Below are 72089 nucleotides of genomic sequence, written 5' to 3'. Positions count from 1 at the left end.
ATGGAGGTAAAACCCTACGTCCTGCTTGATTAATATTGATGATGTGTATTACAAGAGTGGATCTACCACGAGATCAAGGAGGCTAAACCCTAGAAGCTAGCCTATGGTATGATTGTTGTAATGGTTGTTCGTCCTACGGACTAAAACCCTCCGGTTTATATAGACACCGGGGAGGGCTAGGGTTACACAGAGTCGGTTACAATGGTAGGAGATCTACATATCTGTATCGCCAAGCTTGCCTTCCACGCCAAGGAAAGTCCCATCCGGACACGGGGCGAAGTCTTCAATCTTGTATCTTCATAGTCTTGGAGTCTGGCTGACGATGATAGTCCGGCTGTCCGGACACCCCCTAGTCCAGGACTCCCTTAGTAGCCCCTGAACCAGGCTTCAATGACGATGAGTCCGGCGTGCATATTGTTCGGCATTGCAAGGCGGGTTCCTCCTCTGAATAATTCAGAGAAGATTGTGAACACCAGGATAGTGTCCGGCTCTGCAATATAAATTCCACATTCCATTGTAGAGAGAATAATATGTACACAAGTTCAATCTGCTGACATATCTGGTAGCATGACGTCACGCCACTACCAAGCCTTTACTTGAATTGTTTTTTATTATACCACCTCAGCGCGTTTAGCGAAGCGGTTTCCTTGGCAGGTCTTGTCGAGGCAGAGATCGTGTTCCCCTTATTCCGGGATTCTCATCAATACGGACGTGGGTAACCCAACCGCGCCATTGATGGTGGCGCTTGGGAGATAAGCGAGTTTTACCAGGCCGGTGGGGACGCATAGTCTTCGTCCGCCCATATATAAGGGGATAAGGAACCACCCTTTTTTACCTACGCCTTCTTGCTCCTTTGCTTATCCATCTCCGCGCACTCGAGCTCCAGCGCCCAAGTCCGCGCATCTCGTCTCGACCTTCTCCGACCATGTCCGGAGCGGGAGGCAAATGGTTGGCCTCCACCGTTACGGAGGAGCACATCGCAAAACTGCGCAGCGCCGGATACCTTTCCGGCGACATCGCGCACCAGCTGCCCGACAAGGGGCAGCTCATTCCCACCCCCAGGCCCCATGAGAGGGTCGTATTCCTTCCCCACTTCCTCCGCGGAATGGGCTTCCCGTTGCATCCCTTTGTCCGGGGGCTCATGTACTATTACGGCCTGGATTTCCACGATCTGGCGCCAAACTTCATCCTCAACATCTCGGCGTTTATCGTCGTGTGCGAGGCCTTCCTCTGCATCCAGCACCACTTCGGCTTGTGGCTCAAGACCTTCAATGTCAAGCCGAAGGTGGTGAAGGGCACTCAAGCGGAGTGCGGAGGCGCCATGTTGGGCAAGATGCCCAACGTCATCTGGCTCGAAGGGGCCTTTGTGGAGTCCGTCAAGGGGTGGCAGTCGGGGTGGTTCTATATCACCAAGCCGCGCGAGCCTACGTGGGCGGCGGCCCCCGAGTTCAGATCTGGTATCCCTACGCAGCTCACCTCCTGGAAAGAGAAGGGCTTGCTATGGGGTAGTTCGGAGGAGCTGATGGGACTCCAAGCTTGTATCCAGAAGCTGGTGAACAAGAAGCTCAGGCTTGTCAACGTGGTCCAAGTCATGCTCATCCGCCGGATTCTCCCATGCCAAGAACGGGCTTTTAATTTGTGGGAGTTCGATCCGGCACAGCACCAGGCTTTGAGCGGGCTCTTCGACACGATGTACGAAGGCGCCTGGAGGGTGCTGTTCAAGGGCGCCGAAGCTCCCACATCCGCCACTGAAGATCGCGGATTTCGCTCACAGCATTCAGCTGACGAGGTAAGTGATTCTACCCCTTTACGGGACACTTGTTTTTAATAGTTTGACCCTACACGGGTTTCAATCTCCCTTTTCCTTTGACAGGACTGGATGAAGAAGGCCGAGCAGATCATATGTCCGGCTCCCATGCCAGAAAACCCAGTAGACGCCCGTCTAGCGGGGCTGCTGGTTCCGGCACCGCATGTGGTGCCGAAGAAGAAGGCCAAGAAGGTGGCCACAGGTACTCGAAAGAGTTCCCATTTTCAGGTGTCCGACGACTCCGAGGCGGACTCCTCCCCCGAAGACGAGGAGGAGAAAGAGGACTCTCTCCCAGAGGAAGGAGAGAGGAAGAGGAAGGCTTCCCCAACAGGGGAGGCCGAAGGGTCCAAGAGGGGAAGGACTACTCCCCTAGACAGCTCCGCCAACGCCAACGTTGGCGACGAAGAATGGACCTCAAGGGCCAGGCCTCCGGCGAGATCGTAAGTATCCAGATTCCTGAATGATTTATAATTTCTGTTTGTGTCACATAGTGTCCTTCTAATTCCGCACACTACCTGCAGTCTGGCCGATGATGATCTTCCCGCTTCATCGAGCGGGTCGTTGGCTCCATCGGATGTAGACTCCATCCCGACTGCCTCCACCCCTCGCGACGCTGAGGACGGCAAGGTGGGATCCCGAGAGGGGACCCATCAGGAGGAGGCTCCGGAGACGCCACAAGGAAGCCTCCCGGACTTTGCGCCGGACTCCACGCCGGAACCCGCAGTGGTTCTGGAGTCCGGCAGGCGGCCCCTTCGCAAGAAGGGCAAGACCGTGACACCAGTGGCCTCCATCCACCCGGAGGCGCCGGACAACTTGTTGGAGGAGCTCAAAGGCGCTTCCATCGAGGAAGAACACCGCACTATCATGAGTGCGGTGATTCAGAAGGTTCAGCTCGCCAAGAGCGGGCTGACCGAAGCCTGCAGTAGCCTTCTAACAGGCTTTGAGGTAAGAAGTTTTAAAATATGTAATGTAATACCGCATAGACAGTAGCCCCTGATGCTTGGTTCGGTGTTCGGAAAGAAAAGCCGGACTGAGGATCTAAAAGATATACGCAGGGTTGCTAAAAATTATGTCAATATGGGTTTGCAGGCTGCGCTGCTGACCTCTGCCGCACTGACTGCGGAGGTCGGTGCTTTGAAGCAGGACCTCGAGCGGTCCGAGCAAGAGCTCGGCCGTGCCAAGAAGCAGCTCGAGGACAAAGAAGGTGAGTAACACCACTTTGTATAGTTACCTTACAGAAAAGGATTTAGGTTGCGACAAAAAATAACAAGGATAACATGGGTACTGCAGGGGCCACGAACGAGGTGGCAACCCTGAAGGAGGCTGTGTCCGCGGCCGAACGGAATTCGGCCGTGGAACGGGCAGAGCGAGAGAAGCAGGAGGCGCGGGTGGCGGAGGTGCGGCAAGAGCTCCAGGCTCTCATGGAAAAGCATGAGAGTTTGGAGCGCGACTCAAAGACTCGAGAGTCCGATCTTGCCTCGGCTCTCGAAAGTGCCAAAGCCGCCAAGTCCAAGGCCTATAAGGCCCTCCAGGAGATTGAGATGGTGAAGAAGATAGCGGCGGGTAAGGCATTTTTCATGCAAAGCAAGCATGTTAATGTAAACTACCTGACACTTACCCGAATTCGGAGCTCTCCAGGGGCGTTTGCAGATCTGCCTCGTAGCGTGTTCGATGCTGCCGCATTCTACCGAGCCGAGGAGGGGAGCTCAACGGAGAAGGTCTTCTGGTCTCAGTACGCTGAGGCCGGCCATCCGGTGCCCCCTAGCGACCAGCTGAAGCAGCTGGTCGAGCTCCACAAGGTAGCCGAGCAGGCCATGAAGGGCCTCATAGTCCGGCTATGGCCTGGAGAGGCCATGCCTGGGAGCTACTTCGGCCTCGTGCGGCGGCTGGTGGATGCATGCCCCTGGATGGAGGTCATCAAGCGCTCCGCCTGTATTGAAGGTGCTCGTCGGGCCCTTGCCCGCGCAAGGTGCATTGGGTAAGGCTGGATGCGGAGAGGCTTATCACTGACGCACCGCCAGCGGGCAAGGAGTATCGTACGCCTGAGATGTACTATAAGACTGTCCTGAAGAGTGCCCGCAAGATTGCGGATGAGTGCCCAAAGATGTAATTATTGAGTAGACTCGCTATGTGTTATCCTGTGCACTGAAAACTTTGTTCATATGCGCTAAGCAATGCTTATTGATTTAAAATATTACCTTCTATGCGGCCGTTTATAAAATCTGAGAGATGGCAAGTCATCGGCTTCAGCCCCCATGCCACGAGTGCTGGGGTGTTCGGGATAAACTTGAGCAGTCTTGTTCCCATTTTTGGGTCCATCTAGGGAGGCGCTCAACACAACAAACAAGGCAACCGGACTTATAATGCTTGAACACTCTCACTTAGCCATAGAATTCTATAATTTTAAATTTCGGCGAAGCCCCTAGTGTCGGAAGACCGAGTTCGGGGCGCTATCCACGCCTTGGCTGGACATTATCCGGTTCTTCACTCGAAGCGGCATAAGTCTTTAGGGACTCGAAAAGACCTCTTGAACAGCGACCAGTCTCTCGCCTTATCATGACAGTCAGTTTTAGCTTTCTCCACTGAGGCGCTCGCCCAGCTCAACCGGGGCGCAATCGCAGTGGTTCTCCCAGTGCTACCTTAGCCGACAGAACGGAACGTAAGGTACCAAAACATGGGAGCCGGGCAAACCCAACTATTGACCCAAGACATGATTCGGAGCCGATTCATATAATGCTATAAGTTCGGGGTGCCGCACTTGTGAAAGTGTTTGTACTTATCACACCATAATGCGGGGAACATAAGCCCCTGGTGTATTCGGCCGTACCAAATTGTAAGGATGCAAGATGTCGTAAATGAACATATATATAAAGTAATGCAATTATAGGCAAAAAGTGCTGCATTATTTATTCAAGGAATTCTGCCATGAGTGCAGAACGATACAAATAGTGCGGTAAGAAAGGGAGTGGACTATTTTAAACATGTCCCCCTCCAGGGGTGGGCTACGGAATGTTGTAATAAACAGATTTAATGCTCGTAATGGTGACCACCTGAGTGTTCGTCGAAGCCCTTGTTCCTCCCTGGCTGTTGCATCGTGAGTTCGACAGGTTCGCCGCCGGACAGGGCCTCTGGTGAACGGAGTCTTGTATATGAAAATAAGGAAAATAAAAATAAAAAGAGCGATACACTTGGGAGCCCCAGGTGTGGTCGAGCCGCACTCTGGGTCTGTTGTGGTCGTGCCCCTCCCCCTATGCCCATGGTATCTCCAGAGCGTAATGATGTATGCGGAGAGCTGGTCTTACAATCATGCGGGGGCTGGGGTTGGGGCCGCATTGCTACGCATGCTCGGAACGTGCCAGGTGGTCTTGATTGATGTTGCTCCGGGCGCGTTTGGCCATGTCCGGTCGTTTAATGGCCGGACTCGAAAATTGCCTTAGAAGGCTGCTCTGTACTTCTGTCGCGAGAGCCGTTGTATGTTCCTCCGTTCGGAGGGAGCGTTCCGTATTTCCGTTGACCGTGATGACTCCACGAGGGCCTGGCATCTTGAGCTTGAGGTATGCATAATGCGGCACCACGTTGAACTTTGCGAACGCGGTTCGTCCGAGCAGAGCGTGATAGCCGCTGCGGAACGGGACTATGTCGAAGATTAACTCCTCGCTCCGGAAATTATCCGGGGATCCGAAGACCACTTCCAGTGTGACTGAGCTTGTACAATTGGCCTCAACACCTGGTATGACGCCTTTGAAGGTCGTCTTTGTAGGTTTAATCCTTGAGGGGTCTATGCCCATCTTGCGCACTGTATTCTGATAAAGCAGGTTCAGGCTACTGCCGCCGTCCATCAAGACTCTCGTGAGGTGAAATCCATCGACGATTGGGTCTAAAACCAATGCGGCGAATCCGCCATGGCGGATACTGGTCGGATGGTCTCTTCGATCGAAAGTGATCGGGAAAGAGGACCATGGATTGAACTTCGGGGCGACTGGCTCCATTGCATATACGTCCCATAGTGCACGCTTCCGCTCCCTATTGGGTATATGGGTTGCGTATATCATGTTTACCGTCCGCACTTGTGGGGGGAAACCCTTCTGTCCTCTACTGTTCGGCGGCCGGGTTTCTTCTTCGTCGTCGCTGTGCAGCCCCTTGTCACTGTTTTTGGCAATTAACTTGCCTGCCTGCTTGAATACCCAACAATCTCTGTTGGTGTGGTTAGCTGGCTTTTCGGGGGTGCCATGTATCTGGCAAGAGCAGTCGAGTATTCGGTCCAAATTGGACGGACCCGGAGTAGTTCTTTTGAATGGCTTCTTCCATTGACCGGGTTTAGAGCCTCTGAATCCGGCATTGAATGCCGTATCCTCATTGTTATCGCCGTTAACGTGGCGTTTGTTTTTGTTTCGACGCGACCTACAATTGTGGTCCTTGGTATCCGAACTGTCAGCATTTTTGCTGAGGTTGTTGCTTCGAGCTAGCCAGCTGTCCTCTCCCGCACAAAAGTGGGTCATGAATGATGTGAGGGCTGCCATGGATTTCGGCTTTTCCTGTACTAGGTGCCGGGCTAGCCACTCGTCGCGGATGTTATGTTTGAAGGCTGCGAGGGCCTCTGCATCCGGACAGTCGACGATTTGATTTTTCTTGGTTAAGAACCGTGTCCAGAACTGTCTGGCCGATTCATCTGGCTGCTGAATTATGTGGCTTAGGTCATCGACGTCTGGTGGTCGCACATATGTGCCCTGGAAGTTGTCGAGGAATGCGGCTTCCAGGTCCTCCCAACACCCAATCGACTCTGCGGGCAGGCTGTTGAGCCAGTGCCGAGCTGGTCCTTTAAGCTTGAGCGGAAGGTATTTGATGGCGTGGAGATCGTCGCCGCGGGCCATATGGATATGAAGGAGACAATCCTCGATCCAAACCCTTCGGGGATTTGAAGATCCATTACTTCGTCTGTGAAGCATAGTGGGTGTGCGGTGCCTCTGTATTGAGCAATGTCACGACGTAGCTCAAGAGAGCGTTGTCTGCTGTGTTCGGCCCGGCCGGAGTTGCTGTATCCGGTGCGACGGTATTCGTCGTGGGTCGTCGGGCGCCCACGTGATCCATAGATAGATCTGGATTGTCTTGCCTTGTCCTCCAATATATCCCGCAAGTCCGGCGCATTCCCTCGTGGCTTCGTACTTTTTGAGCGATGCCGGGGTACGGTCTTGGTGGAGGGCCTAGGTGCCTCTCTGTCGCGACCACGGGGTGGTCGGTTTGTCGTATTGTGCACTGGTGATGAAGGTATATATGCTTCCTCCTCTAGTCGGGGGAGCAACTTGCATTTTGGGTAGCTCTTGGAGGGGCGTTCGAGTTCATACTCTTCGGCCGCGAGGACCTCGGTCCATCTGTCGGCCAGCAGGTCTTGATCAGCTTGAAGCTGTTGTTGCTTTTTCTTTAGGCTGTTCGCCGTGGCCATTAGTCTGTGTTTAAAACGCACTTGTTCGACGGGATCCTCGGGCATGACAAATTCGTCGTCGTTGAGTCTTGCCTCGTCTCCGGAGGGAGGCATGTAATTGTCATCCTCTAACTCCTCATCTGCCGCTCTCTCTCGAGGGCTGGCTTCCCCGTCCTCCTGTGCTGAATCTTGCTGGAGGGGGTTGTCTTCGGCACTTTCTGGGGTGTTGTTATCTCTGGTGTCGGAATCTCCATTCTTGCTGTGGTGGGATTTAGAGCGGCGCCGCTGACGTCGGCGCTTGGGCTGTTTCTTTAAGGAATCTGCCTCCGCTGCTTCTTTGTCGTCCCCATATTTTGGGGTGTCCACCATGTATATATCGTATGACGAGGTGGTCTTCCAGTGCCCTGTAGGTGTTGGTTCTTGATCGTCTCCGGCATCGTCGTCCATACCGTCGATGTCTTTGGAGTCGTAGTCTAGCATGTCGGTTAGATCGTCGACAGTGGCTACAAAGTGGGTGGTGGGTGGGCTTTGAATTTCTTTGTCGTCCGCATCCCAACCATCCTGGCCGTAGTCCGGCCCGGGCTCTCCGGATAGCGAGAGATGTTTTAGCGAATTTAGGACGTTGCCAAAGGGTGAGTGCTGAAAGATTTCGGCAGCGGTGAACTCCATGATCGGCGCCCGATCGGATTCGATTGGCAGGGACGCAGGAGGTTCGGAGTCCGGCAGGGAGTCCGGCGCCTCGGAGTCACGGGCTTTATAAGGGACGAGGTCAGTCTTCGGCTCCATCACCATGGAAGTTGCAGCTCCCGAGGCGGTGTCCAGCCACCCATCCTCGATCTGCGCGATCGGCTCCGGACTATGGGTCGGAGCGGATTCGTGTGCGGCCACCAGGGCACTATCCGGCGGCAGAGCTAAATCATGCCCATCGTGACAGTGCGGCATGCTCGGCTGTGGCTCGAATCCATCGAAGATCAAGTCCCCACGGATGTCGGCCGTGAAGTTTAGGCTTCCAAATCTGACCTGATGGCCAGGGGCGTAGCTTTCGATCTGCTCCACATGGCCAAGCGAATTGGCCCGCAGTGCGAAGCCACCGAATACGAAGATCTGTCCGGGGAGAAAAGTCTCACCCTAGACGGCGTTGTTGTTGATTGAAGAAGCCATCAAGACTATCGGTGACGACACAGAGGAACTCTCAATGAAAGCACCAAAGTCGGTGTCAAAACCGGCGGATCTCGGGTAGGGGGTCCCGAACTGTGCGTCTAGGCGGATGGTAACAGGAGACGAGGGACACGATGTTTTTACCCAGGTTTGGGCCCTCTTGATGGAGGTAAAACCCTACGTCCTGCTTGATTAATATTGATGGTGTGTATTACAAGAGTGGATCTACCACGAGATCAAGGAGGCTAAACCCTAGAAGCTAGCCTATGGTATGATTGTTGTAATGGTTGTTCGTCCTACGGACTAAAACCCTCCGGTTTATATAGACACCGGGGAGGGCTAGGGTTACACAGAGTCGGTTACAATGGTAGGAGATCTACATATCCGTATCGCCAAGCTTGCCTTCCACGCCAAGGAAAGTCCCATCCGGACACGGGGCGAAGTCTTCAATCTTGTATCTTCATAGTCTTGGAGTCCGGCTGACGATGATAGTCCGGCTGTCCGGACACCCCCTAGTCTAGGACTCCCTCACTAGGGATCAAACCCTAACAAAAATAACTCGATTACATGATAAATCTCATCCAACCCATCACCGTCCAGCAAGCCTACGATGGAATTACTCACGCACGGCGGTGAGCATCATGAAATTGGTGATGGAGGATGGTTGATGATGACGACGGCGACGAATCCCCATCTCCGGAGCCCCGAACGGACTCTAGATCAGCCCTACCGAAAAGTTTTAGGGCTTGGCGGCGGCTCTGTATCGTAAAACGCGATGATTTCTTCTCTCCTATTTTTTTCTCCCCGAAAGCCAATATATAGAGTTGGAGTTGGCGTCGGAAGGTGTCCAGGGGGCCCAAGAGGTAGGGGGCGCGCCCCCCACCCTCGTGGACAGGGTGTGGGCCCCTGGTCTTCATCTTTGGCGAGGATTTTTTATTATTTATTGTAAGTTATTCCGTGGAGTTTCAGGTCATTCCGAGAATATTTGCTATCTGCACATAAAACAACATCATGGCAATTCTGCTGAAAACAGCGTCTGTCCGGGTTAGTTCCATTCAAATCATGCAAGTTAGAGTCCAAAACAAGGGCAAAAGTGTTTGGAAAAGTAGATACGACGGAGACGTATCATCCATCACATCATTCTCCTAATGATGTGATCCCGTTATCAATGACATCCAATGCCCATGGTTAGGAAACCATAACCATCTATTGATCAACGAGCTAGTCAACTAGAGGCTCACTAGGGACATGTTGTGGTCTATATATTCACACATGTATTACGCTTTACAGATAACACAATTATAGCATGAACAATAGACAATTATCATGAACAAGGAAATATAATAATAACCATTTTATTATTGCCTCTAGGGCATATTTCCAACACGTTGATGGGAACAATTTTTTCCCATACCCTTCACCCATTAGGGTAAATGGGTACCCGCGGGTAAAATTACCCAGATTTGCAACACATCAATTTGAGCATTACATAGTCATAAACAACAACTTATAATAATAATTTATAAACAGCAACACGTCATGACAACAACGCATACTAGTTTGTGGGCTAGCTATTGTGGAGCGGCGGCCTAACATGAATGCATAATGAGGTCTTTTTAGGGATGTGGTATTTATGTACATATAATATGTTTAATATGTGAATACATAATATATAAGGCCTATTTTTCAGAATATATGCGGGTACATGGGTACATGGGTATGGGTTATACTAAACCATACCCGTACCCACTATACCCGATGGGTATAAAATTTTCCTATTTATATATCCATGGGTATTTTTTGACCCATACCCTTGCCCTAATAGAGTTTTTACCCGCAGGGTATGCGGGTAATGGGTACCCATTGCCATCCCTAATTGTGCCCTCCTCCATGCAGAAGGCACACACGACTCTAGTCCAACCCCTTGTGATGGCCGACCGCCAATCCTTCACGGTCGTCATGAAAACATCTAGATAATCATCGTGTTCCGGTAGAAATACTTTAACCTTTGCATGCCCACCAAGCTTGTAGTTTGAGAGGTAATTGTCGTGGAATTGTCACGGCAGATGTCCTTAGTGTGAGGACTTAGTCGCGAGGCCAACGCATCTATGTGGTAGCTTGAGAGGGGTTGGGCGGAATCGAGAGACGCAACATAAGACAAGGATTTAGACAGCTTCGGGCCCCGGGAAACATCATCTGGTAATAACCCTACATGTTATTTGTGGCTAGATCTCATTATGCTCATGAGGGAGTCGCCGGTAAGCCGGCTCTTTGTGTCTAGCCCTAGAGATTGTTTCTTCTTGCTTGTACCTTCTTTCGGGAGCCCTGCCCCTCCTTATATATGTTGAAGGGGCGGGTTACATGACTAGTCCTATTAGGATTAGGATTGCTCTATTACAATTTGAGTCCTAGCCTTGCTTCCTTGGTAGGAGAGTATTCCTTATGCCTTTCCTCATAATCCGGCCCACCATAACATGAGCCGGCCTTCTGGGCCTTGGGCCTAGTCTTCTGTCTGACCCACGGTTAGGGCCATCTGTGAGTCGCCAGGCTCGTGAGTCGCCACTCCGGCGGGTTACCAATGAAAACGCCAAGCCCGGCCAGGTCATACTTCCGGCCGGGTCATACCGCGGGGTATATCCCCAACATTAGCCCCCAGTTTAATTTGGATTCATCCATGTTAAACTGATCCTGTAAAATAAACACAAGAACAAACTTGATAGGTTGTGCTCCGGGTTAAATATTTTCCTGAACCGGCACCTGATCATCTTTAAGTCCTTGTCATTTCCTCCTGGATGCATACTCAAGATCTTATAGCAAATCTCTTTTAACAGATATATCCAAACCTTGCCAACGCAAAAAATCCATGCACTTCTTCTAAAAAAATCCGGGTCAATAGGCCAGCTTCATAACCAATTTGCTGACATTGGCTCTTGTAGAGAAATATTATAAGAAATAATCCATTTGAGTCGGCCTTCAATGCTCTGACTTGACAAAAATATTGGCCTTGAAATATTCAACTGATATTCAGCCAGCTTAAAGATGTAGATCTTGCCAATGAATGCCAAAATTGTCGAGTTATAAAAAAATGATGTCGGGTCATGATTGTTGCAGACACCGAGTTAACCTGGTCTACTCCAAACTGAGAATTTGAAGATTTTTTCTCCCTTATATGCATATCACCTGTAGCCCCCAAGTGCCAGGTTGTCATGCTTGCAGCAACCTGGGACTTGTAATTGCCTTATGCTCATGAAAACTTCAACCAGTGTAGCCCCCAAGGGCCGGGTCATTATGCAATAATGAGCAGGGACTTTGTAGATATAACCATGTAAACTTGAACAGGAACGTGTAGCCCCCAAGGGCCGGTTTAGTAAGATAATACTGAGTTGGGACTTTGTATATAATTTATTGATAATAATATCATATAATATAATCTCCACCATGGGGCTTGAACACACGTCCACAAGGTTAAGAGCTTTGTATTCTACCAACTGAATAGTGGACTGTTCAATATAATGGATTAATGCTTGTGCACCTTGAATTTTCGACAGGAGCATATGGTAGCCCCCAAGGGCCGGCTCATTACAATGGGATGAGTCGGGTCTTCAATAAGTTGATCAAAAAACGACTTTACATTAGCCCCCAAGTGTCATGGTGCATGCTTACAGCGACATGAGACTTGCATATTTGATTTAATCTCAACTTGAATAATGTAGCCCCCAAGTGCCGGGTCGTAAGCCTGCAGCAACTCAGGACTATTCCTTCCATTGTAGAATAAATTATATCCATTGATAAAATAATATCCATTGCGCTGAAGCGACTTTAAAAACTCAATCGTAATATTGGTTATTGATAGCCATAATAAAAATCCAGCCATGTTGGCTATTAAAGATTTGAATAATATAACCCGATATAAAAACCTCAATCATTCAATATCATCATGAAAATCCAGCCAAGTTTGGCTATTAGAAATTTGAATACCTTGTCGGTTGACAAGTAAATCCGAAGTTCAAATACTCGGCGGCTCTTGGCCGATGGCGACTTAATGCGCATTCATTGTAAGCCAGAATTTTTATAACCCGGCGGCTTATAGCCTTTGAGAAAATCCAGAACAGATAATCATTTTGAAGCATCAATTTTGATAATGATTGGACTTAACCATTTATGTAAGTCATAGTTGTGCAAATCCTGTGATATTGAGTCGTATTGCCTGCTTATGATACCTGTGCAGTAAGGGTGATAACCCAAAACTTAGAAGTCAAACCTTCCAAGTATTAATATTATCATATGCTGGCGACTTGTTCGTCGAAAGCCAGGGCGGGTTAATAGAAACCACATATATATGCTTCAGATATGAGCAAAAAGTCTCAAAACCCAAAAAGATTGTGTTCAAAAAACTTAATCCAGACAAAAAGAAAATCAAGGCTTCTGATTCGAATACAATCAGTAAACCGTTCCAAAGGGGTTAAGCTAGGATTCGAATACGATCATGTAGCCCCCAATGGCTTTGGCGTTGCCGATCAAGAGGGTACCGACAGCTATGTTCTCTTTGGTTCGAATACGATCTATGTTTGAACAGGAAGCCCCCGAATGACCTTGAGAGTTGTTTAACGACGCTGATTCGAATACGATCCATGTCGGAACCAAAAGGGGTTGAGCTATGATTCGTATACGATCAAGAAGCCCCCTGGTGAGTTTGGCAGTGTGTCGATCAAAAGGGTACTGTCAGCTATGTTCTCTTTGGTTCGAATACGACCTATGTTTGAACAGGAAGCCCCCAAGTGACCATAGAGGCAGGGTACCTATATGTGAATTGTGCTTTGCAACAGACTCTCTTTGGTCCCTTTAATTTTATCTGAGAACTTGAATTTTGCGAGAGATAAATTTCTGAACCAGAAATTCTTAAACCGGATATTGAGAGTTTCAAAGCTTTGTAAGAGACAAATTTACCTTGAACCGGATTTTAATCCGGAATTCTTCTTTTTAAGTCGGACATCTTTCTGACGGTCTTTAAAATTTCATCGATAGAGCAGCAATCTCCGGGGCCGGGTTATTTTTCCCTCCAATGACCCGGAGTTCTTGAATGCATTGAAAGCGGCCAATTCTGTCGAGTCATACCATTGTAGCCCCCAAGTCTCAAGATGACTCGAGGTGTTGGCTTGAGATTCTCCATATTTGACCATAGCAGAAGGTGTATATCATTGGCGTTGATAGCGCTATGTGATCCACAGAAGGTTGAGGTGACTGCGGCGGGTTTATAAATGATCCCGTATGAGCCGTGTCAGCAACTCGGCCAATGGTTCCTTCCAACTGGATGTTTGAAGTTTAACCAAATTGTAGTGGCGGCGACTTGTGCGCCTGCCCATTGAGCCATCCAGTGCAGATGGCGGCTGATAATACATGATAATTTGCCTCCAATTTGTTGGAAGAAAACCGGGCTTCCCAAGTAGTGACTTACTCATACTCAATAAACAACTCATGCAGACAGGTGCGGCCCGGTGTGTTGATGTAGACCAGGCCGCGAGAGACGAACCGTAAAGACGACCGCAACATCTGAGGTGGCACAGCCAGATGAACGGGCTGTGGCGTTGTAAGCCGGTGCGGACGGGCAAGTTGTCCTCCTTGTTGTAAGCCGGCGTGGTCGCGAGAGACGACCACGGTGTTGTAAGCCGGCGCGGTCGCGAGAGACGGCCACAACATTGTAAGCCGGTGCGGGAGTCCGTTGAGTAACGACGACCACCTATGCCCAAAGACGTTGGCATGCCTCCATCTCCGCGGTATAATATGTCATAAACAATTGCCCTGCATAAACAATATTGCAGACCAAGGCAAAGACAAACTTGTTCTTTGACAAAAACAACATGTGCTAATAAAACAAACTTGGATGGATATCACCTGATTTGTTTGAACGACGGATGACCCGTTTATCGTGACAGAGGTAGCTCAGACAGACCAGCGACTCAATATAGTTCTGGCGGCTCAGGCAGACCGGTGACTTAATATAACCCCGGCGGCTCAAAGAGGCAAGGGCGGCTCAACGCGGCTCCGGCGGGTTGATGTAGATTAAGCTACACGGGTGGCGACTTATGCACACATGTTCCATCAGTAAGCGGGCGCAGACGCCGGTGCATGATGGTGCTGACGTACACTTCAGAGGCACAACACGGCACGACCTTTGCTGCACATAAAAATATACAGACCAAAGTAATTGTTCTTTGACAAAAATAAATATATGCCAAAAAATATACTTAGAGGGATGTCACCAGATTCGCCCGGACAACAGAGGAGTTGGTCGCGGTATTGTAAGCCAGTGTGGATGAGAGAGTCAGCCGCAGTATTGTAAGTCGGCGCGGTCGAGAGAGTTGGGTGCGGCTGCAACATTTGTGAGCCGGTGCGGACGGGAGAGCCGGCCGCGGCATTGTAAGCCCGACTGGGTGAGTTGGCTGTGGTGTTCGAAATCAGCGCGCATGGGTGCAGACTGATGAATCGGCCGCGGACAGCGGTAATCGGTGCAGGCACGAGAGTTGGCCACAACATTTAAGCTAGCGCAGGTGCAAGAATTGACCACAACGTTTAAACCGGTGTGAGCCTCTTAATGTATTAAAACGACAGAAGATCTTTTTGCGAGGAACAGAACTTAACCTTGCTCTCTATTCCAACAACAAATTCTGAACGTATTGTTTCCAACTTGAAAACCGTGCTTTGATAGTCTGTCTCCTTTTAAGAAAAGTTTACCAATCCCTTAAAAATAATGATGCTCATTGGCAAACTGCGCATTTATCTTCAGCGTGAGATTCTCGGTCAGATCTCATTTCACATGAGCATTCATCCAGTCCTTAACCTGCCACAAGTATCACCTTTGGACCAGCAGAGGCGACGCAAGGCCAGGCTCGAGGCTGCAGTGATTCTTGGCAGAGGCGGAAGGCGGGGCCGTCTCAGAAGTGGCGGCTCAATGTCATGGCAAAAACCCGCGGAAGGAGGCGAGGCTTGCTCGGACGGGCGGCGGCTCGGAATCGAGACTGAGGCGTCTTGGCAACAAGGACGACGGTGACTCAGGTCGGATTCGAGGCGGAAACTGCTAGAATTCAGTCTATTTTGGGCAGCCTAATAACTATTTCAGAAATTCCTAATAAATCCTAGAGGCCCACTCAGCCCATTTGTGCAAGGCAAGGGATACTACTAAAGTTTAGTCCCACATTGCTAGTTTAGTGGGAGTTGGACCTCCTTATAAGGGAGGTTCTTTCCCTACTTGTATGAGCATGAGAACAAGAGGGACATCCACGCGCGCTCCTCCTCCGCCGCCCGCCTTGCCACGCCTCGTCACAATGCGCCGCGGGTTGCGGGAATGAGCCGAGCCGATGTCTAATTTTTGCCACGCGCTACGGTTATACGAAAGGTCACTTGGGAGCTGAAAAGTTTTTGCGGTAGTGGATAATGAATACGAATGGCGCACCTCTTCGCGTGCTGCCTGTTCACTTCGTCTCCCTCCGTTGCTTCACCTCCCGTCGCAGCCTGTTCGCATCCCTCTCCTGTGCCTATATAAGAGAGGTCGCTCCTCTCCAGAGAGACACATCAGAAGGTCCTCTTCCTCTCGCCACACAGTTCCAATCTCTGCGTTGCTGCTGTCTTCCTCATCCCGACTTGCGGCGTGCACCGCGAGTCAGGACAGTAGACCTCCGAAACCGCACCTTTTGAGTCCTGTACGGGAGAAGGGTGGTAAGGTTTTTGGGGAGCGCTTTGCGCGACTACTGGCTTCTTCGTCACGGACGCCCCGGACTCCGATGACTACTTCCCCGACGTCGACGACCTCCTCGATGACATGGTAGGTGAGGACACCGACCCCAAGTCTAGTGCTTCTGTTGCTGCTGTACCATACGGGTTCTTCTCCTTTCTGTTAGAAGTCCTGCTACAGTTCTTGGCTCTAGTTTCTGCCCTACGTATGTTAGGTTCTATGTCGTATAAGCAACTTCATCTAGTGTCTGTTCTAGATGTGTTTAGCTCAAGTTCATATATGCAGACGATGTTTACCTTCTCTCTGTTTGATTGCATGACTTGCTTTATATTTGCTATTTTAGTCATGCTTTATCTAGTATTTCTGTTAGCAAAATTATTTGGTAAATTGCTCACATCTCCAACAATCCAAAAACCTTATTATAGGCAATTTACCCCAAGTGGTTTTGCTGCTTCCATGAGACCTCCTATGTTTGAGGGTATCCACTATAAGAGGTGGCGCGTGAGAGCAGTCTTATGGTTTCAAACCATGAGTTGCTATGACGCCACTCTTGGCAAACCTGAAGGAGAGCAAGATGCCCAATAGGCACATGCTTTTCAGAAAATGGATACCTTGTTTAAGGCTGCTCTCTTGAGTGTTCTTGGTGAGAACATAGTTGATGCCTATGCATCAATTGACAATGGAAAAGATATGTGGGACGCACTCGAGGCCAAGTTTGGGGTCTCGGATGCCGGCACTGAGTTGTACATCATGGAGCAATTCTATGATTACAGGATGACTGAAGAGCGCTCCGTGGTTGAGCAGGCTCATGAGATACAGTCATTTGCTAGAGAACTTGAGCACTTCAATTGCATGCTACCGGACAAGTTTGTTGCCAGGGCTATCATCACTAAGCTTCCTCCTTCATGGAGGAACTTTGCTACCTTACTGAAGCATAAGAGACAGGAGTTTTACGTTCCAGATCTCTTGGTACTCTTGATGTGGAAGAAAAGGCGAGAGCAAAGGACACACATGCTCGAGGTATTGAGGGAGGATCTAGTGCCAATTTGGTACAGAAGAAAAACTTCCAGTCCCACAAGTTCAAGAACAAGGGCAAGCTTGATGGTAAAGCAAAGTTTGATGGGAAGAACAAGGCTGTGCAGCACACGAACTTCAAGAAGAAGAATGACAAGAAGAAAGGTGTCTGTCATGTGTGTGGAGATCCTGATCATTGGGCTCCTAGTTGCCCCAATCGCTATGACAAGCGTCATCCTGGGAAAGGCGGCAAGACCGCTAATGTTGTCATTAGAGACAATGACATGAAGGATGCTGGGTATGGTATATTTCCCACTATTCTTTCAGTATGTCATTCTCCTAATTGGTTGATTGACACGGGTGCTAATGTGCATGTATGCGGTGATATTTCCATGTTTTCATCTTATCAGACCACAGGGACTTCAACCGTGCTGATGGGCAACGGTTCAAGTGCTTCTGTTCGTGGTGTTGGCATGGTCGATCTGAAGTTTACTTGGGGGAAGATCGTGCGGCTGAAGAACGTGCATTATGTCCCCTCCGTCAATAAAAATCTTGTTAGCGGATCTCTTCTGTGTAGAGATGGCTATAAGCTTGTCTTTGAGTCGAATAAATTTGTAATATCCAAGTATGGAACCTTTGTTGGTAAAGGCTATGAGTCAGGAGGCCTGTTTCGTTTATCCTTATCAGATGTTTACAATAAAGTTGTTAATCATATTTGCAACAATAGTGAATCAAATGTGTGGCATTCACGTCTTTGTCAAGTTAACTTTGGTTGCATGTCGCGACTAGCAAAGTTGAACTTAATCCCTAGTTTCCCACTGTCAAGGGATCTAAGTGTCAAGTGTGTGTGCAAGCTAAGCAACCTCGTAAGTCTCACATGACTGCGGAGACGAGAAATCTTGCACCACTAGAACTTATACATTCAGATCTATGTGAAATCAATGGTGTTTTAACAAAAGGTGGAAAGAAATATTTCATGACGTTGATTGACGACTCCACTAGATACTGCCGTGTGTATCTTCTGAAATCTAAGGATGAGGCTTTGAACTTTTTCAAGATCTATAAAGCTGAAGTGGAAAACCAACTTGATCGAAAAATCAAGAGGCTTAGGTCCGACCGTGGTGGAGAGTATTTTCCAATGAATTTGATGCTTTTTGTGCGGAACATGGTATAATCCATGAGAGGACGCCTCCCTACTCACCTCAGTCAAATGGGGTGGCCGAAAGAAAGAACCGTACTCTAACTGATTTGGTTAACGCCATGTTAGACACATCGGGTCTCTCCAAGGCATGGTGGGGGGAGGCGATATTGACAGCATGTCATGTCCTAAATCGAGTCCCCACAAAGAACAAAGAGATAACTCCATTCGAGGAATGGGAGAAGAAAAGATTAAAACTCTCTTATCTGCGAACATGGGGTTGTTTGGCGAAAGTCAATATTCCAATTCCAAAGAAGCGGAAGCTTGGACCAAAGACTGTGGATTGTGTTTTCCTGGGATATGCTTTTCATAGCATTGGCTATAGATTCTTGGTTGTAAAATCTGAGGTACCTGACATGCATGTCGGTACGATCATGGAGTCGAATGATGTGACTTTCTTTGAAGATATCTTTCCCATGAAGGATATGGCTACCTCATCTAATCATGAGATGCCTAGTTCATTGAATCAGGAACCAGTTACAATTACCGAACCTGCCATTTCGATGGAACACTTTGAAAGTCCTATGGAGGAGAACAATGAAGTTCCTACTAGGAGCAAGAGACAGAGGACTGCAAAGTCCTTTGGTGATAATTTTCTTGTGTATCTCATAGATGACACTCCCAGTTCTATTTCAGAGGCCTATGCATCTGAAGATGATGACTATTGGAAGGAAGCAGTTCGTAGCGAGATGGATTCCATCTTGGCAAATGAAACTTGGGAGATAACTGATCGGCCTTATGGGTGCAAACCTATAGGATGCAAATGGGTATTCAAGAAGAAGCTTAGGCCTGATGGTACTATCGAAAAGTACAAGGCTCAGCTCGTGGCTAAGGGTTATACCCAAAAGGAAGGTGAAGACTTCTTTGATACTTACTCACCTGTGGCTCGACTGACCACTATTCGAGTTCTACTTTCACTAGCTGCCTCACATGGTCTTCTCGTTCATCAAATGGATGTTAAGACTGCCTTCCTAAATGGAAAGTTGGATGAGGAAATTTATATGGAACAACCAGATGGGTTTGTAATAGATGGTTAGGAAGGGAAAGTGTGCAAGTTGCTGAGGTCTTTGTATGGACTCAAGCAAGCACCCAAACAGTGGCATGAGAAGTTTGAAAGAACTTTAACAGCTGCAGGCTTTGTTGTGAACAAAGCTGACAAATGTGTGTACTATCACCATGGTGGGGGCGAGGGAGTTATGCTTTGCTTGTATGTTGATGACATACTGATTTTCGGAACAAATCTGAATGTTATTAAGGAGGTCAAGGATTTCCTATCTTGCTGTTTTGAGATGAAGGATTTAGGAGTGGCTGATGTCATTCTGAACATCAAGTTGTTGAGAGACGATGATGGTGGGATTACATTGCTTCAGTCTCACTATGTGGAAAAGATCTTGAGTCGCTTTGGCTACAGTGACTGCAAGCCCTCTCCAACACCATATGATGCTAGTGTGTTGCTTCGAAAGAATCGAAGAATTGCTAGAGACCAATTGAAATATTCTTAGATTATTGGCTCGCTTATGTACTTAGCCAGTGCTACAAGAGCTGACATCTCTTTTGTTGTTAGCAAACTGAGCCGGTTTGTCTCAAAACCAGGAGATGTGCATTGGAAAGCTCTAGAGAGAGTTTTGCGTTATTTGAAAGGCACTGCGAATTATGGAATTCACTACACTGGGCACCCAAAGGTGCTTGAAGGGTATAGTGACTCAAACTGGATCTCAGATGCTGATGAGATAAAGGCCACGAGCGGATATGTGTTCACTCATGGAGGTGGCGCTGTTTCTTGGAAGTCTTGCAAGCAGACCATCTTAACGAGGTCAACAATGGAAGCAGAACTCACAGCACTAGATACAGCTACGGTCGAAGCAGATTGGCTTCGTCGGCTCTTGAATGACTTGCCGGTAGTTGAGAAACCTGTACCGGGCATCCTTATGAACTGTTATAATCAAACTGTGATCACTAAAGTGAACAGCTCAAAGGATAACATGAAGTCATCAAGACACATTCAGAGAAGGTTAAAGTCTGTCAGAAAAATGAGAAACTCCGGAGTTATTGCATTGGATTATATCCAAACATCTAAAAATCTGGCAGATCCTTTCACTAAGGGTCTATCACGTAATGTGATAGATAATGCATCGAGGGAGATGGGTATGAGACCCACAATATGAGTTGTTCACAGTGGTAACCTATTCTTTGTGATCGGAGATCCCGTGAATTAGATGTGGAAGACAAGCTGTTGGTCAACTGGGAGGAGAGTATCCTTACTATTTAAAATACCACTCCATGAAGATGCAATACTCTCCTAAATGTGCATGGCAGGTTGATGTATATCTTAATGTGTTCTAAGTGGCTCTTTGAAGCAGAGATGTTGTCCTGCAGAACATCTTTTGAAGAACGCACCTATATGAGTCTGATTGTCAAACGTCGCAATCTATGAGAGTAGGGTTCTCTCTAGTAAACTCATGAAAGGTTACGGAGTATGACGCATAAGCTCCACCCGCGGGGAAGACCCACGGTAGCCACGTATGGGTCAAGGCTTTATGTGAAGCTAGATTCGCAGAAAACTTGCAGTTCAAGGCCCAGTCCACTGTTCAAGTTGCTTACTAGTGTAGCATAGAGTTCTAGGTGGAAGTTCAATTTAACAGTCTCCACTGCAGTACCGGTATATAAAACAGTGTTTTGGAACCAAAGGCAAATTTCTGTGTGCCTCTGGGATCTGGTGGGGGATTGCTGGAATTTAGTCTATTTTGGGCAGCCTAATAACTATTTCAAAAATTCCTTATAAATCCTAGAGGCCCACTCAGCCCATTTGTGCAAGGCAAGGGATACTACTAAAGTTTAGTCCCACATTGCTAGTTTAGTGGGAGTTGGACCTCCTTATAAGGGAGCTTCTTTTCCTACTTGTATGAGCATGAGAACAAGAGGGACATCCACGCGCCCTCCTCCTCTGCCGCCCGCCTCGCCACGCCACGCCATGCCTCGTCACGACGCGCCGCGGGTTGCGGGAATGAGCCGAGCCGATGTCTAATTTTTGCCACGCACTACGGGTATACGAAAGGTCACTTGGGAGCTGAAAAGTTTTTGCGGTAGTGGATCATGAATACGAACGGCGCACCTCTTCGCGTGCTGCCTGTTCACTTCGTCTCCCTCCATTGCTTAACCTCCCGTCGCAGCCTGTTCGCGTCCCTCTCCTGTGCCTACATAAGAGAGGTCGCTCCTCTCCAGAGAGACACATCAGAAGGTCCTCTTCCTCTCGCCACACAGTTCCAATCTCTGCGCTGCTGCTGTCTTCCTCATCCCGACTTGCAGCGTGCACCGTGAGTCGGGACAGTAGGCCTTCGAAACCGCACCTTTTGAGTCCTGTATGGGAGAAGGGTGATAAGGTTTTTGGGAAGCGCTCTGCGCGACTACTGGCTTCTTCGTCACGGACGCTCCGGACTCCGACGACTACTTCCCCGACGACGACTACTTCCCCGATGTCGACGACCTCCTCGACGACATGGCAGGCGAGGACACCGACCCCAAGTCCAGCGCTTCTGCTGCTGCTGTACCGTACGTGTTCTTCTCCTTTCTTTTAGAAGTCCTGCTACAGTTCTTGGCTCTAGTTTTTGCCCTACGTATGTCAGGTTCTATGTTGTATAAGCAACTTCATCTAGTGTCTGTTCTAGATGTGTTTAGCTCAAGTTCATATATGTAGATGATGTTTACCTTCTCTCTGTCTGATTGCATGACTTGCTTTATATTTGCTATTTTAGTCATGCTTTATCTAGTATTTTCGTTAGCAAAATTATTTGGTAAATTGCTCACATTTCCAACAGAAACGCCCGGCGACTCATGACCCGTGGTGGCAGAAAAGTCCAGGGTGGTTGACCATGGCGGCGGACTACAGTGACGACAGCAGCCAGCGGCTCAACAAAGCGGAATAAGGGAGGCCGCTCGAGGCCACGGATTCAGAAGTGGAGTTCGGCGGAGCACAGGCGGCTTGCGGTGGTCGGTGGCCTGAAACGCGGTTGACGCCAGCGTGTTGGAGCAGCCAAGGCGGCTCAGCAGGCCGCAGCCGGGACAGAAACGACCAGAGGCGGCGGCTTGACAGCAGGGATGCGCCGGTGAGGTGCCGCCGCGACGGTGGAAGCGGGACGGCGAAGATGCAGCGTCCGAGTTCAACCACTCGTCCGTGTCCTCGTCTTGGTCAGTGTGGTTTGGTTGCCCGTGTCTTCCTCCAAGTCGTGGCCTTCTTTTTTTTAATCCAATCAATGGAAACGTTACCTGGACTCTGCCCGTCCAAAATTATTCAATGTACCATCCTAGTCAGTTTGTGCGCCTGCAATGATAGTTGAAGTAGTATATGTTGTTTCCTTGGATTTGACCCGGTCTGCACATCGCAAACTATGGATGATTCCTTTTGGGAGAGCTTTCTGATTTCACATGTATCAGTAGCAGCAGTAATTGGGGTCTTGCGTGTTTGTCCGTAGATGGCAAGACGTGGCCATATTTTCTTGACTGTTCGTGCATGGCTGCAGCGACGTTTACTTCCGATCCGGAAAACGAGACACCTTCGGTGGATTTCTGCAACGGTGCAAAGGGAATCTTCCTGTTGGTCTTGGCGACTTTGTAGAACAGCGCAGCGGGAATCGATCCGGACGGATCGCCTGGTCGCGTGCGGACACGCGCTCAACCCTAAATCTCCCTTCACACGACTAGCTCCGAGGTTGACCATGATACCGGTCATAACGATGAATTACCGGCTCTGTCCGAGGCTTGCCGAGTTATCCTGTGCGCTTTTCCGTGGCACTATTTTCATCTGATTAATCGCGAGCTTCACGATCCCTGAAAAGCCCCCTCCAAGAACTCATCACCACCGTGCGCGAGCCCCACGGTGGGCACCAACTGTCGTGGAATTGTCACGGCAGATGTCCTTAGTGTGAGGACTTCGTCGCGAGGCCAACGCATCTATGTGATAGCTTGAGAGGGGTTGGGCGGAATCGAGAGACGCAACATAAGACAAGGATTTAGACATCTTCGGGCCCCGGGAAACATCATCCGGTAATAACCCTACATGTTGTTTGTGGCTAGATCTCATTATGCTCATGAGGGAGTCGCCGGTAAGCCGGCTCTTTGTGTCTAGCCCTAGAGATTGTTTCTTCTTGCTTGTCCCTTCTTTGGGGAGCCCTGTCCCTCCTTATATATGTTGAAGGGGCGGGTTACATGACTAGTCCTAGTAGGATTAGGATTGCTCTATTACAATTTGAGTCCTAGCCTTTCTTCCTTGGTAGGAGAGTATTCCTTATGCCTTTCCTCATAAACCGGCCCACCATAACATGAGCCGGCCTTCTGGGGCTTGGGCCTAGTCTTCTGTCTGACCCGCCGTTAGGGCCATACGTGAGTCGCCAGGCTCGTGAGTCGCCACTCCGGCGGGTTACCAATGAAAACGCCAAGCCCGACCAGGTCATACTTCCGGCCGGGTCATACCGCGGGGTATATCCCCGACAGTAATCTTGAGTAAACTGCTTTGGCAACCACTGCAAAGGAAAAAGGTTCAGACATTGTCATCTAACACAACTCAATATGGGCAGTAAAAAGAAGGCTGCAGAGTTCTTACTTACCATCCTGTAGTTCGTTGTTGTCTTGGATAAAGTGTAAACAAATAGTTTAATTGCCATCTTTTGACCCATTTTACTAACAATCTTTATCAGCTTCCTCACTTGATGTTGGTTCATCGATATCTCATTGCCCTATACACAGAAAGGGTCAAAGCACGGATCTTTACCAATGACATATGTACCTAAAAGCACCAAGTTAGTATTAGAAGCTAAACAGCAGTTACACAATGATGTAGTATAACACTCTTTTATAATATCTTATAACATCCAATATACTCACATATTAGATGAATTAACATCTTATATTATGGGCCGGAAGGAGTTTATTGCATTCTCACAAATTATCGGCTGATTAACTGTTGATGTATCCATGGGTTAGAGTTAGTTTGAGCTAGTTCGGGCTCAAATAACCCTAAAGTATATCCAAACATGAGGGCTAGTTTGAGCTAGTTGCATCTAACCCACCCCAAAAAAATATCCAACCTAAGAGGTGCTAATTGGAGCTAGTTCTCCTAGTGCATTTATTGTCAATCTAACCCTGTCATCCAAACACATCTTTGGATGGAGTTAGTTCAGGGTTAGTCATGAGCTAGAAACTAACTCTAACATCTAGCTAAGTTGAGTATCCAAACAGGGTTGTGTTGTTGTTGTTGCTGCTGCTGCTCTTCTACGTATATCTAGACACTAGGTTAATAGGTTAGTCCCAAATATATATATATATATATATATATATATATATATATAATAGCATAATAATGCATATAAAACATCCAAGATTGATAATATAATAGGATGAAACAATAAAAAATTATAGATACGTTGGAGATGTATCAATTACCTTGATCCCGGGATAGTAGATAATGCCTCACGTGAACCGACTTGTTTGTCGGGTGTACTGAATGAAAAAATTAGTAAACTAAATTATTGGAAGAGTATTTTATTAACAAAATAATTTCAAAGTACAAAAATAAGGAGATAGTTTCAATTTATCAGTGAAATTACCACATAAATAGTTCAAACTATCATGCAGTATCAAGTTACCAGCCTATTTTTAACAAAGATAACCACGACGAATAATCAACTAGGTAAAAGTATATTCTACTGATGTATATACCATAGAAAAGGCTAGCTAATTATAAGAAGTAGCATTATGAAATCAAAAGAAAAGAAGCTTAGAAATTCATCTATTATGCAACACAAAAAATGAATAAAAATACAAAAAGAGAGAGTACAATAAAAAGGGAATTACCTTGATCGAGGGATATTTGATGACGCCTCTCAAGTGTACCGACTTGTTTGCCGGCCCTGAATAAAAAAGGTAGTGAACAAAATGATTGGATCAGTATTTTAGAAACAAAAACGGAGATGTGTATATAAGAAGATAACAGTTGCAAGTTATCTGAGAAATACTACTGAAATTACCACATACCAATAGTTGAAACTACCATGCAGTGTCAAAATACAGTAACAAATAAAGAAAATGACAAAATAAGAGAAACTGAATAAATATAAGAAGTAAAAAATACAAAGGATAGTTCACCTGTGTGGAACCTGCTTAGCCTGAGTTGAGGGTGGAATAACCTTGCCGGTGCCCTTGTCAGACACACAGATCCCAAGCTCTTGGACGACCAATTTCATGATAGAAAGATGAATATCCATATCTGACAGCTATGCAGGCTAGTGGCGAAGCTGGGTAGGGTGGAGATGGTAGCCTCATATTCTTTCACCTCCTCTGGTAAGACAAAGTACTCGTAAGTTGAGCACCACATCTTTTCACATAAGATTTGGTGGCCAAATCAAACTACGTGTCTGTCATGTCGCGCTGGCAAAGCATGCCATCCCCTGAACAACTTGAGACAGTGTTAGAAGTAGCGGTGAGCATGATCTGGGACTCAATTACAGGTACATCGCCCGCACGGTCAGGTGTGTTTCAACATTTCCTACTACATTGTCATGTGCTTCAACGTTTGCATCATCTGAGTGTGGGGCGTCCACATTCGCTGCCCCGCTGCCAAAAGCCATGTTCACTGCCCCACTGCGGGAAGAAGAACCAGTATGGCCTTTTTTACCATGGTAAAAAAGCTTGAAAGCATGTATCATCATCATCAGAGTCGTCATCGTCGTTATTCTGCATCTAATTGTTAGTATCTGACTCATCAACAATATTCTTGCTAGGGTTGTCCGTTTGACGGGTACGGCGTGCAGGAGGGGGCATTGCCATATTGTGAGTAGCAGAAGAAATCACCCTAAGATTCGTGTCAAGCCGACGAGAAACATGTGAACTGCCTTCATCATCAAGGGAGATGAAGCCTTTCACAAGATCGCCAAGTAGGCCAACCAAGCCAGACGAAAACCGACCCACAAGCTCAGAAGTGTAACACCCCAGTAGTTAAGCTACAGTAATCACACCCTAACGGTGCCATGTCATCGCAATTAATTTGCTAAACCGCGCTTTGGTCCAAACCAGAGTCTAATTCAAAATTAAATTTCAAGTCAAAATAATATTTCTTCAAACAGTAAAACTAAAGGTTCACATTATTCTATTATTCACCTGATCATTTGTCATGTTGAACCCAACCTTATTTGACCCACTAATTAATCCCTAGGAATTGGTAAAGTGGTCCAACAACAAATAAAATAGCCTTTTCAGATTAAGCAAATATTTATACAATTCCAATTGACCTCAAACTTTATGTGTCATTCCAAATTATTGCGAAGTATTTAAGTGACAAGTTTCATGATGAACAAAATTCAATTGGTATTTAAAAGAAGTGCAAAACAGTGGTGAATAAAAGAAATCAGAGAATAAATTGAAACAAAAAAATAAACAAATGAGAGAAACCTAGCTACTGTACACTTAAGGCCCAAAGGACCGGTAGGTAGCCCAGCCCACCAGGAGGTTTCCTCCTACCTCCTGTTCGACACGCTGGACGCGCCCATAGCGTCCATGGCCGGACCGGCCACGTGCCGGCCATCGAGCGATGCACCGGCGTCCTACAAGGTTGTCTCGAACCCCCTGCAAACCCTAGCCCCCATTCGCCCCTCTCCTCGCTCCCTCTTCCCGTTCTGGACGTGCCCAACACCGTCGTCGCCATGGCCCTCGTCGATCTCGTGGCCACTGCCCTCCCCGTCGCCTAGGATTGCGCCAGGAGCTCCTCTCGCCTCCGTTGCTTCCTCTACGCTGAAGAACGCTAGCCGAGTGCCTCTGCTTCGACCGGATTGAGTCGTTCCCCTTCTCTGCACCGCCAACGCCATTGCCGGAATTCGTCGCCTCCGCGCCTTCCCCGAGCCCACTATGCACACCTACAGGCTCACCGTGAGCTACTATTCCTCCCCCCTCACCTCTCTTGCACGAGCTCGTCCTCTAGGCCGTAGGACCGTCATGGCCGAAGCTTGATGCCGCACGGCTGGTCGTCGGCGTCACTCCGGTGGCCTATTGGTCACACGCGTGTGCCCATCATCTTCGCTGCATCGCGTATGTGCCCCTCTAGCCTCCTGCTCGTCGTGTGTGCGCCCGTGGCTTCGACGCCGTCGAGTCCGAGCCAGCGCCATCGCTCAGCCCCGCGCTCCCTCGCCTCTGGTCGCGTCCGGCCGCGACCTTGGCCGCCCGTGGTCGCGCCCCTGTGCCTGCAGCCGGCTGCCGCGCTGCCCTCGGCTCCTCTTGCCGCTGCTCCTGCTCCATGCGGCTGCTTGCTGCTGCTCTTTTGCCTGCCGCGCTGCCGCTCCCGCACCGCTCCTCGTTGACCAGCGCCGTGGCCGGCCTCTGCCGTGCTCACGCGCATGTGCGCCCGTTCGCCCGCTGCCTCTCGCGCGTGGCTCAGATGCCTGTTGTCGCCGCCGCTGTTGCTTGTGCCGCTGCCGCTGCTTTGCTTGCTATTGCCGCTAACTGCTACTGCCTTGCTTGTTGTTGCGTTACTTTGCTGCTGCTTGCTCTACCTGAAGCCGTTGTTGCTTGCTTTGCCTGATGCGCCGTTGCTGCTACAGACTCTGTCCAAGAGGCCGGCCCTATTTTTTTTTAAACTTCGGCCTCTTTATTAGATCAAGTAACCGTTACATCATCCACCAGCCACCGTACAATGGATTCCGGTGGTTCCTTAACCCACAAACCGGGTGGATTAAGAGCCGCCAGCCTAGCTAGTTCATGAGAAACACAATTTGCCTCTCTAGGACAGTGAATGAAAGAAACCGAAGTATAACCTACTGACAAAGCCATACAATCTGCATAAATTGCCGCTGCTCCTGTTGCAGTGAAGCCACCCGAGTTCATTATATCGATCACCTCCAGACAATCCGCCTCCACTATCAGCTTGTTTATTCCAACCTGTTGCGCTAATAGGAGGCCATGCCTCAATGCATATGCTTCCGCAGCTGCTGCATTGGTTACATGCTCCAGCTTGTCATTGGAGGCCGCTAGGAACTCCCCTTTATCATCCCTGAGCACTGCCCCGACTGCTCCATTTAAGTTCTGCGCATAAAATGATGCGTCCATGTTGAGTTTCACAAATCCCTCCCTTGGCTTAGTCCATCCGCCCTTCTGTGCGCCCAACTCCTTCTTCCTAGCGTTCGTATAGTTAGCCGCTAGAGCCGAGATTGACAGCGCTGATCGGGCTGGCGTTTGAACATCTTCTCCATGGACCTTTTGCCTCCTTTCCCACCACACATACCACAAACCCACAAGGAGCAGGGTCTGCTCACTGACATCCGGAAGCAAGCTTCCTCTCTGTGGTGCACATAACATATATTCCAGTACCGACGATCCCGCTCTATCCACTTCGCATGCCTCCTCTACAAACCCGTCTAACTTTAAGCATCTCCAGATCTCGGCTGCTCTTGGGCAAGTAAACAAGGCGTGCTTTATGTCCTCACAGCCTCCAGCACACATTGGGCAGTTCGTTGGCATAACTATATGGCGATTCGCGAGAACCCCAAAGCATGGCAAAAACCCGTGCAACACCTTCCATGCATGTATCTTAACTTTACCCGGCATCGTAGATTCCCACAGTTTACTCCAGACTGGGTATTGTTGTGATGGTTGGCCTGCCGATCGCTCGAACCAGCGTCCAAATTGATGATCCCACTCAGCGTGATATGCCGACCTAACGGTGAATATGTTATTCTTTGTGAAACGCCATGCAACGAAATCATCCATCATTCCTGACGGCGCCAGCGGAATCGCCAGGATTCTCTCCGCATCCACCTGCCAGAATGTATCCATGACCAGTTCTTCATCCCACAGCCCTGTCACCGGGTCTATCAGGTCCGAAACCTTCGACAGCAGATTAGCTCCTATCGGGGTGACCACTCGTCCATCCGCACTCGCTGCAATCCATGGATCTGACCATATATTAACTTGTGAACCATCTCCAATTCTCCAAATAGCCCCTCTTCTGAAAGTATTAATACCAGCACATATACTCTGCCATGTGAAGGAGCACCCACTCTTCATCTTTGCTTCTAGCAGTTTCCCGTCCGGGTAATATTTTGCTCTTAGAACCTGCGCGCACAAGGAATCCGGATTCTCCAATAGTCTCCAAACTTGCTTGGCAAGCAAAGCGAGGTTGAAGCTGTGTAAATCCCTAAATCCCATCCCGCCTTTGTTCTTCGGAATACAAAGTTTCCACCATGCCGCCCAGTGAATCCTTTTATGGTTATCATCGTCACCCCACCAGTATCTTGATATGGCATCCGTCATCCCTTTACAAATTTTTTTTGGGATATTAAACACCGACATCACGAAAACTGGCATGGCTTGAGCGACCGCCTTGATGAACACATCTTTCCCTCCTGTAGATAACATCTTCTCCTTCCATCCGCTCAACAACTGATTAATCCGGTCGATGAGATACTCAAAAGATTCACTCCTATCTGCTCCCACCATCGCCGGTAGTCCCAAGTATCGATCATTCATTGCTTCCGTAAATATATGCAATTTCTAACATATTATCACTCTTTCTTCCACTGCTAGATTCGGGCTAAAATAGATACTCGACTTTGTGTCACTTACCAACTGCCCCGAGCTCTCACAGTAAGCATCCAGAATCTCCCGTAGGCAATCAGCATTAGCCCCATCCGCTCTCATCAGAATCAGTGAGTCGTCTGCAAAGAGTAAATGTGAGATTTGTGGTGCATCTCGACAGACTCTCACGCCTACAAGGTTCCCATTATTTTCTTCCCTTTGCAACATGCTTGACAGAGCCTCAGCACACAACAGAAATAAGTAAGGAGATAAAGGATCTCCTTGCCTTAACCCTCTCGATGGATAAAACACGTCTGTATTCGTCCCATTGAAACATATATTGTATGAGACTGATGAGACGCATGCCATAATCAGCGAAACCCATCTGCTGTCAAAACCCAACCGCTCCATCATTCTCTTCAAAAAACACCATTCCATCCTATCATATGCCTTATGCATATCTAACTTCACCGCACAAAGCCCTGACTTGCCTTGCTTTCTTTTAATCGTGTTCATGCACTCATACGCAATAAGAATGTTATCCGTGATCAGTCTTCCGGGCACAAAAGGACTCTGCGCCGGGCTGATGATCTCCAGTAAGATTCCTTTCAACCGATTAGCTAGCATCTTCGAAATGATCTTGTAGGCCACATTACAGAGACTAATCGGTCTGAACTGCATGATATTAGTCGGGTCTACCACTTTCGGAATCAGCACTATGTTGGTGCTATTCCATCCATCTGGGATTGTCCCCATGTTTATTGCTTCCAACACCTCTTTCACCAGATCCTCCTTAAGCATATTCCAAAACCGTTTATAAAACGCAGCATGTAGTCCGTCCGGTCCAGGGGCCTTGAAGTCACCTATGCTGAAAAGTGCCCGCCGAACATCTTCTTCATTGAACGGAGCTAGCAATGCTTCGTTCATCTGCACCGATACCTTCGGTGCCACTGAATGTATCACATCCTCATTTGGATTATTCACCTGCGAGGTAAACAAGTTAGTGAAATAAGTTTGTACGATTGTCTCCATCTCTGTTTGCCCTTCCTGCATAACTCCATTCTCATCTTGTAATCTTTTTATAGTATTCTTCTTTCTCCTAGCTGAGGCATACATATGGAAATAATTTGTGTTTCTATCCCCATGTCTCAACCAATTCGCTCGGCCTCTCTGCACCCACTCGAGTTCCTCTTGTTCCAACAAGTTCTCAATAACAAGGAGTATCTCCTTTTGCCTATCAATTGCTGAATAAGTCGCCGGACCCCTTCTCAATTCCTCCAACTCAGCTTTGAGGGCGTCCATCCTCTTTTGCGGTCTCTTCAGAACTTCCCTATCCCACTTGTGCAGCTCCATGTGTACGGCATCGACTTTCGGCTTAAAGGGCCCGATGCCTAGCGTCGCCGCCCGTAGCCACGCCGTACGCACCACCTCCTCCACTGTCTCCTCCTTAAGCCACCTTGCTTCGAATCTTCTTTTAGTTCCCCTCAGCCTACTATGTTCTGCATAATATTCTGTATCCACCACCAACGGACGATGATCAGACTTCGTCATCTCCTCATTCACTACTCCTGCATGCGGATAGATATCATTCCACCTAGAATTACAGACCGCTCTGTCCAGCCTCTCCTTAATCCGCCCTCTACTCCACGTAAAACTATCTCCTGAGGCTCCCATATCATCGAGATCGCAGTCAGCCAGAGCATCTCTAAACCCCTGCATCTGTCGCTGCTCCCAAGCCGCTCCCCCCTCCTTCTCATGAGCATAAAGGATCTCGTTAAAATCGCCGAATACCATCCAAGGAACATCCATGACCTGGTGCAACGATCTCAGGTATTCCCATGATTTGTGCTTATTCTCTCTTGCCGGTTCTCCGTAGAATCTTGTACATCTCCACTCCTTCCCATCATCTATAATGACATCAATGAAGTTACTCCTAACACCAAGACTTGTGATTTTCATCCCGCTTTTCCAAAGCATCAGAAGACCCCCCGCCCTACCATCACTTGGGTCAACCAGCCTCTCCTGGAACCCTAACTTTGTCATCAACTTCCCCGCCTCCACGTCAGACAGGTGTGCTTCTGAAAGAAAAGGCACATCTGGTTTGTAGCACCTCTGGACCTCCCGAAGTGCTCAAACTGCCCAGGACTGACGCATCCCGCGGCAGTTCCATCCTAAGATTTTCATTGGGCCTGGCGGTCCCCCGGACAGGGGCCGCCAATGTTGCCAGGTCCATAGAAACAGTCTCATCCACCTTGTGCCTCTTACTGCCCTGAGAGTTTATGTCATCCTCCCCCTCCTCTCCTCCAGTCTTGCTTGCTTCCTTTGCTACCAGCCGCTCCCCCCCCCCCTTTGCCGTCAATTAATAAAAGCTGTGATCCCGCCTCCTGCTCCTTCTCTTCAAACTCCAATCTTCTCTTAAATGATCCCGAAGGTTGGCCCTCAGTAGGGTTTTTGACCGGGCTGCTGGCCGTGCTACGTAAATCATCATGATACCTCCCTTCTGAATTTTTGTTCCTCCATGCTCCCCCACCATGTCCTCCTCTACCTCCCCTATTATTCCATGTACCTTTCTCCTCCTGGCCTGACTGCGCCCAATGTTCATCTCGTCGAAACTCCGGAGCAATTAAGGAAATAGTGTAGATTATGGCATTCTCCTCATGGACACCATTACCATGCTCCTTAGCAACATGGCTAACCAGGCCACAGACACCGCAAAACACTGGCATTTTCTCATATTCAAATTCGAAGTACACCTTCTTCTGCCTTAGGGTGAGGCTTGCACATCTCGTCAATGGCTTCCGTACGTCCAAGGTGACTCTCACTCGGATCCCTCCCCCTTGGCCCTTGACTGACCTCTCATCTACACGCACCACTTCTCCTTCCTTCCTTGCTATTTGCCTAGCAATGCTCGCAGTTCTCATCTTCTCCTTCAGCCCCATCACCCTCATCCAAACCTGATAGGTATTAAGTTCAATCTCGTGCACCTCCGACCACCCATCATAGGATGTCAGCAAAACTGGGTAGTTCCTGAAGATCCAAGGCCCTTCGTTCATCACCCTTTCCCAGTCTCCCAAGCAACTGATCTGTACAGAAAACAGGTTGTCCTCAATAGCCCTAAACTCCACCTCTTGCTCCAGATTCCAGGCCGATCGCATGTTGCCATAGAAGGCTCCATGGCTGAACTTTTTGTTTGTATGGACCCTTGCCAGCGCCATGAACTCCGCATCCTTCTCCAGCTCCTCCAGATCTTCCTCTAGAACCACGTCCTCCTCCTCCTCCTCCCTGAGATTCATGTACTTTAGCTTCTCATTCAACGAATCTTCCTGCGATTCCTTGGTTCCCTCCGTCAAGTCTTCCACTCCTAGATCTCCCTTCGCCCTCCTCTTCTCTCCCTCCTTCTCCAGCGACTTCCTCCCCTCAACCCTTGACATGGATGAATCTGCTGACGCCATGATCTGCCCTCCTGGATCGAAAGAGCCCTGCCGGACTAGTCGTCCGATCGGGATCCGATCTAGTCTTGCCGTGTTCCCGTGGTCTCCTCGGCCGTCGCCTGGGAGAAAGAAACCCTAAAGGGTACGTGACATTATCCGGTCATACCAAATTCGAGTTGAGCTTAGGGGCTAATCTAATCAGCTAGTCTAATTAGACACTGACTGCTGGGCCCGTTCTAATTACTTAAACCAAATGACCTCTGGATTAGTTACCATGTATGACATGTGGGTCCCCTGTCCAGTTTGACCAGTCAAACTGTTGACTTGGATGACCCAGTCGATGACATGTGGGTCCTATTTGACCCTGTTGACCAGTTAACCGTTGACTGGCCAACTGTTGACTGGACTAGTTGACTGGGTCGGCCCAGCCTTTTGGTCCCACCTGTAAGCCACTGTGGCTAGCTGCAACTAGGTGTAAAAAGTATTTTTACTGTTTAAATTCGTAATATAAATAAAATTCCAGAAAATGCTTTAAACTTTGAAAATTCATAGAAAATAATTTGTAACTCGGATGAAAATGTTTTATACATGAAAGTTGCTCAGAACAACGAGACGAATGTGAATACGCAGTCCATTCATCTATCGCAAGCCCCTAGCATGCTGAATATGGAACCGTCCCCTTTCTTTTCATTAGTTCGGAAAATGTCAAATGCCAGAAAAAAACCCTCCGGATGTTTTCCCTCTCCGTCTGCAACGTCTAGCACTGCGTTAGTTCACCCCTAACACCGCGTTTTACCATGTTATGCTTTATGATGCTTTGTTTGCTTTATATTTATTATTTCTTCCCGCTCTTCTCTCCGGTAGACCCTGAGACAGATGTTGCCCCTGTAATCGACTACGTCGATGATACGTCTCCAACGTATCTATAATTTTTAATTGCTCCATGCTAGTTTATCTACTGTTTCGGGCAATATTGAGCTTTATTATCCACTTCTATATTATTTTTGCGACTAACCTATTAACCGGAGGCCCAGCCCAGAATTGCTGTTTTTTGCCTATTTCATCGAAGAAAAGGAATATCAAACGGAGTCCAAAAGACCTGAAATTCCATGGAACCTATTTTTGGACCAGAAGAAGCCCATGGAGTATCGGAAGCTCACCAGGGGAGTCCCGGGTTGCCCACGAGGGTGGGGGGCGCGTCCACCCCCCTGGGGCGCGCCCCCCTATGTCGTGGCCAGCCCGGGAGTCCACCGACGTACCTCCTGCACCCATATATACTCTCGTACCCTAAAACTTCTAGAACGGGGATTAGATCGAAGTTTCGCCACCGCAAGCCTCTGTAGCCACGAGAAGTCAATCTAGGCCCTCTCCGGCACCCTGCCGGAGGGGGCCATCATCACCGGTGGCCATGGAAGAGTATCCCGGAGGGGCCATCATCACCATGAAGGCCAAGGACCAGAGGGTGGAGACGATGGAGGAGGAAGCACAAGGGGGAGAACCTCTCCTCCTCTCTTCCGATGGCGCCGGAGTGCCATCGGGAGGGGAATCATCGCCACGGTGATCGTCACCATCATCATCACCATCATCATCTCTTTTACGCGGTCCACTCTCCCGCAACCCGCTGTAATCCCTACTTGAACATGGTGCTTTATGCCACATATTATGATCCAATGATGTGTTGCCATCCTATGATGTTTTGAGTAGATATGTTTTGTCTTTGGGCTGATTGATGATCTAGATTGGTATGAGTTGTATGTTTACTTTGGTGCTGTCCTATGGTGCCCTCCGTATCGCGCAAGCGTGAGGGATTCCCGTTGTAGGGTGTTGCAATACGTTCATGATTCGCTTATAGTGGGTTGGTGAGTGACTGAAACACAAACCCGAGTAAGAGGGATTGTTGCGTACGGGAATAAAGAGGACTTGATGCTTTAATGCTATGGTTGGGTTTTGCCTTAATGATCTTTAGTAGTTGCGGATGCCTGCTATAGTTCCAATCATAAGTGCATATGATCCAAGTAGAGAAAGTATGTTAGCTTATGCATCTCCCTCATATGAAACTGCAATAGTGATTACCGGTCTTGTTAACAATTGCTTAGGACAATTCCGCACACCGATCCACCATTATTCCACACTCGCTATTTATAATATTTAGTAATACATTCTAACTTTATGATAACAGCACATACTTTTATATTTTAGCTCTCCGATATCATACAAAGTTATCCTCTTCATACCCACAACGTAGTTTTATTTCTCGTTGCTAGTTGGAAGCAAACGTCCGGTGCACGTAGAGTCGTATCAGTGGCAGATAGGGCTTGAGAGAATATTGATCTTACCTTTAGCTCCTTGTGGGTTCGACGCTCCATACTTATCACTTCCACCTTTGGAAAGTGCTACAATGATTCCTTGCACTTGGGGATTATCAAGCTCTTTTCTAGTGCCGTTGCCGGGGAGCAATAGCGTGTGGGGTTGACATTCTCGTGTGTGCTTGTTTGCTTTCTTCACTAAGTAAATTTTGTTTTTCCCTTTTGTTTCTGTTTAGCTGTGGGTGAAACATACAAAAAAAATTAAAAATGAAAATACAAAAAAAAATTACTTGCCTCTTATGCCTAAAAAGTTTTTCAAAAAGAGAAGTGATTGAAAAGTTATGCATTGAAGAAGTGAGGGTCGACCTTGAGCACTTGTGTTCATGCTCACGGGAAAAATGTAGAATTTTTCATGGAAGTTTCTCTGTAAATAATTATCCCCTTGTATATATTCATTGTATTATAAAAATAATGTGACAAGCTTTGGTTTTAGGATGATTAGATTGCTTGTTTACTATGTGCAGAACAAAAACTTTGGCTGTAGTGCGTGATTTTACATTTTTATTTGGAAAGTCAAATGGGTCTGAAACATTTTGCACATTACTTTTGTACAAATTTTTCAAATTGTCAAATTTATTTCATAATTTTAGGAGTTACAGAAGTTTACTAAACTTCCAGATTACTACAGACTATCCTGTTTAAGACAGATTCTGTTTTTGATGCACTGATTGCTTGTTTTGATGAAATTATCAATTTCTATTAGTGGATTAAGCCATGTAAAAGTTACATTACAGTAGCTATAATGCAAAAACAAAATATGAATTGGTTTGCAACAGTACTTATAGTAGTGATTTGCTTTGTTATACTAATGGATCTCACAAAGTTTTTGTTAAGTTTTTGTGAATGAAGTGTTTGAAGAACGAGGAGTTACCAATGTGAGAAGAATAAAGAGAGGCAAGAGTTCAAGCTTGGGGGTGCCCAAGTCACCCCAAGTAAATATTTCAAAGGATACTCAAGCATCTAAGCTTGGGGATGCCCCGGTTGGCATCCCATCTTTCTTCTTCAACAAATATCGGTATACCTCGGTTTTTGTTTTCTTCACATGATTTGTGTCCTTTGTGTTTTTCTTTTTTCTTTAAGAGTCATGCTAGTATGAGATATCTCTTATTTGATTTATAGAATGCTTCATGTGCTTCACTTATATCTTTTGAGTATGATCTTACAAAATTACTCTTTGTGCTTCACTTAAATCTTTTGAGTATGGTTTTATAGAACGCTTCGTGTGCTTCACTTATATATTTTGAGTTTGGATATTGGTTAGTCTATGTTAATTGAAGAATGCTCCATGAACTTCACTTATATATTTTGGAGTTTGAATAATACTATCATTTAAAGTGGGTTTGGAAGAGTGTCAACTTTAGGAATTAGTAATCCCACTATTTTGGAGGTATTGAATCTTAGTGTGATATTTATGAAAGTGGATTTGGAAGAGTGTCAACTTTAGCTAGTAAAGATTCCACTATTTGGGAAGAGGTTCCAATTGAGTATGAGAACAAAGTTGTTATCCATGATGCTACTGAAAATTATTATGAGGGAGGAATACATGCTTGTAAGAATTGCAATAATATCAAGTTTCCTCTCTATGTGCTTAAAGTTTCAAAGTTATACTTGTTTTGCCTTCCTATGCTAGTTGATTGTTGTTTTTATAAATTGTGTGCTCACAAAATCCCTAGGCATAGGAAGTAGGTTATATTTAAATATTCTAGTCATATTCTTCATGATGCTCTCTTTATGTTTCAACTCTTATCTTTTATGTGAGCAACATTGAAATCATCATGCTTAGCTAAAAGGCATTAAAGAAAAGCGCTAGTTGGGAGACAACCCAATATTTACCCTTTCTGTTTTTGTGTATTTACATGATTAAGCTACTGTATTAATCATGTTTTATAGCTTTTGTTTCAATAAAGTGCCAAGTAAGACCTTTGGGGAGACTTGGGTGAAGTTAATGTGATCTAGCTGTAAAAAACAGAAACTTTGCGCACACGAGATTAGTTTTCATAAATCACAGAAACGTGCTTTGCAGTTGATTCTTTTTGCCATAGATCAATAAACAAATTATCTAGGACTTCCTAATTTGGTAGGATTTTTGGAGTTCCAGAAGTATACGTTTAATACAGATTGCTACAGACTGTTCTGTTTTCAACAGATTCTGTTTTCTATGTGTTGTTTGCTTATTTTGATGAATCTATGAGTAGTATCGGGGGGCATGAACCATAGAGAAGTTGGAGTACAGTAGATATTACACCAATATGAATTTAGAATGAGTTCACAACAGTACCTAAGTGGTGATTTATTTTCTTATACTAACGGAGCTTACGAGTTTTCTGTTGAGTGTTGTGTTATGAAGTTTTCAAGCTCTGGGTAACGATTCGATGAACTATGGAATAAGGAGTGGCAAGAGCCTAAGCTTGGGGATGCCGAAGGCACCCCAAGGTAATATTCAAGGACAACCACGAGCCTAAGCTTGGGGATGCCCCGGATGGCATCCCCTCTTTCGTCTTCGTTCATCAGTAACTTTCCTTGGGGCTATATTTTTATTCACCACATGATATGTGTTTTGCTTGGAGCGTCATTTTATTTTGTTAGTATTTGCTTGCTGTTATTTAGAATAATGTTTTCAATAAAAAAGTCAAGGATAGCCTTTACCATGCTTATTTTACAAGTCTACATGTTGCTGTTTGAAAACAGAAAGTTTACCGCTGTTGCAAAAATTCCCTAGAAAAATCAGAATATCATAAAATGTTGAAACTTTTTGCATATTGAGCTCTGATAAATTTACTACAGTGGGAGTTTTCTTTCATAATTTTTGGAGTTAGGGAAGTATTGATACTCTTGTGTTCTTTACAGACTGTACTGTTTTGGCAGATTGCTGTTATGTTTCCATTGTTTGCATATGTTTGCTTGTTTAATGATTCTATTTGAGGATAGGAGTATTAAATATGCAGATACATTTAGTATGCAATGTTGGATAATAAGTTTTATGATTTGCTACAATAGAGGATGATAAGGTTCTTGCATTGGTTTATACTAACTTATCTCACGAGTTCTTGTTGAGTTTGGTGTGGATGAAGCTTTTGAGAATTAGGGAGACCGTGATATGAAAGGAATTAAGGAGACACAAAAGCTCAAGTTTGGGGATGCCCAAGGCACCCCAAGATAATATTTTAAGAAGTCTCAAGCATCTAAGCTTGGGGATGCCTCGGTAGGCATCCCACCTTTCTTCTTCAATAATTATCGGTTAGTATCGGTTGAACCTAAGTTTTTGCTTCTTCACATGTTGTGTGCTATCCTTGCAATGTCATTTTATTTCGCTTTCTGTTTGAATAAAATCATTGGATCTGAAATATTGATTGAAAAGAATCCTCCCATGGCTAGTTAATTATTTAACCACTCAGTGTTCTTCACTCATATCTTTTGGAGTAGTTTGTCATTTACTCATGTGCTTCATGTATATCTTATGAGTAAATGGTTGAATAAATTGAATGTCATAAATCTGAATTTATATATGTTTCATATGCTTGTAACAAGGGAAGTAACGACTTCACACATAATAAGTATGGGTAGTAAAACTTATTGAAATTAGCAAACGTAGAATTGGTCACTTGAACAATTCATGAAAGAATATTGAAGGAAGAGAGGTTTCACATATAAATATACTATCCTGGACATCTTTTATGATGGGGAGAACTCATTAAAATATGACATGCTAAAAGAGTTGATGTTGGACAAGGAAGACAACATAATGAGTTATGTTTTCTTATATCTGAGATAAAGTATGTTGTCATGGATCCTCTAACATGTTGAGCTTGCCTTTCCCCCTCAAGCTAGCCAAAATTCTTAGCACCAAGTAGAGATACTACTTGTGCTTCCAAAACCCTTAAACCAGTTTTGCCATGAGAGTCCACCATATCTACCTATGGATTGAGTAAGATCCTTCAAGTAAGTTGTCATCGGTGCAAAGCAATAAAAATTGCTCTAAATATGTATGATTGATTGGTGTGGGAGAAATAAGCTTTATACGATCTTGTGATGTGAAAGTAATAAAAGCGACGGACTGCATAATAAAGGTTCATATCACAAGGGGCAATATAAAGTGATGTTCTTTGGCATTGAGATTTTGTGCATCCAACCATAAAAGCGCATGGCAACCTCTGCTTCCCTCTGCGAAGGGCCTATACCTTATGCAAGAGTCACGGTGATCTTCATCACCTTTCCTTTTTCATTTTATCCTTTGGCAAGCCCAGCATGTTGGAAAGAACCTAATATATATATATATATCTAATTGGATGTAGGGGAGCATGAGTTATTATTGTTGACATTACCCTTGAGGTAAAATGTTGTGGGGCGAAACTATAAGCCCCTATCTTTCTCTGTGTCCGATTAAAACTCCATAACCACAAGTATTGCGTGAGTGTTAGCAATTGTGAAAGACTACATGATAGTTGAGTATGTGAAGTTTGCTAAATCAAAGCTCTAACATAGACTCTTCCTGAAAATAGGATGAATTGCAATTGTTTGATGACTGAGAATATTGTTTGTTAGTTTTTAAGAAAGTTTATGTTCCATACTTTAAACTTGTGACTTGCTTGTTACTTGATCATGAAAAGTTTTATGAGATGAACTATTGTTATGATATGTAAAGATGCTAGAAAAAGTGATTGGAATTGTCACTGATCAAACTTAAGCACTTACTAGCATTCCACATCAAAAAATATCTTTTTTATCATTTACCTACTCGAGGATGAGCAAGAATTAAGCTTGGGGATGCCTGATACGTCTCCAACGTATCTATAATTTTTGATTGCTCCATGCTAGTTTATCTACTGTTTCGGGCAATATTGGGCTTTATTATCCACTTTTATATTATTTTTGGGACTAACCTATTAACCGAAGGCCCAGCCTAGAATTGCTGTTTTTTTGCCTATTTCAGTGTTTCGAAGAAAAGGAATATCAAACGGAATCCAAAAGACCTGAAACTCCACCGAACCTAGTTTTGGACCAGAAGAAGCCCATGGAGTACCGGAAGCTCACCAGGGGAGTCCCGGGCTGCCCACGAGGGTGGGGGCGCGTCCACCCCCCTGGGGCGCGCCCCCTACCTCATGGCCAGCCCGGGAGTCCACTGACGTACCTCCTGCACCCATATATACTCTCGTACCCTAAAACTTCCAGAACGGGGATTAGATCGGAAGTTCCGCCACCGCAAGCCTCTGTAGCCATGAGAAGTCAATCTAGGCCCTCTCCGGCACCCTGCCGGAGGGGGCCATCATCACCGGTGGCCATGGAGGAGTATCCCAAAGGGGCCATCATCACCATGAAGACCAAGGACCAGAGGGTGGAGGCCATGGAGGAGGAAGCACAAGGGGGAGAACCTCTCCTCCTCTCTTCCGGTGGCGCCGGAGTGCCATCGGGAGGGGAATCATCGCCACGGCGATCGTTTTCATCAACATCACCATCATCATCACCATCATCATCTCTTTTACGCGGGCCACTCTCCCGCAACCCGCTGTAATCCCTACTTGAACATGGTGCTTTATGCCACATATTATGATCCAATGATGTGTTGCCATCCTATGATGTTTTGAGTAGATATCTTTTGTCTTTGGGCTGATTGATGATCTAGATTGGTATGAGTTGTATGTTTACTTTGGTGCTGTCCTATGGTGCCCTCCGTGTCGCGCAAGCGTGAGGGATTCCCACTGTAGGGTGTTGCAATACGTTCATGATTCGCTTATAGTGGGTTGATGAGTGACTGAAACACAAACCCGAGTAAGAGGGATTGTTGCGTATGGGAATACAGAGGACTTGATGCTTTAATGCTATGGTTGGGTTTTACCGTAATGATCTTTAGTAGTTGCAGATGATTGCTATAGTTCCAATCATAAGTGCATATGATCCAAGTAGAGAGAGTATGTTAGCTTAAGCCTCTCCCTCATATGAAACTGCAATAGTGATTACCGGTCTTGTTAACAATTGCTTAGGACAATTCCGCACACCGATCCACCATTATTCCACACTCGCTATTTATAATATTTAGTAATATATTCTAACTTTATGATAACTGCACCTAATTTTATATTTTAGCTCTCCGGTATCATACAATGTTATCCTCTTCATACCCACAATGTAGTTTTATTTCTCGTTGCTAGTTGGAACCAAATGTCCGGTGCACGTAGAGTCGTATCAGTGGTAGATAGGGCTTGAGAGAATATTGATCTTACCTTTAGCTCCTTGTGGGTTCGACACTCCATACTTATCACTTCCACCTTTGGAAAGTGCTACGATGATTCCTTGCACTTGGGAATTATCAGTCGACGACGACACTTCTTCCTTTTTAGCAGAGCTTCCAAGCAAGCCTCCCCTTTGATCATTCCGATATCGCCTATTCTATTCTCTTATGCTTGCATTAGATTTTGCTACCGTGATTGATTTCTCCTATTCTGATGCATAGTTTGCTTTTGTACCTGCTGCCGTACCTTACCTGCTTATTCTAAACTGCTTAGTATAGGCTGGTTAGAGATCCATCAGTGACCCCCACCTTGTCCCAGTTGCCCTGCTTTATGTTCGATGACTCAATCAACGTGATCGACATCCAGGCCCCGACACCGCACATCACCCCCCTTAGTTGTACGACTCTCCAGAGTTACTATCGAGTGCCGAGGGTGATACCTCATCAGCATTTCTAATGTTAACCATGTAATGTAGCTATTCAGTCATGGTCATCAAGGGTGATTCCTCCTTGACCACTCCCGATAATGACTCTGTCGAGCAACCCCTCAAGTGTGGGCCAACGAGGGTGATTCCTCCAAGTCCACCTTGATGGTTGCATCGAGTGGGAATCCATCGAGGGTGATTCATCAGGTTTCCCCCTTGCTGTTTCAGACACATGGTTACTTTGACTTACCACAAAGCCATGATGACATCAGGTCGGCCCGAGGGGTACCCGCGAGTGATGTGAAGTCGGGTTGATCTGGAGGATACCTGCAAGTTTTCCACGCGGCGCGGTCGGGCATTCTTAGCCCTTGCCGCAAGTCTGTGAGACGGGGCGACGGGACCACATATCATGGATCATTGATCGTTACCTCACTATCAAGACACTAACGGTTTGGATATTTGGTCCGAGTAGGCCTATGGCCTTTTCGCACTAACCACCACGCGGGAATAAATATGGGCAATCTGCGTCGTATGTATCAGCCGAAAGCTCAACGGACGTCAGCGATGGAGCGGCGCGCGCCGAGTTGGACTGGAACGCCTCGCCTTGTATAAGGGAGGCTATGTCCGCTCACCGTACACGTACGCAACGTGCAGGAGTGCAAAGGGAGATGGGCCCAAGACCCCTGCGTGCTTAGGATGTAGACCGGCATGCTGGCCTCACTTTGAGCCTAGGTAGGATTACGGTGTGTTGATCGGGCGAGGCCGGTCATGACCTGATGGTGTGTCCGGCCGGAGTTGATCGAGCGTGTTGGGTAAGTTGGTGCACCCCTGCAAGGAAGTATTCTATCTATTCGAATAGCCATCTCCACGGTAACGGACGCTCGGAGTTGTATCCCGATCGATACAACTAGAACTGGATACTGGATGTTGAGGCATGAGATGGATGTGATGGCTCCGGGATTGCTTTCTTGCTGGGAGTCGAGGAAGGATCTCTGGGCGCTAATGTTACAACATGTTTTCTAAATATAAACTGCTATTCTATACTCTTCTGATTGCTGCAAGCTGCTTGGAGCTGCTTGAAAATGCTAGTCTTCGACAGGCTAGGCTTTCCCCTTCTCTTCTGGCATTCCGCAGTTCAGTCCATATATACTATCCTTTTCATTGACACCGATGCATATGTAGTGTAGATCCCTGCTTGCTGAGTACTTCGGATGAGTACTCACGGTTGCTTTGCTTCCCCTTTTCCCCTTCTCCATTCTTCTCGGATGTCGCAACCAGATGGCGGAACCCGGGAGCCAGAGGCCACTGTCGACGACGACTACTACTACCACGAGGGTGCTTACTATGACGTGGAGGCCGCTGACGACCAGGAGTAGTTAGGAGGCTCCCAGATAGGAGGCCTTGCCTTTTTGATTGATGTTGCTTTTGTGCTAGCCTTCTTAAGGCAGACTTGTCTAACTTATGTCTGTACTCATATATTGTTGCTTCCGCTGACTCTTGTGTATTCGAGCTTATGTATTCGAGCCCTCGAGGCCCCTGGCTTGTAATATAAAGCTTGTATTATTTTAATTTGTGTCTAGAGTTGTGTTACGATATCTTCCCGTAAGTCCTTGATCTTGATCGTACACATTTGCGTGTATGATTAGTGTACGATTGAATCGGAGGCGTCACAAGAAGCCTTTGCAAGTTTCTGCTCATTAGTAAGAAACAAAGAATACAAGGAACACATTTAGTTACGAGACATGATTTTTAGATGCAAAAAAGATCATGAATTACATAAAACACACAAACTAAGATCACAATAAAAGAATAAACAGGATGCGCAGACAGAAATTATCATGTGAATGCAACAAAAGATGCCATCCAAGTAATGTTGGGGATATCGCTTATCGGAAACTTATCGGTCGACCTATGATAAGGGGTAAATCAGCCAGTTTATCGGCATATCGGCCAATTTATCCCCATATTGGTTGATTTATTGGCCGATTTGTCTTATCGTTCAGACCACGGTAAGCAATAAATCGGTTGATTTATCGGAATATCGGAAGATATCTTGAACAGTGCATCCAAGTACAACACAAGTTATCAATAGTAATAAATTTAGATGGGTAAACATGAGTTACTAGGGAATGCAACAAAAGTTATCAGGCTGCACAGCCACAAGGTACCATGTGAATGCAACAAAAGTTACCATCATAAACACAACATATGTTAACAATGAATAAAAAAATCAGATGTGTAATACAAAGAGTTTTCAGGGTGTACAATCATAAGTTACCATCAAAAGGATATACAGTTTACCAGAGTACCTCAAAAAAAGAAAAAACAACATACCTCATCACTGCAGTTTGGAGGAACATGCACACGCATGAATTTCTCGAGACCTTGTAGACCGCCAAACAAGCAGAAATCGACGCCAAATTGGGGTTTCAACTGGTGAATTATTGAGAATGCAAATGAGTAAGGAAAAGTATGAAAAACAAATGCATTTGCAGTAAGTGCATGAACTGATCAGAAAAATAAAACAAGTTACCGGTAGTTTCTCATAAGAAATTTCTTCCGCTTGGACATCCCTACTAAGCACTTCACATATCTTTTCATTCGTCCAAACGTTAATAGCAAAAGCACCATCAGGCAATGCAATACCAAGACCAGTAAGATCGATCGCATCAATGTACAAAAGCTAGTAAAAAGGTGAATGTCGTTAGAATATACAATCAAAAAAGAGCAAAGAAAAAAGCAGCAGCAATAACATTATAGAAAAGAAGACACCCCTTTGTAGGCTTTCCCTTTGACAGTGCCTTGTGGAGCTCATCAGCAATGAACTTGGACCAGTTTAGATATTTAACTCTATCAATGGTTTGCTGAAAGGACAAGGAAGAAAAAGGATAATAAATTACCATATAAGCATGATGTAAGTTATCAGCCACAAGATGTAAAGTTACTGCCGTACAAAATGAGCAAGTATGAAAATACTTACCAACACACCATACCACCTAGGATTGATCTTGTTGGATGTAGTAGGTGCAATGACAATATTGCCAGCAAGCATAAGCCACATCCGCTTGAACTTCTCATCAAAATTGACAGAACTTGTTATAAGCTCTAGGACATCTGTTATCTTTGGTGGCGTATGTCCAAGATCACCAAACATCTCAATCCCTAACTCAATATCAGCTTCTGTAGGCAGATTGTAAGGGACATCCTCCCCACCACGGGGCACACCTGTCACACGATGAATCGACTCTTCATTAACAGGTCCTGCCACACCCTGGAAACTTCATGAGAATCTGGGTTGTATAACCCGGCAAGCCATTCACTAAGAAGATTGAACAGGTGGTCGCACTTGATCTTCTGAAGGCTTTTGAAGTCCATTTTGTTAAATAGCATTTTTCCTATACTCAGACATATCTTTACATGCAGTCAAAAGTGAGATATTTTCATTCCCTAAATGAGAGTAGCGTTGGATATTTTCCCCTCACCTAAATGTGAAATCTCATATAAATCTCCCCCTATATTCTGTTCCAGAGGGAGTTTCAACAACCTCTTTGTAGCTTACCTTTTCGGTGTGTGCTGAGATCAAATTGCCTTACCTTTCCAGTGTTTGCAGAGATCAAATCATGACTTTTTCACTGTTTTGATCTTCTCAGCAAACCTTAGCACAAAATGAACTCTTCGAAAACTATTCGTCCCTTTTGGTAACGCCATAAGCCGCGACATTTCTTCTCTACTAGTGGTTGGGGCACGCCTTTGCGCGCCTCTTGAGGCAATCTTGTGCGCCCCTATCTTTTCTCAGCACATTGGGCCGCCTTATTTGGTCCTCAATGTCGCTCCAGAGCGATTTTAGTTGGAAATATTAGTTAAAATGTTAGACCGATCAATCCAGAAACAAACATAAGGTCATCTGCGTATGTTGTAAGAGTTCAATATCATGCTTGATCAACCATATTTAGAAACGATCGCGCTTAGAGTGTAATTTAATTTTTTTTACAGAGATTCATTAGGCCCCTTCTCACTTCTAGAGACAAGTTATAAGTGTACCACATAATAAGATTCAATCATACTAAAATGGTTCAGTCATACAAAATTTTCGCATCATATGTATTCTTGGCAGTACCAATTTACCTGCTATTTTCAATCATGATAGTGGACAAACAAGGAAGGCTTGAACATATGATCTCGAAGATTTTCTATGAGAACCTGAAGGACCCAAAATATAACATCAGCTAGTTAATCAAAGAGGCCTGAATAGAATATGTCATGGGTGGCCTTGAGAAACTAGAAAAGGCTATCTGCAAATCTATTTCCCCATCGACCCCTTCCACAGCAGTTGCTATAGCACTGCCTTGTTCTGCTACCTTTTCAATTCTTGAAATTGCATCGCAGAGTAATGGTAGTCTCCAACATGGCAATGACCACACTACAGGAAGATGCGTAACTTTGCCTATACATGAAAGCCATATGACCAAAAGCAAATCAAAAAGACAAGATAGAAGAGGTTCATAAGAATGACAACAGATGTCAGTATAAAACATGCTGGAAATTTCTTAACAGGACATTTTTTGTACTTCGAATTACATTATTCCTTGGTGCAGTTATTGTCTTTGATTATTAGCCAAGACGTTAACATTATTCATCATGATCTGTCCCCAGTTCAAATTGACTCACATGATTTTTTTTCTCAAATATACGGTATCGTATCATAGGTTTGTGGTCACTGTAACTTCGATTATTGAGCAAATACAGTCCTAGGATTATGAGAGCATGCTAACTTGAACTGTTTAATGTGTTCATGCTAACTTGAACTGGCTCTCACCCATTATCAGACATGAGCAATCGATTAGTGCGCAAAACTAATTAAAAATGATCTTACTGAAGGTAAGACTGTCAAGGGATACTACTAATTTGGGTAATGAAGAAAAATAACAAGCAGACCTTGGACCATCTTCTGCGGTGCCTCAGTGGATGATGATCTGGACATCACAAAAACTGTCCCCACGTCAACATTCATTCATCAGGCCTGAGACCCTCTGCTATCACTCAATCTGATATGACCTGCAAAAAAACACATATATCCTTCATAAAACACACGACTCATCAATAGAATACCTGATGTTGATCATTAATCCCATCAAATTCCTACAGAAAACCCCCAAACCTAAATTGTTTTACTTTTTGTTATATGTTTTGTTTAAACCCAGTCACTCTTTCCAGTTTGTCCTAAATACCGAAGCATGCCTGTCTCATACTTGGCATCCCAAGAAAAATTCAAGAGTAAGATTAGTCTTGATTTAGCCAAGAATCAAATGACATAAATATCAACATATTCACTTTGAAACTCAAGGTAATGGGTGCAAAGGAGGCTAACGCAGATCATAATGAAAAGATGCATGAGAAGGACCTCTTGACATATATGAGGATATACTATAGGTTGCAAACAAAGTAGCAATGGACTGATAGTTTCTACAATCATCCTCAAAGAGGAACAAACTTGGAAGAGTAAACAATGAATTTATGATCTTTAGTCTTTATAACCTTAAAATATATTGATCTAAATATTCATAGACTGAAAGCCAAGTAGATTCCCTGAGACAAAATAAATAAAACATAGTAGGTGAGTGAGTGGACAAACACATTAGCATGGTCAAAAGGAACATCAACATTTTAACATGCCTACAAAAAAGAAAAAATATGGGAGGACACTGTAATATCATGCAAACAAGAAATCACCTCAGATACTTATCCCTTTTCAGGAGAAGAAATGCATCAAACACCTGAGTTGTACAAACAAAAATACAAAATTAGCAACAACCGGTACTTCATTCACAATCACAACCTGCATCATTAACTCTTGCTAGTCCTTAGAGCTAAAAGTACATATATTAGATTGGGAAGATCACATTCAGTTAATCCAAAATAATCAATGAACTATAAGAAAACAAATTCCTTGGGCAAAATGTATAGATAGTTTTAGAACTGACCAACAACCAACTAATGGGAAATCTAAGATTATGAGATGGTTTCAGAAGAAAATTTCTGTACAACAACCTTCTAGTACATGAAAAAGTTCCTAACATGTTAAGGTTTTCTTGTATGCTCTTCCACTAACATGCCTTTCTGGACATAGTAAAGAGAAAATTCAGAGGGAAAACACCGCAAACCACAAGCTCACTTTTGTTTTGGTTTTTTAGTGTTGCACATGTTCGTACCATGCATGCACAACAATTCCAAACATGTTACCAATCAAGATCACTTGTGTTGTCATCTCTTCCTGAAACTCACACTGATGGCTCGCCACCTCAGCTACACATGCCATGTCAGGTTTCAGTGAGTACATGTAAATGAAGAAAAGGCCAAGAGCAAAGAAATAAGTGAACAGATGGCATTTCTTGAAGACACTTTTAACAAGGAACATGAAGGTATAGATGTAGAAAGAAGTTTTGGGTCTATCCTCACAAATAACCTGCAACAATTATTTAGAGTTGTTGTTTTTAGCAAGCACTATATCATTGGTCCAACTTTTCAAATTTTCTTTTGCATCTGTATCAACCACCAAAGAACAATCCGAAAAGGTAACATGAATGCACACCAATAGGCAATAAATCATGAATTGCACAGAAAAATAAATGAGGGAACAACTTTTGTGCATGCATTCATCAGTGGAGCAAAGAATGTCCATTGCTCCATAGTTATCCGCAGAACCTAAGAAGCATGAACTGGAAACCAATCTGACAGGCTCTGAAACCAGATGTTGATAGGACACACTATAATCCTTGTAAAAGAACAAATCTTATTTTTTGCTACCCAAATTGATGCTATATTTGTCTCCTGACCAACGTTGGAAAAGAGCAAGGTACCCAATAAAGCATGGAAGGCAAAAGAACTACTTTGCAGGGACCAAGGACATGCCTAGAATCTATATCTATCCATCTCCTTGATAGTAAGAACGCAAGAGCAGAATACGCTATCAACCAAGACAAAGCACCAGAAATATATTCTCTACGAACGACCAAGTAAACAGACAAATAGATGAGAGCTCACCCTGCATAAACGCGAATGGCAGAGCCATGAGAACGACAACCGCAAGGCCCGCAAATGAGTAGCAGATAACATCACAAGTGCCATGGGTCTGTAAAGCATAACACCTATTAAAAAAGTAAGAAATTCTAGGAAATGGCAACAGAGGAATTAATAAAAATAAACTGCCAGCTTTCTAATTTTCAGGTCAGCAGCTAAAGGCCCATCCTAAATATATCATTATCTAACCACATGAGTAATTGCTAGGATGTTTCACACACAACTTGAGATAAAATCATACCTACCCTACCTTTACTACATGCTCTCACTTCATTGCTTCATATACTGGACACTAAACTATTCAAAGATCTAGCATAAATATTGGCATTCAATAGTATGCATCTCAGATTTGATTGCAAATAATTTTATCTTCCATCTCTTTAATGGATTTTCAAGAACAAAGTTATATCCTGTTATATGCCTCAAAAAGCAAAAATGAACAAATAATTTTCTGAACGCAAGCGCATTCAGATTAGAAAAGAGAAATGATGCATCGTATAACAGTATCAATGTGCTTCAATATCACTGAAAAAAATACCTTCCATCTCTTGATTTGCCCAGCGGTGAAAGCCATTCAAGATACAATATGTCTGAATCAACCGAATCATAGCAATAATCCAGTTCAATGTGGGAATATACCCGCGGAGAAGAATGAACATCCAAATATAAATGACAATCTCAAATTATCCAAATATCTTTCTTGAAACACATAAACTGAACAGGAAATCTAATCCCACCTCTCATGGAGTCACATGAAGTGGAGCAACCAATCCATATTTAGAAGTATTCGACAACAAAGAGCAAACTATTAGCATTACTCAGTAGATATATGGTACATCCTTGATAACCGAAGTTTCATCAGTATAACCTGTACATCAATAGGAACAAAATACAGAGTAGCTCTCAGTAACTCATAGAACAAATCAACTGGTGAAAGCAAGAAACACTAAAATATTTGTGCAAAGGTGTAGCTAAACAGAATTACTCTGGGTGAAATAAGAAGATGCATTACTAATATAGATAGCACATTCAACATGTCATTTTTACAAATCATGGTGGGCATGCTTCCAAAACATTAGTAGTGATGCTTCAAAAGAAAATCACTAATGCATCTAATTAGTCTCGCCAACGCATTAGACAGCGAGATAGAAAAATGTCGGATAAGAGACGCCGAAAAGTTCCATGGGAATCATTCACAAGGATCGACAAAGTAAATGGGTATTAAAGTTGCAATTGTAGTTCAATGCAAACAAATTTTAATAATTTTAGTGTTTAAGTACACTTCAGGGCTCTTGCCACTGATTTTCAGCATGCAAGAACTTACATCACTATCAGTCATGGCACCCCAATGAGTATCAAGAATTCGATTCATGGAGAAGCTTTCATAAGATTCACTGGATAAACATCGCCCTAGTAATAGCAACATAATAGTATATAAAACCAACAACCTATCACTTGCCTTGTCGTGATAAGGAGATATGTGGAAGAAATTCAACAGGGGGTATTTAAAGAGGACAACGACTATAGGCACCGCAACAAAACTCTGCTACAAACTTGCAGGTCGAACGCGTCGCCATTGACGTCGTCTCCTTGTAGCTGGGCAGCTTAACCCCATCCTTCTCTTCAAAGTTATCAGACCTCGCTTGGCAAACTGGCCAGCCATCAGTCCCATCTACTGTGCAAACAACAGGGAGCAGATCGGATGAGATCTCACAAATAAAATGACCAATTCGATTTGGGCAATCGGCTTGTACCGTGACGACGGGAACCTGGCCGCCGAACATGAGGACATTGCCCATCTGGAGCAGGAGACGGAAGGTATCACGGATGTTGTTCGTGTTGAACTCCTTGAAGCTCCCGGCGCAGTCCCGCCCTGGAGAACGAAGGCCTGGCGGCCAGAGTAGCAGCGCCGAGCGACGGCCACGAGGCGCGCCCTTGGTCTCGCCGAGATGGGCACGGATGGACGAGGTTGTTGGAAATATGCCCTAGAGGCAATAATAAAAGTATTATTATATTTCAATGTTCATGATAAATGTCTTTTATTCATGCTATAACTGCATTATCCAGAAATCGTAATACACGTGTGAATACTTAGACCACAATATGTCCCTGGTGAGCCTCTAGTTGACTAGCTCGTTGTGATCAACAGATAGTCATGGTTTCCTGACTATGGACATTGGATGTCGTTGATAACGGGATCACATCATTAGGAGAATGATGTGATGGACAAGACCCAATCCTAAGCATAACATAAAAGATCGTGTAGTTCGTTTTGCTAGAGCTTTGCAAATGTCAAGTATCTCTTCCTTCGACCATGAGATCGTGTAACTCCCGGATATCGTAAGAGTGCCTTGGGTGTATCAAACGTCACAACGTAACTGGGTGACTATAAAGGTGCATTACAGGTATCCCCGAAAGTATCTGTTGGGTTGACACGGATCGAGACTGGGATTTGTCACTCCGTATGACAGAGAGGTATCTCTGGGCCCACTCGGTAATGCATCATCATAATGAGCTCAATGTGACCAAGGTGTTGGACACGGGATCATGCATTACGGTACGAGTAAAGTGACTTGCCGGTAACGAGACTGAACAAGGTATTGGGATACCGACGATCGAGTCTCGGGCAAGTAACGTACCGATTGACAAAGGGAATTGCATACAGGGTTTGATCGAATCCTCGACATCATGGTTCATCCGATGACAACATCGAGGAGCATGTGGGAGCCATCATGGGTATCCAGATCCCGCTGTTGGTTATTGACCTAAGAGCGTCTCGGTCATGTCTGCATGTCTCCCGAACCCGTAGGGTCTACACACTTAAGGTTCGGTGACGCTAGGGTTATTAGGAAGACTAGTATGTGACTACCAAATGTTTTTCGGAATCCCGGATGGGATCCCGGACGTCACGAGGAGCACCGGAAGGGTCCGGAGGTAAAGATTTATATATGGGAAGTTGTCAAACGGACACCGGGAAGTTTCGGGGTCATACCGGTATTGTACCGGGGCCACCGGAAGGGTTCCGGGGGTCCACCGGGAGGGGCCACCCCTCCCGGGGGGCCACATGGGCTGCGTGGGGCAGGGAGCCAGCCCCTGGTGGGCTAGGCGCACCCCCTCCCTTGGGCCCTTGCGCCTAGGGTTGAGGGGGGAACCCTAGAGGGGGCGCCCCCTTGGCTTGGGGGGCAAGCCACCCTCTCCCCCTCTCCCCTTGGCCGCCGCACCCCCCCTAGATGGGTTCTAGGGGGGCCGGCCCCCTTCTCCCTTCCCCCTATAAATAGAGGGGTGAGGGGAGGGCAGCCGCACCACCCTCCAAGGCGCAGCCCTCCCCTCCCCAACACCTCTCCTCCTCCGTTGTGTGCTTGGCGAAGCCCTGTCGGAGTACTGCCTCTCCACCATCACCACGCCGTCGTGCTGCCGGTGGAGCTATCTTCCTCAACCTCTCCTTCCCCCTTTCTGGATCAAGAAGGAGGAGACGTCTCCCGTCCCGTACGTGTGTTGAACGCGGAGGTGCTGTCCGTTCAGCACTTGGTCATCGGTGATTCGAATCACGTTCGAGTACGACTCCATCATCACCTTGCAAGCTTCCGCACGCGATCTACAAGTGGTATGTAGATGCAAACTCTCTCCCTTGACTCGTTGCTTAGATGAACTCATAGATGGATCTTGGTGAAACCGTAGGAAAAATTTTAATTTTCTGCAACGTTCCCCAACAGTGGCATCATGAGCTAGGTCTATGCGTAGTTCTCTTTGCACGAGTAGAACACAATTTTGTTGTGGGCGTGGATTTTGTCATCTTACTTGCCTCTACTAGTCTTTTCTTGCTCAACGGTATTGTGGGATGAAGCGGCCCGGACCAACCTTACACGTACGCTTACGTGAGACCGGTTCCACCGATTGACATGCACTAGTTGCATAAGGTGGCTGGCGGGTGTCTGTCTCTCCCACTTTAGTTGGAGCGGAATCGATGAACAGGGCCCTTATGAAGGGTAAATAGAAGTTGACAAAATCACGTTGTGGTGATTCGTAGGTAAGAAAACGTTCTTGCTAGAACCCAATTGCAGCCACGTAAAAGATGCAACAACAATTAGAGGACGTCTAACTTGTTTTTGCAGCGATTGATCATGTGATGTGATATGGCCAGAAGTTGTGATGAATGATGAATTGTGATGTATGAGATCATGTTCTTTGTAATAGGAATCACGACTTGCATGTCGATGAGTATGACAACCGGCAGGAGCCATAGGAGTTGTCTTTATTTTTTGTATGACCTGCGTGTCATTGAATAACGTCATGTAAACTACTTTACTTTATTGCTAAACGTTAGTCATAGAAGTAGAAGTAGTCGTTGGCGTGACAACTTCATGAAGACACGATGATGGAGATCATGATGATGGAGATCACGGTGTCAAGCCGGTGACAAGATGATCATGGAGCCCCGAAGATGAAGATCAATGGAGCTATATGATATTGGCCATATCATGTCACAACTATATAATTGCATGTGATGTTTATTATGTTTATGCATCTTGTTTACTTAGGACGACGGTAGTAAATAAGATGATCCCTTACAAAAATTTCAAGAAGTGTTCTCCCCTAACTGTGCACCATTGCTACAGTTCGTCGCTTCTAAGCACCACGTGATGATCGGGTGTGATGGATTCTTACGTTCACATACAACGGGTGTAAGACAGTTTTACACAGCGAAAACACTTAGGGTTAACTTGACGAGCCTAGCATGTGCAGACATGGCCTCGGAACACGGAGACCGAAAGGTCGAACACGAGTCGTATGGAAGATACGATCAACATGAGAATGTTCACCGACGATGACTAGTCCGTCTCACGTGATGATCGGACACGAGCTAGTCGACTCGGATCGTGTAACACTTAGATGACTAGAGGGATGTCTAATCTACGTGGGAGTTCATAATTTGATTAGAACTTTATTATCATGAACTTAGTCTAAAACCTTTGCAAATATGTCTTGTAGATCAATGGCCAACGCTAATGTCAACATGAACTTCAACGCGTTCCTAGAGAAAACCAAGCTGAAAGATGATGGCAGCAACTATACGGACTGGGTCTGGAACCTGAGGATCATCCTCATAGCTGCCAGGAAACAATATGTCCTAGAAGGACCGCTAGGTGACGCTCCTGTCCCAGAGAACCAAGACATTATGAATGCTTGGCAGTCTCGTGCTGATGATTACTCCCTCGTTCAGTGCGGCATGCTTTACAGCTTAGAACCAGGGCTCCAAAAGCGTTTTGAGCACCACGGAGCATATGAGATGTTCGAAGAGCTGAAACTAGTTTTTCAAGCTCATGCCCGGGTCGAGAGATGTGATGTCTCCGACAAGTTCTACAGTTGTAAGATGGAGGAAAACAGTTCTGTCAGTGAGCACATCCTGAAGATGTCTGGGTTGCACAACCGTATGAGCCAGCTGAACATTAACCTCCCAGATGAGGCGGTCATTGACAGAATCCTCCAGTCGCTCCCACCAAGCTACAAGAGCTTTGTGATGAACTACAACATGCAGGGGATGGAAAAGACCATTCCTGAAGTGTTCTCGATGCTGAAGTCAGCAGAGGCTGAAATCAAGAAAGAACATCAAGTGTTGATGGTCAATAAGACCACTAAGTTCAAGAAGGGCAAGGGTAAGAAGAACTTCAAGAAGGACGGCAAGGAGGTTGCCGCGCCTGGTAAGCCAGTTACCGGGAAGAAGTCAAAGAATGGACCCAAGCCTGAGACTGAGTGCTTTTATTGCAAGGGGAAGGGTCACTGGAAGCGGAACTGCCCCAAATACTTAGCGGATAAGAAGGCCGGCAACACCAAAGGTATATTTGATATACATGTGATTGATGTGTACCTTACCAGTACTCGTAGTAACTCCTGGGTATTTGATACCGGTGCCGTTGCTCATATTTGTAACTCACAGCAGGAGCTGCGGAATAAACGGAGACTGGCGAAGGACGAGGTGACTATGCGCGTCGGGAATGGTTCCAGAGTCGATGTGATCGCCGTCGGCACGCTGCCTCTACATTTACCTACGGGATTAGTTTTGAACCTTAATAATTGTTATTTAGTGCCAAGTTTGAGCATGAACATTGTATCTGGATCTCGTTTAATACGAGATGGCTACTCATTTAAGTCTGAGAATAATGGTTGTTCGATTTATATGAGAGATATGTTTTATGGTCATGCTCCGATGGTCAATGGTTTATTCTTAATAAATCTCGAGCGTAATATTACACATGTTCATAGTGTAGATGCCAAAAGATTTAAAGTTGATAACGATAGTCCCACATACTTGTGGCACTGCCGCCTTGGTCACATTGGTGTCAAGCACATGAAGAAACTCCATGCCGATGGACTTTTAGAGTCTCTTGATTATGAATCGTTTGACACGTGCGAACCATGCCTCTTGGGCAAAATGACCAAGACTCCGTTCTCCGGAACAATGGAGCGAGCAACCAACTTGTTGGAAATCATACATACCGATGTGTGCGGTCCAATGAGCGTTGAGGCTCGCGGAGGATATCGTTATGTTCTCACTCTCACTGATGACTTGAGTAGATATGGGTATGTCTACTTAATGAAACACAAGTCTGAGACCTTTGAAAAGTTCAAGGAATTTCAGAATGAGGTAGAGAATCAACATGACCGAAAGATAAAATTCTTACGATCAGATCGTGGAGGAGAATACTTAAGTCACGAATTTGGTACACACTTAAGGAAATGTGGAATCGTTTCACAACTCACGCCGCCTGGAACACTTCAGCGAAACGGTGTGTCCGAACGTCGTAATCGCACCCTATTGGATATGGTGCGGTCTATGATGTCTCTTACTGATTTACCGCTATCATTTTGGGGATACGCTCTAGAGACAGCTACATTCACTTTAAATAGGGCACCGTCTAAATCCGTTGAGACGACACCGTATGAATTATGGTTTGGAAAGAAACCTAAGCTGTCGTTTCTAAAAGTTTGGGGATGCGATGCTTATGTCAAGAAACTTCAACCTGAAAAGTTCGAACCCAAGTCGGAAAAATGCGTATTCATAGGATACCCTAAGGAAACTGTCGGGTATACCTTCTACTTAAGATCCGAAGGCAAGATCTTTGTTGCCAAGAACGGATGCTTTCTGGAAAAAGAGTTTCTCTCGAAATAAGTAAGTGGGAGGAAAGTAGAACTCGATGAAGTACTACCTCTTGAACGGGAAAGTGGCGCAGCACAGGAAACCGTTCCTGTGATGCCCACACCAACTGAAGAGGAAAACAATGATGATGATCAAGGTACTTCGGATCAAGTTACTGCTGAACTTCGTAGGTCCACAAGGACACGTTCCGCACCAGAGTGGTACGGCAACCCTGTCCTGGAAATCATGTTGTTAGACAACAATGAACCTTCGAACTATAAAGAAGTGATGGCGGGCCCGGATTCCAACAAATGGCTTGAAGCCATGAAATCCGAGATAGAATCCATGTATGAAAACAAAGTATGGACTTTGACAGACTTGCCCGATGATTGGCGAGCGATAGAAAACAAATGGATTTTTAAGAAGAAGACGGACGCGGATGGAAATGTTACCATCTATAAGGCTCGACTTGTCGCTAAGGGTTATCGACAAGTTCAAGGGATTGACTACGACGAGACTTTCTCTCCCGTAGCGAAGCTGAAGTCCGTCCGAATCATGTTAGCAATTGCCGCATACTATGATTATGAGATATGGCAGATGGACGTCAAAACGGCATTCCTTAACGGGCATCTTAAGGAAGAGCTGTATATGATGCAGCCGGAAGGTTTTGTCGATCCTCGGAACGCTAACAAAGTATGCAAGCTCCAGCGATCCATTTATGGACTGGTGCAAGCATCTCGGAGTTAGAACATTCGCTTTGATGAGATGATCAAAGCGTTTGGGTTTATGCAGACTTATGGAGAAGCCTGCGTTTACAAGAAAGTGACTGGGAGCTCTGTAGCATTTCTCATATTATATGTAGATGACATACTCTTGATGGGAAATAATATAGAATTTCTGGACAACATTAAGGCCTACTTGAATAAGTGTTTTTCAATGAAGGACCTTGGAGAAGCTGCTTACATATTAGGCATCAAGATCTATAGAGATAGATCGAGACGCCTCATAGGTCTTTCACAAAGCACATACCTTGATAAGATTTTGAAGAGGTTCAAAATGGATCAGTCCAAGAAGGGGTTCTTGCCTATGTTACAAGGTGTGAGACTGAGCTCGGCTTAGTCACCGACCACGGCAAAAGATAAAGAAGAGATGAGTGTCATCCCCTATGCTTCAGCCATAGGATCTATTATGTATGCCATGCTGTGTACCAGACCCGATGTAAACCTTGCCGTAAGTTTGGTAGCAAGATACCAAAGTAATCCCGGCAAGGAACACTGGACAGCGGTCAAGAATATCCTGAAGTACCTGAAAAGGACGAAGGACATGTTTCTCGTTTATGGAGGAGACGAAGAGCTCGTCGTAAAGGGTTACGTCGACGCTAGCTTCGACTCAGATCTGGATGACTCTAAGTCACAAACCGGATACGTGTATATGTTGAATGGTGGAGCAGTAAGCTGGTGCAGCTGCAAGCAGAGCGTCGTGGCGGGATCTACATGTGAAGCGGAGTACATGGCAGCCTCGGAGGCAGCGCATGAAGCGATTTGGGTGAAGGAGTTCATCACCGACCTAGGAGTCATACCCAATGCGTCGGGGCCGATCAAACTCTTCTGTGACAACACTGGAGCTATTGCCCTCGCCAAGGAGCCCAGGTTTCACAAGAAGACCAGGCACATCAAGCGTCGTTTCAACTCCATCCGTGAAAATGTTCAAGATGGAGACATAGAGATTTGCAAAGTGCACACGGATCTGAATGTCGCAGATCCGCTGACTAAACCTCTCTCGCGTGCAAAACATGATCAACACCAGAACTCTATGGGTGTTCGATTCATCACAATGTAACTAGATTGGTGACTGTAGTGCAAGTGGGAGACTGTTGGAAATATGACCTAGAGGCAATAATAAAAGTATTATTATATTTCAATGTTCATGATAAATGTCTTTTATTCATGCTATAACTGTATTATCCGGAAATCGTAATACACGTGTGAATACTTAGACCACAATATGTCCCTGGTGAGCCTCTAGTTGACTAGCTCGTTGTGATCAACAGATAGTCATGGTTTCCTGACTATGGACATTGGATGTCGTTGATAACGGGATCACATCATTAGGAGAATGATGTGATGGACAAGACCCAATCCTAAGCATAACATAAAAGATCGTGTAGTTCGTTTTGCTAGAGCTTTGCAAATGTCAAGTATCTCTTCCTTCGACCATGAGATCGTGTAACTCCCGGATATCGTAAGAGTGCCTTGGGTGTATCAAACGTCACAACGTAACTGGGTGACTATAAAGGTGCATTACAGGTATCCCCGAAAGTATCTGTTGGGTTGACACGGATCGAGACTGGGATTTGTCACTCCGTATGACGGAGAGGTATCTCTGGGCCCACTCGGTAATGCATAAACATAATGAGCTCAATGTGACCAAGGTGTTGGACACGGGATCATGCATTACGGTACGAGTAAAGTGACTTGCCGGTAACGAGACTGAACAAGGTATTGGGATACCGACGATCGAGTCTCGGGCAAGTAACGTACCGATTGACAAAGGGAATTGCATACAGGGTTTGATCGAATCCTCGACATCGTGGTTCATCCGATGACAACATCGAGGAGCATGTGGGAGCCATCATGGGTATCCAGATCCCGCTGTTGGTTATTGACCTAAGAGCGTCTCGGTCATGTCTGCATGTCTCCCGAACCCGTAGGGTCTACACACTTAAGGTTCGGTGACGCTAGGGTTATTAGGAAGACTAGTATGTGACTACCGAATGTTGTTCGGAATCCCGGATGGGATCCCGGACGTCACGAGGAGCACCGGAAGGGTCCGGAGGTAAAGATTTATATATGGGAAGTTGTCAAACGGACACCGGGAAGTTTCGGGGTCATACCGGTATTGTACCGGGGCCACCGGAAGGGTTCCGGGGGTCCACCGGGAGGGGCCACCCCTCCCGGGGGGCCACATGGGCTGCGTGGGGCAGGGAGCCAGCCCCTAGTGGGCTGGGCGCACCCCCTCCCTTGGGCCCTTGCGCCTAGGGTTGAGGGGGGAACCCTAGAGGGGGCGCCCCCTTGGCTTGGGGGGCAAGCCACCCTCTCCCCCTCTCCCCTTGGCCGCCGTACCCCCCCTAGATGGGTTCTAGGGGGGCCGGCCCCCTTCTCCCTTCCCCCTATAAATAGAGGGGTGAGGGGAGGGCAGCCGCACCACCCTCCAAGGCGCAACCCTCCCCTCCCCAACACCTCTCCTCCTCCGTTGTGTGCTTGGCGAAGCCCTATCGGAGTACTGCCTCTCCACCATCACCACGCCGTCGTGCTGCCGGTGGAGCTGTCTTCCTCAACCTCTCCTTCCCCCTTGCTGGATCAAGAAGGAGGAGACGTCTCCTGTCCCGTACGTGTGTTGAACGCGGAGGTGCTGTCCGTTCAGCACTTGGTCATCGGTGATTCGAATCACGTTCGAGTACGACTCCATCATCACCTTGCAAGCTTCCGCACGCGATCTACAAGTGGTATGTAGATGCAAACTCTCTCCCTTGACTCGTTGCTTAGATGAACTCATAGATGGATCTTGGTGAAACCGTAGGAAAAATTTTAATTTTCTGCAACGTTCCCCAACAAAGGTTGCAGCTGGTGGTGATGGCGGGATCCAGTCCGGACCGCCGGGGGATTGCACGCTTGCCTCGGGGGAAGTGTGTATCTGTGGGACGGCTGCAGCGGCGAGACGGCGGCAGGTAAGAGGAGGAGGCGCTCGAGGCGAAGGGAGGCGGAAGACGTGAGGTGAGAGGGTTTCCCTAGAGAACTTTTCCACTCTTTCCCTTTTTTTATCCCTTTTACTTTTCTGGCCAACCCACGCATTCGATCGTGGCAAGCGATAGGTTATCTACCCTAGGAGGCGCCATTCACGCGACTGTTAATGGGTTTTATTTGGACACACCGACCTAGATTGCATTGCTCCCCTTCATAAATAAGCGGCAAATGTGAATAAGCTACTTCAAACGCCACGGACTTGCCTTTCATATTTGAGCAGCAACGCCACGCCCTTTGGCGTTTCCAGCAACAAGGGCGTTTCCAGCAACACGAGCTGGGTTGGCGTTTCTGACCGGCAAACTCACCATCTCGACCAGGGCAGCAACATGAGTAGGGTTGGCATTTTCATATAGTGCAACAACACCACGGCCTATGGCGTTTCTGAAAAGGGTCAGCTCATGAAATAGGTTTGTGTGCAGTCCATTTTGTGCTCTAGTTTCCTCAGAAGGTCAGAACATTGAAAAAGCCCATCAAATCACCATTGTTTTTTTTTGCCACAACACTTAATTTGAATAGTAGTTAATGATGCAAAGCTTGCGCAGCATCTACCTCGGTTGTGATCATACCAATGCGCCAAATCGTGCCCAGTACTATAATTTAGGGCGCCAGCAGCTGTACCCTGGCAACTGGCATCCAGCAAATGCAATACAAAAATGGCCACTGCCATACAAAAATACTACAACAGCGCAACCGTGTAAATATCAATCAACGCACGAGAGCAACAGTATTTCAGTGCAATTGTAGAGCCCAGCAGTTAACATGCAAGCGTAATCATAAAAAGATGTTGCAAACAGCATTCCCTGGCTCTCTTTGAAAAAACCTCTTCTTTTCACAGCCCAGGACACCTTTATCAGATCGTCACCTTGGACACCTGCTGGCTGCTATTGGCGCACACATTGCATGAACATCCAATACAATCTACTACCAAACATTTGCATAAAGGGGGGCTACAAGCATAAAGTAACTATTATACCATGACCCACAATCATTCTAGCATTCTAACAAACAAAAGCCTGTTAATTTCTCTAACCAAGAATATAGAATGATGAAAAAAAGCTGGGCGCATGATGCAAAAGCCATTAGAAGATGCAAAACAGCACACAACTTGAATTTAAGTTCAACTATTTGACAGGTGATTGCATCTAGCCTAACAATTAGAAGTCACCACTTCTAGACTTTCAAGTCACCACTTCTCAGTTAGCATCATGCTAGTAATACCGAAGTTGTACTACAATTTAACAAACACATTACTCAGATTAATGGTCTAATCTAACTCATGTTGCATAAATTCTTCAATAATATTAAAACTCTTTTCAAGAGAGTAATACACCAGATTTGTTGCACTGCTTGTGTAAAGATAGGAGTTCCTTTCGACCTACAGAAAAAGTTTACCGTCAACTGCGACATAAAAATTTACCTAAAAGGAAAAAAAGGCTGATAAATAGCTCATTTGCTTACCTCATCAGCGAACAAAGATTTTCTAGATCCTGCTTTCAGAAGCTTTCCCCACGGTCCATTAAACTGACAGAAACACGAAATTAAGATTTTAAAACAAACTCAATCAATTGATAAGTATACACAAACACTACCTTGGGCAAGGACGCCTCAAGCTCTTGACATTTCTCTTCAATATCGTTTTTCAGATCCTGCAATTTAATGAAAAGCACAATGACATCCAACAGAGATATATTGTAATGTATATTTTGCTTGCATACAAAAAGGAATAATTTGACTCACATTCTGACCAATCAACTGTTCTGCCAACTTTTCCTTGTGTTCATATTTACTCTTTCTGGAATTAAAAGAATAGAAAAGGGGCTATAAATACCAACAATATTCAATGAGCATTTATTGACATCAAATGTCAATTACTTACAAGCTCATCTTTTCGAGGAAGTGTATGGTGTCTTCAATTGAATTAAGCTTCCTAGTCTCTACATTTAAATTCTGATACAAATACATAAAGAAAGCGCCATGAGTGATCATAAAACAATTGAAATAGCTATTTGTTTAAAATATCACTATACCTTTTCTATCTTGTCGTAGGATGAATTGTATTCCAACTCCTCTTTAAGCTCTGGAATAACAACCAAGTTTTTCCAGCCTTGACAAGAACAAAAGCTTGTACCAGTAAGACTAATAGGAAAATGCCAATAAACAGAATTTTACGAATCTACAGATTAGATTGTAACGATGTATAATTTCTACTTGATAATAGGAAGTGCAAATTATGCGTATTTGAATGAGATAACAAAATAACAAAGTTTCTATATTGATAATTCTGATACACCCAGAAAAAAGGAAATGAATAACACATACCAGGGTTGTATATCACATCACGATTAATCTGATGAGTAACATACATAACCTACATAACAGTAAAAAAAATGCTTTTTAGATTTATAATTTGTGTCACAGCAAAATATGGTTTTATAGCCTTAATAATATGTCACAAAATTATAGTGGATTGCATGGTATGAAAATCAAGAAAGAGTACCACACCCAGTTATACATACCTCATGCTTATCAACTTGCAATCCTCTTAGAAGATGGCCGACATTACCACCCTGGTAAAAGTAAATCAAAATAATAATAAAAAGAAATATATGTTATGCTAAATGAGCGAGTGCTTATCATTTATGTTCAACATAACTAACATATTTGTTAGTACAATATACCTGGTATACTTTATGAGAATTGGCAGTGTCAGATTGAGAAAATAGCTTCATAGAGAAAAAGAAGCGTAAGATAATACACTAAAAACGAAAATACAGATCAGGAACCATCATAAATGGTTCAGATTTTAAATGATCACTACACTAACCTCTATACAGGAGGTATTCTGAAGAAATCCGGTCCTGCTATCTAACTTGAACAAATCTTGTTCTCCGTCAGAATTGAAAAATGTTTCAATCATTCTGAAATAAGTTAAAATTTGATTTTAACCACATAATACACGTCTACACAGCTAAAGGAAAATAAAAGTAACAGGAGGTTAACAGCTGAGTGAATTCCAGTCCATTCCCTACATAGTGAAAGGATAATTTTCAGAATATTGTACCTTCCATTGCTTGTCACCACGACATCAAAATTATCTAGCCAATTGTGCTTTTGAGGAGTAGATGATTGACAAACATGGGTCATCACAATATCTGTTCGACTCCAGAGACTGTGAATGAAAGATGTTAAACGAATATCAAATCAAATAATAATCTCAGCATTGCTTGATGTGAGCAATAATGAATTATACCTATTGGATAGCAAAAAAACTTTCAGCCCACGTTGTCTGAGATCCTGAAGCATGGGTTCGTTCATGGCGATGCTGTCAAAAGGAGCACAAGTTCAATAGACATGATTTGAACCAGTATTGACTGCAGATAGCGCAACAGGTTATGTCAAAAGGTTGAACCAGCAAACACAAAATAAGCTGCCTGCAGACTTACATGACAACACTTCAGGATTCAGTTCTCACGAACCAAAATGAGTGAATATATCAACAAACTGGACACATTATCTACTGTATAACTATAGAAAGTTCTGGATATTATCATATAGATAGTAGTACTGTATAACTTAACTATTCGCTGTTGTCTACCTTCAAGGATTGTACATTAATTTTACAAGAAATAAGAATACAGTACCTGGGGGCAGGGTGATAACCGTCTCGAAGACGGAAAATTTTGAACACATGTTTTATGTCTGCATAGACATCCTTGTATTCCTTGCTGTAAGTCGGATGAAAAATATTTGAAATGCTTCTTAACAAATAATTTTGATGGCAAAATTAGGTAAGGTCGAGAAGCATACTTAATTTTATTACGACCAAGATTGTCCATATAACTTATTATATTGGCAAATACGAGAGCTTCCACAGTTGAAGAAAATGAATCGAGTAAAGTGATGGTAGGGTCAAATTGATCTGCCATTGGTATCGCACCATAAGCTTCATGTATTGCATTCGGTTGCATTTTCTGAAGACCATAATATGCAATACTAATGTAATAATTTTTATCAACCTGAAATTGGACAAACCAAAGGAAGTCAGCCACCTCACGAAAAATACAGTGGACAATGGAAATACTAGATCTCTGACAACGTAACTTAGTGATATTAGTTACTGTATAGCCTATTAGTGGTGTATATTGACAATCCGTTTTTCCAAAACTAAGAATGAAAGACAAGCAAAAACATTGACCAGACCTTCAAGAAGTTCCCGCGTTTTTTATCAACCAGCAATCCTCTTCTCAATATGCTTTTCAAATTTATTCTTACGATCTGCAACGTGAAACATAATCAAATCACTGAATACCATCACAAATTAATATATGGAAGTAACTAAATAGTGTCAAACTTACCTCAGATGGATACTGTTTATGATCTACAAGACATTGTAGTGCTGCCGAGCATGCCACACCGTCCACATAAGCATCGTTGATCTCAGCAGCAACGAACTCCATCTCAAAACCAACTGCTGCTACTTCATGCATCTGCAACGGCCTATTGCAAAATATCCTATTGCTGGGCTCAAATTTTGGTTCCTTGGCTTCTTCTGGTATTGATAAAGAATCATAAATGTTGGCCAAACATATTATTTGACTAAAAAGGAACTAAAAGCTCAGTGAAACAGTAATGGTGCGTACTGATTTCAGATAGCAAAGCAAGGCTCTGGCTTTGATGACTCAATTCCGAAGCAATGTCCCATTCACCTATTGCTGTTCCGATCGCACCTTTTTTACGAAGCTCAAAGAAATTTATAAATGCATGGCCATCTCCGAGTACTGCCAGTACAGGGGATTCCTGAAATGAAGAAGTAAGAGGCATATTTTGAGACAATATAGGTATGGAAACTGTTATTCATAAAGTATAATGCTTACAAATCTACATGATAATTTTGCTGGCCGTGGCCAATCAATTGAGAGCTTGGGATTGTCCTTCTGCTTGAAATCAGCATTCCATTTGATCGAATGTTCCATTATATACTGCATTTACAAAGAAAAGAAATTCAGTATGGAAGGAGAAGTTACTCCTAGCTATCATAACAGGAGCAGAGTTGCAAAAAAATGGCTTGGGAGAAAAAGATCAAGATATTACCTTCGTATTTTTAGCCTCCATGTATACAGCAACAGAACAATCCTCATAGCAGATAGCTAATTTGTCAGTGCTGAAAAGAATTCAATTTAAACAAAGTTTGTTGGAATTGCATCATTGGAAAATCAAAAGGCAAACAAAAGATACAATGAAAATTTACCTTTCCCAAGATGCTGAGACAGAATGATTCTGTTCTGGCTCTAGATTTTCTTTAATTATATCAAGCCGAATCATAACATCGCTGCAACATGCAAAAGGAATTTCATCATTTTATAACTAAGGATCACAAACATATGAATGAAATAAATCATGTTAAGACAAAACCGATATTCCTTTGAATTGGGATACATCCATCCATCCCACACTTGAAATGTTGTAATATTATGTTCACTGAATACATTTTAATGGTACATAGTTCATTCTAATATTTCTGAAAATAACTATTTATATGTACATAGAAAATAAGTACGAGCTATTCATTGAAGTTAACATTACCCCTTCCATCTTTTACCGCCAAGCTTATACTGGCCGGTAAATTCGCATAGATGTACTCCAGACATGTTACTGCAAAATTAATCAACTCACATTACATCAATGAATGCATTTGTGACAACAAGAAACACATCTTACGTCACAAACATTACAACAATGAAATGAATGCATTGGAACAAAATTTAATAAACAAATCTTACGTCACAAACGCCACCACATGTTTAGCTGGAGTCTCTTCAGGTGTGAAGGCATTGATTTCACGTACATTTGGGATGTCCCTACACAAATAGTATAATTATTTAATTAAGAATGTCATTTATTTAACTAACAAATAATTAGATTTATAAAACTATTCTTCTTACATGTTCATGGTAAGTTGCCATCTCTCTCCTGAGTCTGAATCAGTGTCTCCTACTCGACCGTAGACCTAAAAAGACACCGGCATAAAAATATTTGTTTATTTCAGATATGAGTAATTTCTGTTTGACAGCATTCATTTCTGGATCTCCAATTATAAGACAGGTTTATTTCAGATTTTGTTTGACAGCATTCATTTCCGCAAATAATAGAAAGATTAAGAAAACTTTTGCGTACGTACCTCTACAACACTCATTTCTGGACCTCCAATTATAAGATAATTACTATATGGAACTAATTTCGACAGGGAGCCCTGAACAGACAACTGCTCTCTCTTAATCTTACTTTTATCCTTCAAGATAGATTTGCTTATCTCAAACTTAGTTAACACATCAGAAAAGATAACACACTCCTTGGTTTCAAGAGCATTCTTGGAAAAAGTAGCTGCCAAATTGCCATAGCAATTCCAGCTGAGGCTTCACACAAATCTCTGTTCCGGATCCTAATAACACAAGAATTTCCATATGGTTAATCAATTAATCAATAGCACAAACAGAAATAAGTCAACTCATAAAGTTCACAAGGAACTTACTTGATAAAATTCAAACTGTTCATAATGATTGGATTTGACCCATTGCACCAGAAATATATTGCCAGCCCGGTCACCGTAAGCCAGAATATGTGCATTTACGCTCCAGGACAGCGCTTGAACTCCGCCATCATATTTCTGATTGAAATAACACTTCCATCCAGACAGATTATGTTGCCATATATGAATCCCATCAGAAGTTCCTAAAGCAACTGGAAATGTTGCTTCATCTTTAAGTGCCCGCCTCCAATTTGTGGCAAATGAAATCGCTAGCACTTTAGGAGGCTTCACTCCTTTCTCAACAAAAGCAAAATTTTTAAATCCACCAGGACTTAGTATAAATTCCATTTTTAGCTGTCAAATAAAACAGGTTAATCACCATGTCAATCCGTCTATCTTCATACAAAAGAATAGCGAAAATATATACATATTTGTAATAATTAAAGCTTATGCAGAAAGTCATAGGTACTAACAAATGCTAATTACAAAAAAATGTGAAAATTACCACAATGATTTTTTTCCCGTATTCCAAACCCCACAAGATTTAACTCCAAACTGAAAAACAAGGCACAATATCTGTGCTCAGCTAAAAAAAAAAAGACATTCAGACACTTATTTTCAAGAATTAGCACAGCAGCTGCCTTGCAATCACAACCTAGTGCTTCAAGGAGGCCCAGGATTAAATCCTATTTTGGAACTTGGAAGTTATAAAACCAATCCCTTGGAAACTCGTAAGAGTGAGACAAGGATTAAATCCTGGATTACGACTCACAAGTCGTACCTATAAGGCATTGTTTGGATGTGGGGTAGCTATTTCCTGCTACTTGATGCAACTTCCGATGTGCTAGTGCAGCCACCACTGGTGGAGAGGTGAACGAGCACCCCAGATCGAGCTGCGGGTCTGTGGTTCTAAAGGCACCAGGCCTCGGTTCCACCATATCTAGTTCTCGCCGGCATCACATGGCAGATCTGGAGCTCGTCTCCATCGCAAATCAGAGGAACGTGTGCGCTACTTCTATATGCAACAAGGTTCGCCGACGGGGACGTCAGGTCAACACGTAGGCGCAGTTGCCGGCGGCGGTGATTGCAACCATCGTATAAGCAGAACTATACAACATGAACATAAAGATGGTATAAAACAAAAAAAGATGCCATTCAGTAGTAAGCTAGGTAGTGCACCAAATCACTTGTTCCTCTGTTGTAAAGATGTCACTTAGCAGCATGGACAAAAAGCAAGAAGCAGTTGAATATGTTCTATGTACCGAAACAACAGAAAATAATACAGCTGTTCTTGAACTTTCAACACTCTGGACAAGCAATAACACGTACAATCCAGCTTAGTATCTTGCAGTGTGATATTGATGTAAGTACTTACGGTTACACCATCTAGTGTACTGAAACATAAAATCATTCTCATTGGCTCGGCTTGGACGGAGTCGACGAAGACGGCGAGCCGATGGCGAACCTCTGGAGGTGGAGGGCGGAGGAGGCGGTGCCGTCAGGTTGGGGGAGAAAATTCGCAAGGGGTAGGGTATTGTAGGGTTTCGGTGTGTGTAAATTTGGGATGGGCCGCCGGTCCAATATCGCAAACGAAGCCTAAAGCCACTCACATACACGGGCACTTTACGGGCGTTTTACAGGGCCGGGCTGACGTGGGTTTCCTTAATTGGGTATTAGGAGGCGCGGCAGGCGGCACCCCCTGAAAATCAGGGAGGTGCGAGATTAGTGAGACTAGCCACAGTGGGAGTAACTTCGGCAGTAACATCGAGTCTAACTCAGCAAATTTGCTTATGTGGCAATGAGTTAATGAGGAGAGAGGTAGTTACAGTAACTTAGCTAGTTACTGTAACATCACATGTCCCAATGCAACATGAGTCTATAACATAATAAATGAGCCTTTGCATGTTACCACACTTATGTTACAATCCACTATGAAGATAGTAACATAGTCTAGGGATATATATATGTTACTAGTGTTTGTTACTATGCATTGTGGCTAGTCTAAGAGGGGTGAAGGAAAGACCGTTGATTAAGTAAAACGAGTCCGTCTCCACTCCCTCTCTCGGCGAACGAGGCCTATACAAAAAGAGGTCTGGTGGACTCCTTCCGGCGCAGCGCATCTATCGGTTCGGCTGCAACGATGCCACGTCATGTGCTCGTGTAAATCTGCCACGGATCTATGCGTCTTGCACTTGCTGGTGTTTTATCATTCCAAAGTCACTTGCCTAGATCCCTCTCGAACGTGAAGAAATAGGCCGTAGTACTTAAAATGATGTTTCCTAATGCAAATTGTCCACGATACATAGTACAAGCCTGGTTTACAACTGCCGAGCGTTCGTAGTTTTGAGGTCAAAATGCTCGTGTCACAAACCAACGGACCATACATTGCAGCACAGCACAATCACAGAAGCAGCCGGCGAGCGTGGCTCTGCGCGCAGACGAGCGAGGCATCGTCGACGACGGGCCTGCAGACCGTGCCGTCGGACTTCATGTTGTAGCTCGCGCTGACGAACACCACCCGCGTCCGGTCCTCCGTCGCCGTGAACTCGAGCACGCCGCGCGTGTGCCCGCCCGTGCCCTGGGACTCGTACGGGACCGTCACCCTGCCGCCCGCCGCCTACGCCCCGACGGCCAGGGAGCCCATGCACCCGTCGGCCGCGTCGCCGACCGAGAACCCGGCACGGTGCACACCTCCTGCACCAGCGCGCTCTCGACACCGAACACCAGCTGCACGGCCCGGGCGCCCTGCGGCACCGCGTAGTGCGCTGCGTCCACGTACCGGACGGACTTGGTCGACGACATGATCATTCCACTACTAGAAAAAGGCTTATCTTCAATATCTCTACTAGTGGCGCACCAGAACCAGGTGCGCCATTGCTATGTTTTTACTAATGACGCATCACATGAGCAATAACCTGCATAACATGGAAGATAAGGACAACCCTAGTTGATACATGAGCTATTTCGAGCATACAAAACAGAATTTTATTTGAAGGTTTAGAGTTTAACACATACAAATTTACTTGGAACGGCAGGTAGATACCGTATATAGGAAGGTATGGTGGACTCATATGGAATAACTTTGGGGTTTAAGGGATTGGATGCACAAACAGTATTCCCGCTTAGTACAAGTGAAGGCTAGCAAAAGACTGGGAAGCGACCAACTAGAGAGCGACAACAGTCATGAACATGCATTAAAATTAATATACATTGAGTGCAAGCATGAGTCGGAATAATCCACCATGAACATAAATATCGTGAAGGCTATGTTTATTTTGTTGCAACTACATGCGTGAACATGTGCCAAGTTAAGTCACTCAAATCATTCGAAGGAGGATACCACCCCCACTATACCACATCACAACCATTTTAATAGCATGTTGGCACGCAAGGTAAACCATTATAACTCATAGTTAATCAAGCATGACACGAGTAACTATAATCTCTAGTTGTTATTGCAAATATGTTTATTCATAATAAGTTGAATCAGGAACGAGGAACTAATCATATTTACAAAAACAAGAAAGGTCAAGTTCGTACCAGTTTTTCTCATCTCAATCAATTCATCATATATCGTCATTATTGTCTTTCACTTGCACGACCGAACGATGTGAATAATAATAACAGTGCACATGCCTTGGACTAAGTTAGAATCTGCGAGCATTCAATAAACAGGAGAAGACAAGGCAATATGGGCTCTTGGTTAAATCAACAATAATGCATATAAGAGTCACTTCAACATTTTAATCATGGTCTTCTCTATCGACCCCCAAAGGAAAGAAAATAAATAAAACTATTTATACGAGAAAGCTCCCAACAAGCAAAAGAAGAACAGGAAATATTTTTGGATTTTCTTTTAGTTATTACTACTACAGCAAGAAAAGTAAACTAGCTAAAGGCTGCAACTAATTTTTGTTGTTGTTTTCTTAAGGTTTATCAAACACACAAGAAGAAAGCATAAAAGGGAAAATAAACTAGCATGGATATTACAGTGAAAATGTATGAGCACCGACATCTAGCAATGAGTGTGTGAACATAAATGTAATGTTGGTGAGAAATACGTACTCCCCCAAGCTTAGGCTTTTGGCCTAAGTTGGTCTAGTGCCACGGATGGCCTGACGGATATCCAAAGTTGTAGTTGGGGTCGTATTGAGATGTAGTGGTCATTGCATCATGTGTTGTAGCTTGGAGGCGAGCTATCTCAGCCCTCCTCTTATACTCCTCCGCCTCCTCTCTGGTTATGTAATATCTCCCCTTTGCCTCCTCACAAAGGAACTAGTGAGATAGTGGTACTGGGGGCACTTTTCTGCCTCGAAGCTCACAAGATCAGCGTTACACAAGTATGCGTTAAATTCTTCCTTAATTTCAGCTCGATCCATGAAGTCCTCTGAAGGCTATTCACAAGGCCACATGGGAGCGTCCCTTGGTGGCTCATTATCAGCATCACGCATTGCAAGCCTGGGTCCTTGTTTCCTTGAAGGGCCACCTTAGTACATTTTCCTAAACATATTTCCTCCTTTGAAAAATATCTGAAAATTTTAGTAACTTCAAATAAAAGTGATCCAAACTCAACAAAATTGATAGCAACTACTCCTACAGGTGCCTAGAGCCTATATCATGCATTAGAACTACTTGGAACCATATAAATTTGACATGCAAGCTCAAGAACATGGTCATCTAGGCAGCACAAATTTGCAATGAATAAAGCACCAGAACAAAAACTAATTGGACCAATGGAGGAGTCACATACCAAGGAACAATCCCCCAAAGCAGTTTTGTGAGAGGTGCTTTGAGCAAGGAGATCGAAAATCACAGCAAAATGAGCTAGAACTCGTGCTTGAGCTGGATGGTGATTTTTTTGGGAGGAAGAAGTGTGTGGGTGCAGGAATAAGTGGAGGGGAGCCACCGTGGGCCCACGAGGCAGGGGGCGCGCCCTAGCCCTGGACCCTCGTGGCCAGGTGCCAGCTCCCCTTGCTGCGTTCTCAGTGCCAAATATTCTCAAATATTTTAGAAAAAATCATATTTCATTTTCGGGGCATTTGGAGAACTTTTATTTTCGGGGTATTTTTATATTGCACGGATAATTCAGAAAACAGACAGAAAAATACTATTTTACTCTATTTCAACTAAATAATAGAAAGTAAAAGAAGGGTACAGAAGGTTATGCTTCTAATTTCATCCATCTCATGCTCATCAAAAGGAATCCACTAACAAGGTTGATC

General features: G+C 45.0%; 1 long non-coding RNA gene across 3 annotated transcripts; it reads right to left on the bottom strand.

The window, feature by feature from the left end:
- Positions 1-46298: 46298 nt before the first annotated feature.
- Positions 46299-51296, bottom strand: LOC119364802. 3 transcript variants are annotated; one of them, XR_005175139.1, is made up of 8 exons: positions 51158-51296; positions 50141-51075; positions 49942-49993; positions 49368-49455; positions 48536-48629; positions 48057-48100; positions 47262-47381; positions 46299-46770 (listed from the first exon to the last, which is right to left on the bottom strand). It is a non-coding gene; the product is annotated as an uncharacterized LOC119364802 (long non-coding RNA). The 3 variants fall into 3 exon arrangements; XR_005175140.1 differs by having other exon boundaries at positions 48499-48629; positions 50141-51078; positions 51158-51293; XR_005175138.1 differs by having other exon boundaries at positions 50141-51078; positions 51158-51293.
- Between the last annotated feature and the right edge of the window lie 20793 nt (positions 51297-72089).

The sequence above is a fragment of the Triticum dicoccoides genome, chromosome 2B, assembly GCF_002162155.2.
Source record: "Triticum dicoccoides isolate Atlit2015 ecotype Zavitan chromosome 2B, WEW_v2.0, whole genome shotgun sequence".
Lineage (NCBI taxonomy): Eukaryota > Viridiplantae > Streptophyta > Magnoliopsida > Poales > Poaceae > Triticum > Triticum dicoccoides.
The sequence above is the reverse complement of the archived record's forward strand: the minus strand, read 5'-3'. Positions and strand labels throughout refer to the sequence as shown.